The 72,089-nt window shown below is 42.4% G+C and overlaps 2 protein-coding genes and 1 long non-coding RNA gene across 3 annotated transcripts in view; 2 read left to right on the forward strand and 1 right to left on the reverse strand.

The window, feature by feature from the left end:
* The first annotated feature begins 1,804 nt into the window (after positions 1 to 1,804).
* LOC124286651 (myosin heavy chain, striated muscle-like) lies at positions 1,805 to 16,939 on the forward strand. The gene is made up of 32 exons (XM_046723052.1): positions 1,805 to 2,063; positions 3,805 to 3,948; positions 4,448 to 4,604; positions 4,803 to 4,830; positions 5,014 to 5,119; positions 5,369 to 5,461; positions 5,821 to 5,884; positions 6,301 to 6,399; positions 6,663 to 6,766; positions 6,905 to 7,306; positions 7,415 to 7,585; positions 7,678 to 7,978; positions 8,222 to 8,298; positions 8,621 to 8,708; positions 8,852 to 8,969; positions 9,094 to 9,351; positions 9,493 to 9,958; positions 10,088 to 10,443; positions 10,657 to 10,747; positions 11,022 to 11,165; positions 11,288 to 11,454; positions 11,690 to 11,768; positions 12,055 to 12,300; positions 12,632 to 12,828; positions 13,188 to 13,320; positions 13,539 to 13,755; positions 13,931 to 14,171; positions 14,576 to 14,768; positions 14,921 to 15,181; positions 15,515 to 15,754; positions 16,052 to 16,252; positions 16,497 to 16,939. Exons 1-32 carry the CDS (start codon positions 1,863 to 1,865, stop codon positions 16,638 to 16,640), a joined length of 5,787 nt encoding a protein of 1,928 aa, XP_046579008.1. The 5' UTR covers positions 1,805 to 1,862; the 3' UTR covers positions 16,641 to 16,939.
* Positions 16,940 to 36,629: 19,690 nt separating this feature from the next.
* LOC124286714 (tripartite motif-containing protein 2-like) lies at positions 36,630 to 38,676 on the forward strand. Its single transcript, XM_046723137.1, has 2 exons — positions 36,630 to 36,806; positions 37,394 to 38,676. Exon 2 carries the CDS (start codon positions 37,397 to 37,399, stop codon positions 38,498 to 38,500), a length of 1,104 nt encoding a protein of 367 aa, XP_046579093.1. The 5' UTR covers positions 36,630 to 36,806; positions 37,394 to 37,396; the 3' UTR covers positions 38,501 to 38,676.
* A 21,998-nt stretch (positions 38,677 to 60,674) lies between these two features.
* Positions 60,675 to 72,089, reverse strand: part of LOC124286711 — an 18,282-nt gene continuing 6,867 nt past the window's right edge. Inside the window, exons 2-3 of the long non-coding RNA XR_006901094.1 lie at positions 61,983 to 61,990; positions 60,675 to 60,758 (exon numbers count right to left, since the gene is read on the reverse strand). This is a non-coding gene — a long non-coding RNA (uncharacterized LOC124286711). The remainder of the gene's footprint in view (positions 60,759 to 61,982; positions 61,991 to 72,089) is intronic.

The following is a 72,089-nucleotide window of genomic DNA, read 5'->3' on the forward strand; positions in this document are numbered from 1 at the left end:
ATAAATGGATGTTGAAAAACATTCCCATCCATACAGCAAAGTAATTACAAATGTTTAAGGTTTGCTGTGTAGATGAAATTGTTTTCATTGTACTTTCATCTCACTGAAATACTGCAAGCTGAAAATCAACTGCAAAATGTTTCAGAAACGGAAGTACATTAAAAACATGTTCCCGAATGTACAATTACGAGTATGCATTTTACTTGTTATGTAAAGCAAACAGAAGACACGGGGAGTCAGCTTGTAAAACAATATACCGGAAATATCTTGTCGCGTGGATATATATATTTATTTGCAACAATGTTTGATCTTAAACATATGCTATGTGAATGCAATTCCAGTTTATCTTTATCATCCCTCGAACCCCCCACCGTTTATTGCCCTCATTATGCTAGGGTTACATCCTGGTAGCGGTGACAGCGTACAACGTGCAAACGCCGGGGGCTACTGTCTCACACGATACCGTTTATAGAGTACAAGACCAACATGCAGCGATTCCACCTACACCGAGTTTAGTCATAACGTTTCAACAATTTGATTGGTCCGCAGTCGCATGTCAGCCAATGAAAAGCCTTAAAACAGTAACCATGTAAAGACTTGAGGGGTACATATACACTTCCCCTGCTCAAGCCCGTATCAGACAGCTCTGGGCGTAAGTATTGAGATGTGGTACCCACTTTCTTCCCTCACAAACCAAACCCTCCTTCACCCGAAAGAAAATCTCACAACAACATACCAACCTCTGTTACTCAGTTTCAAACTCCGGAACCCTCACCACTTAATTACCCGTTTTCGGTACTTTCCTTCCTGTACCGATTTCCTCCTGAAACTAAACATTTCTCGTAAGAATATCTTAATTCTTACCAGGAAACATTGTTTAGTTTTCATGTCTATCACCTTTTGTCTGCATTATTCCAGCGTTTTTTGCATATCCCAAACCGTGTGTGACCCTAACCGAACGCCCGCGCAACCCGTATTTTATCACGTTCCAACACTAATGAAAATTTATTGATGAATGATATTTCAGCTGTTTGCAAAATTTGTGCGGATATACACGGATATGCTACTGGATATGCTTCGTATACTGGAATATATCTAAATGGACGTCACAGGTTAAAAAAGTGGATGATTTGGTGTGCGGAAAATCTACTTTTTAACGGTTTATTTCACAGCAATGGACTACTTACAGACGTTTTCGCATTAGTTTTCAGATATTGCATCTAAAAATTGTAAGAATATCAAATTTGAAAGGTATGTTTGAAGATGTGCTTTCCTAATGTTTGTCGGAAACATAATTAGCAAAATTGTAAAAAGGTTTTCACGCTTGCATATGCAACCGCAAGCAGACAATATTTGCAGGCTAGAGAAAAAGTGAATTGCAAAACCATTTTCATTCGGCGTTTCGTAATGATGTTGTTCAAGGTCATGAACAGCTGAAGGTCATTATACGCATACTAAGTTAAAAACGTAAAAGAATACTGGAGTGGGAAAACTACTGATCCTCAATCCATTACGAATGTACAGAAAAGAAAACACAAATGTTCAAGATGTGCATACCGTCCATATGATAAATCGTTGAAATGTTTACCTGCAATATAGATTTAAGTGCTCACGTTCCCAACCATTAGCACGTGTGTGTTTTTTCTACAAACCGCACTTCTGAAACCGTAGTCAATGCATTAATTCCACGGAAAAGAATTATACGTGAAGCGTTCATAATATCCTCCCGGTGCGTTTATTATATACGCTGGAATGCACAAATAAATCCCTATGTGCGTTCATAAAATCCTTTTGTTTCTTCCAGAGCTGTTCGACAGTCTCCTTCTTGATTTCGATCTCTCTGCGTCCAAAGTAGGGTCACCATGGCCGCTTACGACCCCAATGACCCCGACATGCAATATCTTGCGGTTGACCGCAAGAAGCTCATGAAGGAGCAGGCCGATTTGAAGTTTGACGCCAAAAAAGCTTGTTGGGCTCCTGATGCCGAGGAAGGTTTCCGTTCTGCCGAATTGCAGAGTACCAAAGGGGAAGAAGTCACTGTCACCATCGTCGGTACTAACGAGGTAGGCGAGATGTTCTGTGTGTCACTTTATATATTGTTATTAGGCAACATCGAATATAGAGGAGATATATGCAATCACGGGACCAGCTGTTTCTAAATACACCCGTGTGGCAGTTCCTGTTTTGGGGGGAGCTGTGTGAGGCTATATTTCTTAGTTTGTGAAAAGTCCATCACATTCATTTCGTTATATCTGTATTTTGGTATCATAAAGATGCGATATGTTATTAGTTTTACAAACTGCTAAAGAACTGTTTCGAAAATCTAGTTTGCTTCATCACATCCAGACGTGATTGTAATTAAGTATAATATATTTTGGATTTTCTTGCCCCTCTGATTCCGTCACACCAATTATGAACAGTATCATGTATTACAGTGATTTTACGCCGCTTCCATTTCACGATACGCGGATTCTTCTCTTTATTGCCATACACATGATTAGAAAGACAATTTCGATCTCGTTCCGCCCGTAGTTGATGGCATTTCAGTTGCACTGCAGGGATATTTTGAAGAGTGTTTCTGTTTCGTTGCTTTCGGAGTTGTCCTTTTGTCTGTCGTTTCTCATTCTTAGAGGTAGATTATGCCCAAACTAAATCATCGCAGGGTAATGGGCATGTAGTATTCATGATTGAAAGTAGCCGTTTGGTACACATAATGAGATATTTTATAACCGTTTGGTACACATAATGAGATATTTTATAACCGTTTGGTACACATAATGAGATACTTTATAACCGTTTGGTACACATAATGAGATACTTTATAACCGTTTGGTACACATAATGAGAAATTTTATAACCTTTTTGATAAATTCATGTACACGATAATGGCGTACGTTGATAAATATGCACCCTACTTGTCGGTACTAAATGTACAGAACCATAAGTAGATATAATTTCATTATGACCACACACACACACACACACACGCGCGCGCTCTCACATACACACCGACACACACACACACACCAGCAGTTACAATCGCAGGCACACACGCATGTCTCATGGTTTGTGGTAGCGTTTACTACAATACTTCAGGACAAACTAAGTATGTACTAGTATATGAGAAAGATGCATTACTTGTGCTCGCATTACAAATGATTAGTTGCATTGCCCTCTCGCTTAAACATACCCACCTTTGAAGCCGTTTAAGCTAAGCTTAGAGGACATTTGAGCTCATATTGTAACGTGTTGAGAGGAAGGGGATTCTGTAAGCGAACGGTCTGCGCAACAGAGACATGTCTGAGATGTCGAGAGTATGATACGTATATGTCATTGCAGCTAGTGACTAAGTACGTCTATCTTTAGTTGGGATTTCGTATCATTATGGAAATGGTTTTGTTGTAATGATTGGTGTAACACTATTTCACTTAGATGTCTTGTTTTATCTGTAGCGTTAACTGGTAACCTGTTGTCCTAACTCTGTTTGAAAATGTAAAACAACCGGGGCAAGTATACGTTAGTATGACGCTGTTTGAATACCATTTCGCCATGTTCCATAAATACCAATTCCAAGATATGTTATCCTCATCGTCGTTACTGTTACGGTGTTTGATTAGTGCGGATCATAGACTATATACGTTGGTATCAGCTGTCCAATGGAAGAAGGTTGGTGGTCCACATTATTAAGATTTGTCAGTGTCATTCAAGATACCTCGTGAAATATCTAGGATCACAGGCAAAATCAGATTCACAGATGTATTTTGATCGAAGGCTACCGTTTGTAACTTTACTCCTTGTTTGTAGACAAAGACTTTCAAGAAGGATGACATCCAGTCGATGAACCCTCCCAAGTTCGAGAAGATCGAGGACATTGCTAACATGACCTACCTGAACGAGGCCAGCGTTTTGTATAACTTGAGAGCTAGATACACCGCTGGCATGATCTATGTAAGTCAGAAAATAAAGAGTCTTACAATTTATGACAGATACAAATTTAATTCTACAACTTCATTTTAAGTAAACGGCGCCAAGAAAACTGTTGCTTAATAGTCTACAACCACATGGTAACCTTATTGAAGCTGTTCAGCTTACTACATTGACTGATAGTGTTTTCCTTGACGTTGGTAGTAAGGTGTGAATATTGAACGCCTGATCCATAATACAATTAAATACGTTCTTCATATTAATAAGTCTACGTGTAAAACAATGGAAACTGACTCTTGCCCCATTGGTCTTCCTTAGTTCGAATTAAATTTGCTTCAGAAAGCAGAGCCCAGTGGCTTTAAAGACTCACCCATCGTTGTTTGTTTGTTTGTTGTAATATTGAACAATATAACATGGTGTCATAATTATATATGTTCATTGTTTAGGAAACAGGTACCAACCTTATGAAATGTGGACATTAACTGACTGTCTCTCTCACAAATTTGACTATGTTTGATTTCAGACATACTCTGGCCTCTTCTGTATCGCCATCAACCCCTACCGCCGTCTCCCCATCTACACACCCGGTGTGGTTTCCAAGTACAGAGGCAAGAGAAGGACCGAGATGCCTCCTCACTTGTTCTCCATATCTGACAACGCCTACCAGTTCATGGTGCAAGGTGAGAGCAAAGCAATGCCACTCTTGTGTTTTTCATTGGCGCCTAGTATGGAGCAAATTGTGCATTCTCGGTAGGAAAGAATGTAAGAAAGTCATCACCACTGTTACGTCATTGAAGGCGCAATAGGAACAAATATTGATTGTATGTAAACATGTTGAAACTGGGACAGTTTACATTCTAAAACCTTTTGTTTTTCAGATCGCGAGAACCAGTCCATGTTGATCACGTAAGCATAATGTTTTTTGTCATGTTCTTGAAAATCACTACGAAAATTAACACGAATCCAAACACGATATCAAATGATCGAATACTTGAATGTTTATGATAGTCTGCAAAGGTCTGTGATGATGAATCTTATTAAGGATGCACTGGCAACAATTCATACCCGTGCATGTATATTTTCATCCAGTGGTGAATCTGGGGCCGGAAAGACTGAGAACACCAAAAAGGTCATTGCCTACTTCGCCCACGTCGCCGCTGCGACTAAACAAGAGGGCGAGAAGGACGAAAAGAAGGCAAGTCAGATTCATACTAGAATGCCAATGCTAATATTTCTTCAAGTCGGGAGAAATTAGCTCAATATAGTTCATGGTTTCTTCACATATGGCTACTGATGTTGCTGATGTTTCAGAAACTACACAACCGATGCAGCCGTTACCTTCGTCACCAGAGCTCCTATTCCTGTAAACCGTTGTTGTGTACAAGATGCTGAATGTAGAGATGACACAGACATTTAATTTTATGCTTTGTTTAACAATTCCCAGGGGTCCCTCGAGGATCAGATCGTGCAGGCTAACCCTGTTCTTGAGGCCTACGGTAACGCCAAGACATCCCGTAACAACAACTCCTCCAGATTCGTAAGTTTCGAATAGTTCTAATAGTATGCTTAATGGAGATACATTGATGACGAAATGTTGAGCAAAGATTATACTGTAATTAAAACAGTGACATGCACAGTTAAGTCGAACGCCTCTTCGGAATCTTTGTTCAGGCATAGGTATGCCAGCCTATATAAACGCCGGAGAGGCGCAATCGAGAGCCACACGGAAAGCGGCATTTAAAGATCAGTATAGATACTTTTGGTGTTCGCGTTTTGAATTGATTTTAGTGAGTGCATCATTTTAAAATAAAAACGAAGATTGAATAAATATGATAGCCTGCAATTCATTCCTGTACAGCACTCCTTCTCTTAAATCTACAATCTGTTTTTCAACAGGGTAAATTCGTGCGTATCCATTTCGCTACATCTGGCAAAATTGCTGGTGCCGACATTGAGACATGTGAGTAAATATGTTTGTCTCAGCTTCTTAACAATAAACCTGTTTAGCAAGTGGTGTAGAAAAAGCAAACGAAAAAGTTGAAACCAGTACTGTTTCAATGTACAAATCTTAACAAAAGCTAAATATCTAATCAAACAGTAATGATGTAGAGGCAACCCTTCGAAAATGAACATTATTCAGTCGTTTAACATGACATATTTGTGATTATTTCAGATATTTCCCTCGATATCTCTCTTGAATGAAACTAATACTATTTTTGTGCTGGTATGGTATGTTTATGAATAATTACCAGCCTGTTGTCCTTTCCCATGATTCGTTAATTCAAACAGCAAAACATGGGATAGCACCACACAGAATAACTTGATTCACTGAATGAATGTGCATATTGACGTTTTTTATGATTCCCCCTAACTTAGACCTGCTCGAGAAGTCCCGTGTGACATTCCAACAATCGGTTGAGAGAAACTACCATATCTTCTACCAGATGTTGTCAGGAGCCGTGCCAAGTATTATAGGTGAGAAACGTGAGACAGTTGACCCTGGAGTGCACCACATCTCACTTTGAAGCGCTACGTCCTTCAGCAGTGATTTTCTCAATTCAAATTCTGAAGCATCATAAGGGTTTTCGCCACTTTCATCAAGTGGTGTAGACATATGCCATGCATTAGGCAGTTCCTCAGCTTCAATGCTAATTCGATTTGTCAAGCACATATTAGCAATTACACATACATGATCCTATGGATGACAAATGCACTCATTCTGTAATGTTTTCTTTCAGAGAAGACTCTGGCTAGCACTGATGCTGGTCTCTATTCCTTCATTAACCAGGGCGCCTTGACTGTCCAGGGAATAGACGATGTAGAGGAAATGAAGATGACAGATGTGAGGACAGTTTCCTTTGGCTTCAGAGATAACAAAATATTTAGCAAATGTATTGAGGCTGAATGAATGTAAAGATTGCATGTCCTGATTGCCTGTCGTACTTAATCAAACTTGAACTGTGTAACTGATATTTTACAGGAAGCCTTTGATGTTCTGGGATTTACTCCTGAGGAGAAAACCAGCGCCTACAAACTCACTGGCTCTATCCTCCATATGGGTGAAATGAAGTTCAAGCAGAAGGGTGAGCAGGCTGAGCCAGATGGAACTGCTGAAGCTGAGAAGGTATCCTTCTTGCTGGGCGTCAACTGTGGCGACTTCGTTAAGTCTTTGTGTAAACCCAAGATCAAGGTTGCTATGGATTACGTCACCCAAGGACGTACCAAAGCTCAGGTTGTCTATTCGGTTGGTGCTCTGGCTAAGTCTCTGTATGATCGTGTCTTCAACTGGCTGGTCAAGAGAGTCAATCACTCACTCGACACTAAAAAACCAAGGCAGTTCTTCATTGGTGTTCTGGATATTGCTGGGTTTGAGATCTTTGAGGTAAGTTAGCATTTTACGTCAAATATCGTTCTTTTTCTATTGCAAAACCTTTCTACCTGCAAATATATCCATGTAAGTTATAATAATTCCTATTATCTCATTTACCAGTTCAACAGCTTTGAGCAACTGTGCATCAATTACACCAACGAGCGCCTGCAGCAGTTCTTCAACCACCACATGTTTGTGCTGGAACAGGAGGAATATAAGAAAGAAGGTATCGCGTGGACATTCATCGACTTCGGCATGGACCTGCAGGCCTGCATTGAGCTGATCGAGAAGGTAAGATTATATAATGTTATCAGTTTAAGTTACCTATCAATAATACTCTCGAAAATTAATAACAAATTCAATTTGTAATTGTTCTTTTCTAGCCCCTTGGTATCCTGTCCATCCTGGAAGAGGAGTGCATGTTTCCAAAAGCATCTGACAAAACCTTCAAGGACAAGCTTACTGAGAACCACATGGGCAAATCTCCAAACTTCCTCAAGCCCAACAAGTCTATGAAGGGAGGTCAACATGGCGACTTCGCCCTGAAGCACTATGCTGGTACAGTTCCCTACAACATCGGAGGCTGGCTCGAGAAGAACAAGGATCCTATCAACGAGACCATTGTTGAACTCCTAAAACAATCCAAGGAGCCACTTGTACAAGCACTTTTCACTCCACCAGAAGGTTTGTTATCAGAAGTATAAATAGCTGGATGGATAAACAATAATGATAAAAAGAAGGCAGAAATGTATTTCATAGCTAGAAATGTGTTTCGACTGCGTCTAATCCAGGCTCATGTAAACAATTAAGTGGATCATAGGTCCGATCCAATTATTTTTTTTTATTAATTTTGATCATTTGTCTATCAGAATCCTGTCCAGACTTTACATTAACCTAAAACTAATTTATGTTTCTGCACTTGTGTAGGAGATGCTGCAGCGGCTGGAGGTGCAAAGAAAAAGAAGAAGAGCTCTGCCTTCCAGACTATTTCCGCCACCCACAGGGTCAGTGTTATGTTGTATTTGTATTGGTGTCTGGTTCACCAAAACATACAAACACAAAATGCAAACCAGATTCTGGATACAGAAAAGTTTGATATTAACAATATTGTGTTAATGTACTGGACACTGTTATGCAATACCAATCACCAGTCAAGATAATAGGCGGCCTAGTTGATTAATGTTTATAGTAAAATAGCTTTGTAAGATGTTAATGTTCAGGAAATATTTTGGCTGTTCTGAAAAGCCTAAGGTATCATCGTTGGTAAGGAAAGGTGAACAAGACATTTATCCTCTTAATCTACTATTTCTGTAAATCTTCTTGCAGGAATCTTTGAACAAACTGATGAAGAACCTGTACACCACTCACCCCCACTTTGTGCGGTGTATCATCCCCAACGAAACCAAAACACCAGGTGTGTATGTCACATTTCTCATTGTGCTCAGATTATCAAAATAATTCTTAGTACATGGAAGTATATTGATATTTGTCAAGTATTTCTTGCTGTTACTTTTGTCTCATGATACAAATGAGGACATGCTGAATTTCTATTTCCAGGCCTGATTGATGCTGCTCTCGTGCTTCACCAGCTCCAGTGTAACGGTGTACTTGAGGGTATCCGCATCTGTAGGAAGGGCTTCCCCAGCAGAGTCGTGTACTCTGAATTCAAACAGAGGTCAATATTTGTACACTCAGTCTCAGTTAGATAAATCCTAAATTATTTGGATAATCTCAACTCTCATTATTCTCTCCATATAACGGTATTTTAATGAAAAATATACGTTTCTTGTTTTGAACAGATACTCCATCCTGGCCCCTAATGCTATCCCACAAGGCTTCGTTGAAGGCAAAGTTGTCTCTGGAAAGATTCTTGAGGCTCTGCAGATGAGTCAGGATGAGTACCGTCTGGGCAACAGCAAGGTCTTTTTCAAAGCTGGAGTCCTAGGTTATCTTGAGGAGCTTCGTGACGAGCGACTATCCACCATAGTGTCATTGTTCCAAGCTCACATTCGTGGATATCTGATGAGAAAGTACAAGAAGAGTCTCCATGACAAGAGGTATAGTGTTACTGTGCATATCATATCATTCCACTAAATATACATGTTTTATGGTGATTAATGCACAAGATGTCCTGTTCGTTAAATAATTTCTTCCATTGCTAGAAGTTATTTTAGACATGTTAATATTCGTCTTTGTAGAGCTTCATTGGAAATGATCCAGAAGAACATCCGTAAATGGCTAGCCATGAGGAACTGGCTCTGGTGGAGATTCTACACTAAGGTCAAGCCTCTCCTCAGCATTGCTGCCGCCGAGGATGAAATGAAGAAGAAGGAAGAAGAACTAGCGAAGACTAAAGAAGAGCTTGATAAAGTAAGCTCGAGATCAAAGCAGTTAGAGGAAGCGAACGTTACTTTGATGGAAGCTAAGAATGATTTGTTCCTACAAGTCCAAACCCAACAGGACACCATCGATGATATTGAAGAAAGAGTCGAACAGCTGCTGAAGGACAAGACAGACTATGCATCACAGCTGAAGGAACTGGAGGACCGTCTCCTTGATGAAGAAGATGCAAATGCCGAGGCCTCAGAGAATAGAAAGAAAATGGATACTCAAAACAAAGAACTGAAGAAGGATTTGGAGGATATGGAAGGAGCTCTCGCTAAGGTATGAAGATGATTTGTTGCTCTGAAAGAAACAGCACTTAAAATTCTAACTGAACACTGCCATGTAAACTTCACGATTCTGTCTCAACTGTCACTGTATTTTCTAACATATGTTAAATATTTCTTCTAGTCTGAACAAGATATAAAGACCAAGGAAAGTCAAAACAGAACACTCCAGGATGAGATGGCTAAGTTAGACGAAACCATTGCCAAGCTTCAAAAGAAAGGAAAGGACGGCGATGAAGACCTTTCAAGGACAGCTGCTGCTCTCCAGGCAGAAGAAGATAAGGTCAACCATCTTAACAAACTTAAACAAAAATTGGAAGGCTCCCTCGATGAGATGGAGGACAGTCTTCAGCGTGAGAAGAAGATGAGAGGTGATGTTGAGAAGGCAAAGAGGAAGATGGAACAAGATCTTAAGATGACACAAGAAACGGTCGAAGAACTTGAACGTGCTAAGCGGGAACTTGAGGATGCTCTTAAGAAGTAAACTCATATATACCTGTTCCTGTAAAACAGAGCTAGATGCCCATTACCATGTTCACCAATTGCTTGATACATACACTGCGATGAATCTAAACGTTGTTTGAGATAAGACCTACATCCACAATTTATATATTTGTTTAGTGAAAATATACGTGTCAATAAGATATACTTGTGTCGACAGTACTGATATATTCTTGAGTGATTTACTTTAAGGAAAGAAAAGGATGCTGGTGGTCTCAACACACAGCTGGAGGACGAACAAAACCGTGTTGCCCAGCTTCAGAGAAAAATCAAAGAGCTCCAGGTAATGAACTTATGACGCATCACCTTTATAATTGAAAATGGCCTCATGGTTAAAGCATTCGATTGTCACGCCGAAGATCCGGTGCGGCTTGCCCACATAGGTACAATGTATGAAGCCCTTTTCTGGTGTCCCCCGCCGTGATATTGCTGGAATATTACTAAAAATGGCATAAAACTGAACTCACTCCTCACTACAATTGATTTACTGATACGTAGGGTAAGATGTAGAAGATTTAGAATTAAAACTGATAACACATATTTTATGTTTAACAAAGGCTCGCATTGAGGAACTTGAGGAAGAACTTGAAGCCGAGAGACAATCCAGAAGCAAGGTTGAAAAGCAAAGATCCGAACTGGCTCGTGAGCTGGATGAGATGCAAGACAGAGTAGAGGAGGCTGGTGGTGCCACAGCTGCTCAGGTTAGTCAAGAATATGGCACATATACTAAGTGATTCATGAATGAATAATTATTAAACTATCAATAACTATTTATACATTTATCACTATTCACGAAATATACATATATTTGATGTCATAATAGGTTGACTTGAATAGAAAGAGAGAACAAGAAGTTCAGAAACTCCGACGGGAACTTGAAGAAGCCACACTCCAAGGAGAATCTCAGGTCTCTTCACTCCGCAAGAAGCAACAAGAGGCCGTCAATGAACTCAGCGATCAAGTTGACCAACTCCAGAAGGTCAAGAACAAGTAAGGGTCACTGTCTTATGAACATTATGAACACTCACCTTGTAATCATTGGCCTGCCAAAACGACAGTCCTAAGTTACATAACTTGAATAAAACATTCATGAGAAAACCCATTCTTCTGAAAACCTTCAAAGGCAGTTATACTTCCTTTGTTTCCATTTCTTTACTTACTTGTATTGTATAAATACATGTCATTCGTATTTACATTATCACTGATCACCTTCGCTTTATTGCAGAATTGAAAAGGAAAAGCAACAGATGAGAGGTGAAATCGAAGATCTTCAAGCTCAGGTTGAGTACGTCAAGAAGAACGCTGTAAGTACATCAAACATCACTCTGTCAGAAACTGAAACGTAATAATTTACGCATTCAAAGTCATTTTAACACTGGTCTTAAATGAAAAGTGTTAAATGATATCAGTGTAAATCAGTATTACAACCATATGTTTTGTAATGCGCTGATGCCATATTTCTGTCCTGACAGATGCGAAATCCTGTACAGAATTGATGTGGGAAGAAAACGTAGAAAATGATAGTACATAGTTGCCACATAGTAATTTTTCATTCATAGAAGAGATGTCAGTTATACATTGTGATTTCAGGGTCCATCAGCAAAACAGCAAAAGCAGTTCGAGACCCAACTGGCTGAGTTGAATGCCAAGGTGGACGAAGGTGCTCGCGAAATCAGCGACCTTCAGGCTCAGAAGAGCCGCCTTAGTTCTGAGAGCTCTGATGTGACCCGCCAGCTGGAAGAAGCAGAGCACAATGTCAGCCAGTTGTCCAAGGAGAAGTCTAATCTGAACAATCAGTTGGAGGAAGCCAAGAGAACTATTGAGGATGAATCCAGGGTGTGTATTGATTCCGATCACAAGTGTGTAGCCAATACGTCTTTCATGATGCATATGATTCTCCACTGGCTATACCCAGAAGAAAAGCCTCTGCCCTGCTATGGAGGCAGAAAACTATGAACAAACAATAGTTTGTGATAATTTGCGGAATATATTGTATGACATCAGAGTAAATGACAAAATGTTCCTTCGAGATCACCCTGTTGGAAATATGAACCGTGTTAATCATCAGGTTGATTGGGTAAACATTCCATTTACACAATTAATCGATGGAATGTTGGATGTATCCAGAACATGTCCAGGTATCTGATGTTTTAACTTTGTTATCTAGGCCCGCCAGAAGTTGCAGTCCGAGGTGCGTAACCTTACTGCTGACATTGACGCCCTTCGGGAACAGTTTGACGAGGAACAGGAGAGAAGTGCAACTGCTCAACGTCAAGCGTCTAAGGCTGTTGCCGAGGCTCAGCAATGGAAGTCCAAATTTGAGACCGAAGGCACAGCCAGAGCTGATGAACTTGAGGAGGCTAAGTGAGTTCATCTCAATCTTACATTTTGCTCTAATGGATTAACGGGTTTGATTCTAGATCCATATCGATTGTGCTTCTCATCGTGTTCTACTTCATTTGCGTGCATATTACTCTTAACAAAACTGACTGTCGCCGTATGTTTGAATGCTACAAACGACGCCAAACACACTGCCTCATCGGTCTAATGCCGGTCAGAATCTTTAAGAATGTTCCTGTTTTCATCCTATACACTGTTAGGCTGGATATGTCAATCTGTTGCGATATAGATTTTACAAGGTGATTTTACGGTAGCTCAATACCAATTGAAACACAATAAGCTCTATGAAAATATCTAGAAGTTGCTTTCTCTTTGTGTTTCAGACGCCGTCTCCAGTCTAGGCTCAATGAAGCAGAGCAGAACATGGAAGCTGCCCAGGGCAAAGTGAACGCCCTTGAGAAGGCTAAGAACAGACTACAAGGAGAGCTCGAGGATGTCATGGTGGACTGTGAGAGGGTAAGAGGGACTTTCTATAAAAATAATCAACAAACCATAAGGGTCTGCCTCATTGACGATAAGCAGCTTTCTCATGTTTAAAAAATACGTATATTTTATCATTTGTGACTCACAGGCAATTAATCACAACAAACAGATATTGATATCAACGTACATAAATTGTTTTGTTTCAGTTCATAAATATATATTTATGAGATCAATCATTCCGCTATTGATAGGCTAACTCTGCCGCCAACAATATGGAAAAGAAACAGCGTAACTTCGACAGGACTATTTCTGAATGGGAGACCAAGGTGACAGGTCTCCAGGCCGATCTGGAGGCTTCCCAGAAAGAGACCCGCGGTTATTCAGCTGATGTCTTCCGTTACCGAGCTCAGGTGGATGAATCTGAATCTACTATTGATTCTCTCAGGAGAGAGAACAAGAACCTCTCAGGTAATATGTTTGTGAATAGCAACGTGAAGTATTCTCTGTTAAGTCAAATATTTCAAACAGACTGATACATTTGATCGTAACGACATGTTGGTGCCTCTTCGAGATTAAATATTCAAGTGATGCTTGAGAATGTTTAAAAATGGTTTCAAATAATCGGGTTTATTGTGGTTTGCAGAAGAGATCCGTGAACTCTCTGATCAGCTTTCTGACGGTGGCCGCAGCATTCACGAAAGCGAAAAGGCCCGTAAACGTATTCAAATGGAGAAAGATGAACTCCAGAACGCTCTTGAAGAGGCCATGTCGACTCTAGAACAGGAGGAGGCTAAGGTTGGACGTGTCAACATTGAACTGGCTCAGGTCCGTGCTGACGTCGATAGGCGTCTTGCTGAGAAGGAAGATGACTTTGAGAACACTCGGTGAGTAATATGAAAATATGTCCAACGTTTGATCGCAGCAAAACAATGGTCACTTACTCAAAATTTAAAGTATTTAATTTCATACAATTGGATTGATTGATTGATTGTTTGTTGTTAAACGTCGCATTCAGCAATATTCCAGCTGTATGGCGGCGGTCTTTAATAATCGAGTCTGGACCAGATAATCCAGTGATCAACAGCATGAGCATCAATCTACGCAATTGAGATACGATGACATGTGTCAACCAAGTCATCGAGCCTGACCACGCGATCCCGTTAGTCGCCTCTTACGACAAGCATAGGTTACTGCAGACCAATTCTAGCCCGGATCTTCGCGTGTTTCATACAGTTGGAAAAGTGATAAGCAGATCTGTTAAACTATGTGGATTTACGATTGTTTGCAGTCGCAACCACCAGAAGGCTCTTGAGTCTCTCCAAGCCAGCATTGATGCTGAGGCAAAGGGCAAGGCTGAGGCCATGAGAATCAGGAAGAAGTTGGAAGCAGACATCAACGAGCTCGAGGTTGCAGTTGATAATGCAAACCGTACCCGCGCTGACGCCGAGAAGAACGCCAAGAAATGGCAGGGTCTCATCAAGGTAGGTCAATATCCAGGACAATACGATAATAAACACGAAGGACACGGTCTTATAAATGCTGACAGAATGACATGAATATAATATGTTAAAATTTGATGTTCACTTGACCATCATATCAAGAGTTGAAAAGAACCCTCCTTTAAATTTTACAGGAAATGGAAACAAAGGTTGAAGAGGAGCGTAGAGCCCGCGAGGAAGCCCGTGAATCTCTACTTGCCATGGAACGTCGATGCAACAACTTCAAAGTTGAGGCCGAAGAGCTTGAGTCCAGTCTGGAAAACTCTGATAGAGGCCGCAAGAACGCCGAAGCTGAGTTGACAGAGGCTCTTGACAGAGTCAATGAGCTGACAGCTACAAGTTCATCGCTCCAAGGCCAGAAGAGGAAGCTGGATAGTGACATTTCTGCGATGCAGGTAAGATCGAGAAATAATGCAAAACAATTACGTTGAAAACCAAGTACTACTTTTGAAAGACTTTCATTTAGACTATTTGTCTGATTGAGTAGTTTTCTCCTTATATTTAATATCTAATGTGATAATACCACCATGAACGACCTAGGTATTATTGTATGAAGTATCGCATCATCTTGTGTTGCACCCTTCCCTGTTTGTATGAATATCTTCAAAACGTTATACGAGATTATTTGGTTTGTACACAGAGACGTGTTTGCAACGTTGCATGTTGTCATAGATGATATTAATGACTTGTGATTCTAACACTAATACCACTAATGCATTTGTGAACAGGCCGACCTTGAGGACATGAGTGGCCAAGTGAGAGCAGCTGAGGAGAACGTGAGACGCGCACAGGCCGATGTACAACGCATGACCGATGAGTCGCGCGCCGAGCAGGAACACAGCAAACAGTTGGACAAACTGAAGCGAGGATTGGAGGCCCAAGTCAAGGAACTTCAGATCAGAGCGGAAGAGGCAGAGGCTGCCGGACTCAAGGGAGGCAAGAGGGCAGTTGCTAAACTTGAACAGAGAGTAAGTATACATTATTACGACAGATACGTTCAAAGTATATCCCCAGCATCTGAAAAGTAAAAGTTAGAAGTAGCAAGAATGTAGTCACAAGAGACTTCAATCAATTTAAATAAGCAATGTGCTTGAAACAAACTACTATTTAAATGTGCTCTAAAGAGGTAAACAGCATGTCTATCTGTGCCACACTGTAAGACTGTTCGTTACTTGTTTCTGCCATGTTCTCAGTGTCACTGGTTAACGTGTTACGTGTACCTGACATTGTCATCTCTATAAAGTGTCCTCTGCTGGTTCTTTCAGGTTCGTGAGCTCGAGACAGAGTTGGATAGCGAGCAGCGCCGTCATGCTGATACTCAGAAGAGCTCGCGTGCTGTTGAGCGTCGTTTGAAGGAGGTCTCCCTCCAGGCCGAGGAGGAGAAGAAGGGCCAGGAGAGACTCCAGAGCACCATCGACGCCCTCAACGCCAAAGTCAGAACATACAGAACTCAGATTGACGAGGCTGTAAGTGACTTTACCAAACATTAAAATCTGAAAACTTGCTTAGCCTTTCTTTCTAAAGAATAGTTCGTCAGGACGGAGTGTGGTGTTTGGTTATAATGAGAATATCGTGTTCTTGTTGCCTGGCTCCAGCTAGTCTGTGATGTGTATTTTAAGCGGTGTCAAACCATACTTACATTCAGTACATCGGTTGTCCTATGTGATTTGAATTCCTTAAGTCCATTTTAAATATTTGCTTTGATTACAGGAGGAGCTTGCTGCCATGAACCTTGCCAAGTACCGCAAGGTCGTCACCGAATTTGAGGACGCGGAGGAAAGAGCTGAATCTGCTGAGAACGCTCTGTCAAAACTCAGAGTAAAGAACCGCAGTTCTGTCTCCATGGCTCGTTAAACCCTCACTGGGCATGTCACCCTTACCTCGGCATTAATTGTTATGGGTTACTTCTGGTGGGCACTTCCTAACAAAGAGCCTACACCTATGTGTATCTCAATTTATTGTATATCGGAAATATCGGAACAGAATGGACTTCGATGAAACGGTTAATCTGTTATGACTCGGAGAACACTCTGTTAAGTCAGCTCGATCAAGACTTTAATGTTCAGATTCAATGACATGATATTCTGTGTTGTGTCTGGATGCCTGAAATCTTGAAGCATAGTTCTGTACTTGAAATAAAATGTATGCGATGATTTTCTGCTTTCGTTTTAAGTTTACCTACAATCTGTGATGATATATTTATTGATTTATATTGTTTCACAAACAGGTCCTCTAAACAGGCCTGGAATACAGTCATTTAAAACTGGTAATGATTGTAACTTGTCAGTTGTTTTGTGGTACGTTCTCAGTACAAATGAAACGTTAAGTTTGTTGTACCTTTCCAAGCGATCACCAACCAAGCTTAAATGGGTAAGGTTTGTGAACGTATCACAGTTGACTGGTTTAAGCAAGCAGGAAGGAGTGGGCTAGATTAATGGTTGAAACTTTCGCAAGTAAATCTAAGTCTTGGGTTTGACTAACCACGTGGGATGTATTTGTCAGTTCTTGACATCCCCCACCCTGACCTGATCACTGTCATCACATACAAGACACGGTGTTCGTTGTCGGTGCTAACAATGGATTCGAACCCAATGCTATTAGAGCATCAGAAACAGGTCATGTGTCCCTCATCGTGGTACGCAATCGTTATCACGACAGTACCTGTACTAATCTGTTCTATCAAGTCATGGTAAACTGAAGCCTGAACAAGAGACTTCAGAGTCTTATCAGCAAACATTCACCGTCTTTATGACCAGACCTACACTTGGTTACGTAAGAACAGTTTACTCACGTTACTTGGCTTGCTTTTGTTTAAGGAACTCACATTATTTAGGCATTGCGTTAAGACTGATTATCTTAAAAGTGATTAATAAACACATGACTCGGGTTGAACACATAAATACGCTCTATGTTACACTGGACACCGCTTTCAGTACAGATTTCATATGAGTATAGAAATGCTTTTCAGTTGCTTTTATTCACATGGCAGAGCTTAACAGTCTAAGAACTCAACAGGTGTTCATAGGGGTGTGTTAGGACAAGAAAACATATTTAAAAAATGTTATATCTTCTACTTGAAAAGGGTGTACACGGCATATACTACTGAGACGTTATAGGTAAAACTATGCAGTAGGGCACATGCAGCAGTGTGAGACTCGTCATAGATAACAGTATGCAGTAAGGCCCATGCACGAGTGTGAGAGGCGTTATAGGTTACAGTATGCAGTAAGGCCCATGCACCAGTGTGAGAGGCGTTATAGGTTACAGTATGCAGGAGGGACATGCACGAGTGTGAGAGGCGTTATAGGTTACAGTATGCAGTAGGGCACATGCACGAGTGTGAGAGGCGTTATAGATAACAGTATGCAGTAGGGCACATGCACGAGTGTGATAGAGGCGTTATAGGTGACAGTATGCAGTAGGGCACATGCACGAGTGTGAGAGGCGTTATAGGTAACAGTATGCAGTAGGGCACATGCACCAGTGTGAGAGACGATATAGGTAACAGTATGTAGTGGGGCACATGCACCAGTGTGAGAGGTGCTATAGGTAACAATGTGCAGTAGTGCACATGGACGAGTGTGAGAGGCGTTATAGGTAACAATAAGTAGTAGGGCACATGCACGAGTATGAGAGGCGTTATAGATAACAGTATGCAGTAGGGCACATGCACCAGTGTGAGAGGTGCTATAGGTAACAGTATGCAGTAGGGCACATGCACACGAGTATGATGAGGCGTATAGGTAACAGTATGCAGTAGGGCACATGCACTTCAGTGATATCAGTAACAATAAGTAGTAGGCACATGCACGGTGTGAGAGACGTTATAGGTAACGGTGGTATGCAGTAGGGCACATGCACCAGTGTGAGAGGTGCTATAGGTAACAATAAGTAGTAGGGCACATGCACGAGTATGAGAGACGTTATAGGTAACAGTATGCAGTAGGGCACATGCACCAGTGTGAGAGGTGCTATAGGTAACAATAAGTAGTAGGGCACATGCACGAGTATGAGGAAGGCGTTATAGGTGACAGTATGCAGTAGGGCACATGCACGAGTGTGAGAGACGTTATAGGTAACAGTATGCAGTAGGGCACATGCACCAGTGTGAGAGGTGCTATAGGTAACAATAAGTAGTAGGGCACATGCACGAGTATGAGAGGCGTTATAGGTAACAGTATGCAGTAGGGCACATGCACCAGTGTGAGAGGCGTTATAGGTAACAATATGCAGTAGGGCACATGCACCAGTGTGAGAGGCGTTATAGGTGACAATATGCAGTAGGACACATGCACCAGTGTGAGAGGCGTTATAGGTAACAGTATGCAGTAGGGCACATGCACCAGTGTGAGAGGCGTTATAGGTAACAGTATGCAGTAGGGCACATGCACCAGTGTGAGAGGCGTTATAGGTGACAATATGCAGTAGGGCACATGCACCAGTGTGAGAGGCGTTATAGGTAACAGTATGCAGTAGGGCACATGCACCAGTGTGAGAGGCGTTATAGGTAACAGTATGCAGTAGGGCACATGCACCAGTGTGAGAGACGTTATAGGTAACAGTATGCAGTAGGGCACATGAACCAGTGTGAGAGGCGTTATAGGTAACAATATGCAGTAGGGCACATGCACCAGTGTGAGAGGCGTTATAGGTAACAGTATGCAGTAGGGCACATGCACCAGTGTGAGAGGCGTTATAGGTAACAATATGCAGTAGGACACATGCACCAGTGTGAGAGGCGTTATAGGTAACAGTATGCAGTAGGGCACATGCACCAGTGTGAAAGGCGTTATAGGTAACAGTATGCAGTAGGGCACATGCACCAGTGAGAGACGTTATAGGTAACGGTATGCAGTAGGGCACATGCACCAGTGTGAGAGGCGTTATAGGTAAACGGTATGCAGTGGGGCACATGCACCAGTGTGAGAGGCGTTATAGGTAACAGTATGCAGTAGGGCACATGCACCAGTGTGAGAGGCGTTATAGGTAACAATATGCAGTAGGGCACATGCACCAGTGTGAGAGACGTTATAGGTAACAGTATGCAGTAGGGCACATGCACCAGTGTGAGAGGCGTTATAGGTAACAGTATGCAGTAGGGCACATGCACCAGTGTGAGAGGCGTTATAGGTAACAGTATGCAGTAGGGCACATGCACCAGTGTGAGAGACGTTATAGGTAACAGTATGCAGTAGGGCACATGCACCAGTGTGAGAGACGTTATAGGTAACAGTATGCAGTAGGGCACATGCACCAGTGTGAGAGACGTTATAGGTAACAGTATGCAGTAGGGCACATGCACCAGTGTGAGAGACGTTATAGGTAACAGTATGCAGTAGGGCACATGCACCAGTGTGAGAGACGTTATAGGTAACAGTATGCAGTAGGGCACATGCACGAGTGTGAGAGACGTTATAGGTAACAGTATGCAGTAGGGCACATGCACCAGTGTGAGAGGCGTTATAGGTAACAGTATGCAGTAGGGCACATGCACCAGTGTGAGAGGCGTTATAGGTAACAGTATGCAGTAGGGCACATGTACCAGTGTGAGAGGCGTTATAGGTAACGGTATGCAGTAGGGCACATGCACCAGTGTGAGACGTTATAGGTAACAGTATGCAGTAGGGCACATGCAGTGTGAGAGACGTTATAGGTAACGGTATGCAGTAGGGCACATGCACCAGTGTGAGAGACGTTATAGGTAACAAGTATGCGGTGGGGCACATGCACCAGTGTGAGAGACGTTATAGGTAACGGTATGCAGTAGGGCACATGCACCAGTGTGAGAGACGTTATAGGTAACAGTATGCAGTAGGGCACATGCACCAGTGTGAGAGACGTTATAGATAACAACGGTATGCAGTAGGGCGCACATGCACCAGTGTGAGAGACGTTATAGGTAACGGTATGCAGTAGGGCACATGCACCAGTGTGAGAGGCGTTATAGGTAACGGTATGCGGTAGGGCACATGCACCAGTGTGAGAGGCGTTAAAAGGTTACAGTATGCAGTAGGGCACATGCACGAGTGTGAGGAGACGTTATAGGTAACAGTATGCAGTAGGGCACATGCACGAGTGTGAGAGACGTTATAGGTAACAGTATGCAGTAGGGCACATGCACGAGTGTGAGAGACGTTATAGATAACAGTATGCAGTAGGGCACATGCACGAGTGTGAGAGGCGTTATAGATAACAGTATGCAGTAGGGCACATGCACGAGTGTGAGAGACGTTATAGGTAACAGTATGCAGTAGGGCACATGCACGAGTGTGAGAGGCGTTATAGGTAACAGTATGCAGTAGGGCACATGCACCAGTGTGAGAGGCGTTATAGGTAACAGTATGCAGTAAGGGCACATGCACCAGTGTGAGAGGGGCGTTATAGGTAACGGTATGCAGTAGGGCACATGCACCAGTGTGAGAGGCGTTATAGGTAACAGTATGCAGTAGGGCACATGCACCAGTGTGAGACGTTATAGGTAACGGTATGCAGTAGGGCACATGCACCAGTGTGAGACGTTATATGAGTAACAGTATGCAGTAGGGCACATGCACCAGTGTGAGGAGGCGTTATAGGTAACAGTATGCAGTAGGGCACATGCACCAGTGTGAGGCGTTATAGGTGACCAGTATGCAGTAGGAGCACATGCACCAGTGTGAGAGGCGTTATAGGTAACGGTATGCAGTAGGAGGGCACATGCACCAGTGTGAGAGACGTTATAGGTAACGGTATGCAGTAGGGCACATGCACCAGTGTGAGAGGCGTTATAGGTAACAATATGCAGTAGGGCACATGCACCAGTGTGATAGGCGTTATAGGTGACAATATGCAGTAGGACACATGCACCAGTGTGATAGGCGTTATAGGTAACAGTATGCAGTAGGGCACATGCACCAGTGTGAGAGGCGTTATAGGTAACAGTATGCAGTAGGGCACATGCACCAGTGTGAGAGGCGTTATCCGAGGTAAACAAGTATGCAGTAGGGCACATGCACCAGGTGTGAGAGGCGTTATAGGTAACAGTGATATGCTTGTGGGTCCAATGAACCAATGTGAGAGGCGTTATAGGTAACATTGTGCAGTAGGGCACATGTACCAGTGTGAGAAGACGCCATAGATAACGCAGTGAGCAGTAGGGCACATGTGAGAGACGTCAACCCGTCCGCATTAATCAGTAGGGCACATGAACCAGTGTGAGATACGACACAAATAACATTATGCAATAGGGCACATGTACCAGTGTGAGAGACGTTATAGGTAAAAGTATGCAATAGGGCACATGCACCAGTGTGAGAGACGTTATAGGTAAAGTACAATATGGGGCACATGTACGCGAGTGTGAGACGTTGCATAAGGTAAAAGTATGCAGTACAGGGCACATGCACGAGTGTGAGGCATTATAGATAACAGTATGCAGTAGGGCACATGCACGAGTTTGACAGGCGTTATAGGTAACTGTAAGCTGTTCGGCAAATGAACCAACGTTAGTGACGTTATAAGTAACATTGTGGAGTAGGGCACATGCACCAGTCTGAGAAACGTCATGGATAACAGTATGCTGTAGGGCACATGCAACAGAGTGAGAGGTGTCATAGATAACAGTATGGAGTAGGACAAATGTACCAGTGTGAGAGACGTTACAGGTATCAGTATGAAGCAGGGCACATGTACGAGTGTGAGAGGCGTTATAGGTAAAAGTATGCACTAGGGCATATGCACCAGTGTGAGAGGCGTCATAGATAATAGTATGAAGTAGGACAAATGTACCAGTGTGAGAGACGTCATGGATAACAGTATGCTGTAGGGCACATGCAACAGAGTGAGAGGCGTCATAGATAGCAATATGGAGTAGGACAAATGTACCAGTGTGAGAGACGTTACAGGTATCAGTATGAAGCAGGGCACATGCACGAGTGTGAGAGGCGTTATAGGTAAAAGTATGCACTAGGGCAGATGCACCAGTGTGAGAGGCGTCATAGATAATAGTATGAAGTAGGACAAATGTACCAGTATGAGAGACGTTATAGGTAACAGTATGCAGTAGGGCACATGCACCAGAGTGAGAGGCGTCATAGATAACAGTATGGAGTATGACAAATGTACCAGTGTGAGAGGCGTCAGAGATAACAGTATGCAGTAGGGGACATGCACCAGTGTGAGAGACGTTATAGGTTACAGTATGAAGTAGGGCACATGCACCAGAGTGAGAGGCGTCATAGATAACAGTATGGAGTATGACAAATGTACCAGTGTGAGAGGCGTTATAGGTAACAGTATGCACTAGGGCAGATGCACCAGTGTGAGGGGCGTCATAGATAATAGTATGAAGTAGGACAAATGTACCAGTATGAGAGACGTTATAGGTAACAGTATGCAGTAGGGCACATGCACCAGAGTGAGAGGCGTCATAGATAACAGTATGGAGTATGACAAATGTACCAGTGTGAGAGGCGTCATAGATAACAGTATGCAGTAGGGGACATGCACCAGTGTGAGAGACGTTATAGGTTACAGTATGAAGTAGGGCACATGCACCAGAGTGAGAGGCGTCATAGATAACAGTATGGAGTATGACAAATGTACCAGTGTGATAGATGTTATAGGTTACAGTATGCAGTAGGGCACATGCACCAGTGTGAGATACGTTATAGGTCACAGTATGCAGTAGGGCACATGCACCAGAGTGAGAGGCGTCATAGATAACAGTATGGAGTATGACAAATGTACCAGTGTGAGGCGTTATAGGTAACAGTATGTAGTAGGGCACATGCACCAATGTGAGAGGCGCTATAGGTAACAATATGCAGTGGGGCACATGTACCAGTGTGAGAGACGTTATAGGTAACAATATGCAGTAGGGCACATGCACCAATGTGAGAGGCGCTATAGGTAACAATATGCAGTAGGACACCCACATGCTGTACCCAAGTGTGAGGACGTTATAGGTAACAATATGCAGTAGGGCACATGCACCAGTGTGAGAGGCGTTATAGGTAACAATATGCAGTAGGGCACATGCACCAGTGTGAGAGGCGTTATAGGTAACAATATGCAGTAGGGGCACATGCACCAGTGTGAGAGACGTTATAGGTAACAATACGGTAGGGCACATGAATCAGTGTGAGAGCGTTATAGGTAACGAGTAGTATGAGTATGAGAGACGTTATAGGTAACAGTATGCATTAGGGCACATGTACCAGTGTGAGACGTTATAGGTAATGCTGGTGTGCTGTAGGGCACATGCATCAGTACTTTGAGAGGCGTTATAGGTAACAGTATGCATTAGGGCACATGCACCAGTGTGAGAGACGTTATAGGTAACGGTATGCATGTAGGGCACATGTACGCACATACACGTGTGAAGAGGCGTTATAGGTAACAATTATGCTGTAGGGCATGTACATGCACGCCAAGTATGAGAGGCGTACATAGGTAACAGTATGCAGTGAGGGCACATGCACGAGTATGAGGAGGCGTTGTAGGTAACAGTATGCTGTAGGGCACATGCACCAGTGTGAGAGACGTTATAGGTAACAGTATGGGTAGGAGTAGAATGCACCAGTGTGAGACGTTATAGATAACAGTATGCAGTAGGGCATGCACCAGTGTGAGAGGCGTTATAGGTAACAAGTATGGCTGTAGGGCACATGCACCAGTATGAGAGGCGTTATAAGGTAACAGTATGCAGTAGGGCACATGCACCAGTGTGAGAGACGTTATAGGTAACAGTATGTAGCCTTGGGGCACATGCACCAGTGTGAGAGTGCAGTTATGGACGGGATAACAGTATGCCGGTAAACACATGCGGTAACAGCAAATGAGGGGAGGCGTTATAGGTAACGAGGTACGAGATGCGTTATAGGTAACAGGGCACATGTACAGCAGTATGAGAGGCGTTATAGGTAACAGTATAGAGTAGGGCACATGCATCAGTATGAGAGACGTTACAGGTAACGAGTGTGCAGCAGGGCACATGCACGAGTATGAGAGGCGTTATAGGTAACAGTATGCAATAGGGCACATGCACCAGTGTGAGAGACGTTATAGATAACAGTATGGAGTAGGACAAATGCACCAGTGTGAGAGACGTTATAGATAACAGTATGGAGTAGGGCACATGCACGAGTATGACAGGCGTTATAGGTAACAGTATGCAGTAGCAGAGCACATGCACCAGTGTGAGAGACGTTATAGGTAACGGTATGTGGTAGGGCACATGCACGCAGTGTGAGAGACGTTATAGGTAACAGTATGCTGTAGGGCACATGTAACAGTGTGAGGGGAGGCGTTATAGGTAACAGTATGCTGTAGGGCACAATGCACCAGTGTGAGAGACGTTATAGGTAACGGTATGCAGTAGGGCACATGCACCAGTGTGAGACGTTATAGGTAACGGTATGCAGTAGGACATGCCAGCAGTGTGAGGCGTTAAAGGTAACGGTATGCAGTGAGGGCACATGCACCAGTGTGAGAGACGTTATAGGTAACGTGTATGTACGAGGTGTAGGGCACATGTACCAGTGTGAGAGGCGTTATAGGGTTAACGGTATGCTGTACGGCACATGCACCAGTGTGAGGAGTTATAGGTAACAGTATGCAGTGCGGGCACATGTACGCAGTATGAGAGGCGTTGGGTAACGGTGTGCAGTAGGGCACATGCACAGAGTGTGAGGAGGCGTTATAGGTAACGGTATATGAGTAGGGCACATGCACCAGTGTGAGACACGTTACAGGTAACAGTATGCAGTAGGGCACATGCACCAGTGTGAGACGTTAGGTAACGAGTATGCAGCAGTGCACATGCACCAGTGTGAGAGACGTTATAGCTAACGAGGTATGCAGCAGGGCACATGCATCAAGTATGAAGACGTTATAGGTAACAGTGTAGTGTGGGCGCAGCATGTATCCAGTGTATGAGGCGTTATAGGTAACGGGTGTGGAGTAGGGCACATGCACCAGTCTGAGAAACATCATGGATAACGGGCTGTGGGGCACTTACAGCAGAGTGAGAGGCGTCAGTATGACAGTAGGGCACGACAAATGCACCAGTGTGAGAGAGATGTTACAGGTAACGAGTATGATGTAGGGCACATGCACCAGTGTGAGGGCGAGATAACGGTATGGGTTACCAGGTAGACATAGATAACAGTATGGAATTGGGTAAATGCACCAGTGTGAGAGACGTTACAGGTAACGAGGTATGTAGTAGGGCACATGCACCAGTGTGAGGCGTTATAATTGGGGCGTGTGAGAGACGATAGGTAACGGTATGTAGTGGGGTATGCAGTGTGAGAGGCGCACATCTGCAGTGCACAGACGAGTGTGAGGCGTTATAGGTAACAGTATGCACAGCGAGTGAGCACGTTATGTAACAGTACCAGTGTGAGACGTTATAGGTATCAGTATACAGTTATGAAGCAGGGCACATGTATTGCACAGTGTGAGAGGCGTTATAGGTAAAAGTATGCACTAGGGCAGATGCACCAGTGTGAGAGGCGTCATAGCTGTAAGCACGAGTATGAAGTGAGGACAAATGTACCAGTGTGAGAGGCGTTACGGATAACACGGTATGCTGTGAGGGGCACATGCAACAGAGTGGGATGCACCAGAGAGCGTCAAAGGAATGGCAATATGAGTGTAGGACAAAGTGTGTACCAGTGTGAGAGACGTTACAGGTATCAGTATGAAGCAGGGCACATGTAACAGTGTGCTGCGGAGCACATGTGAGAGGCGTTATAGGTAAAAGTATGCACTTAGGGCAGATGCACCAGTGTGGGAGAGCGTCACATGCACCAGTGTGATAAGGTAAGTATGAAGTAGGACATGCAATGTACCAGTGCTGTATTGCGAGACGTTACAGTTATAGGTAACGGTATGCAGTAGGGCAGATGCACCAATGTGAGAGGCGCTATAGGTAACAATATGCAGTAGGGCACATGTACCAGTGTGAGAGACGTTACAGTGTGCCGGGATATGCGAGTATGAGAGCGTAATAGGTAACAATAGTGCAGTAGGGCACATGCACCAGTGGCAGCATGTGAGGAGAGCGCTATAGGTAATCAATATGCAGTAGGACACATGCACCAGTGTGAGAAGGCGATTATAGGTAACAGTATGCACGTCATAGATAACAATTATGGGGGCACATGCACCAGTGTGAGGAGACGTTATAGGTAACAATATGGAGTAGGGCACATGAAGATCCCAGTGTGAGAGACGTTATAGGTAACAATATGCAGTAGGGCACATGCACGAATGCACCAGTGTGAGAGACGTTATAGGTAACAGTGTGAGAGACGTTTATAGATAACAGTATGAATTAGGGCACATGCACCAGTGTGTAAGCTGAGACCAACGTTATAGGTAACAATATGCAGTCCCCAAGGGCACATACATCAGTGTGAGAGGCGATATAGGTAAGTGTGAGACGTATGTAGTGGGGCAGGCGTTATATGCACAGTGTGAGGCGTCATAGATAATAGTATGAAGTGGTGTACCAGTGTGAGAGGTGCTATAAGGTAACAATGTGCAGTAGTGCACATGGACGAAGTGTGAGTGTGAGGCGTTATAGGTAACAATAAAGTAGCTTTTATGCGAGTGTGAGAGCGTTATAGGTAAAAGTATGCAGATGCATCAGTGTGAGGCGTCATAGATAATATGGTATGAAGTGGGACCTAATGTACACCATGCACCAGTGTGATAGATGTTATAGGTTACGAGTGTGGGGCACATGCACGAGTATGAGAGAGTGGGGCATGCTGAGTGTGAGAGACGATATAGGTAACAGTATGCAGTTGGGCACATACACCAGTGTGAGAGGCGTTATAGGTAACGGTATGCTGTAGGGCACATGCACCAGTGTGAGAGGCGTTATAGGTAACGGTATGCAGTAGGGCACATGCACCAGAGTAGGTGAGAGGCGTTATAGGTAACAGTATGCAGTGGGGCACATGCACCAGTGTAAGAGGCGTTATAGGTAACGGTATGCAGTTGAGACACATGCACCAGTGTGAGGCGTTATAGGTAACAGTATGCTGTAGGGCACATGTACCAGTGTGGAGAGGCGTTATAGGTAACAGGTGTGCTGTAGGGCACATGCACCGAGTATGAAGAGGCGTTATAGGTAACCAGTATGCAGTAGGGCACATGCACCAGTGTGAGAGGCGTTATAGGTAACAGTATGCAGTAGGGCACATGCACCAGTATGAGAGGCGTTATAGGTAACGGTATGCAGTTGAGACACATGCACGAGTGTACGCCGTTATAGAGGCGTTATAGGTACGCCAGTGTGCTGTAGGTATGCACATGCACCAGTGTGAGAGGCGTTATAGGTAACAGTATGCAGTATGAGAGGGGGTAACATGCATTAGGGCAGTGTGAGGAGAGGCGTTATAGGTAACAGTATGCTGTAGGGCACATGCACCAGGTGTGAGAGGCGTTATAAGGTAACAGTATGCATTGCAGTGTAGGGTATGAGGCGTTATAGGTACCAGTGTAGGAGCACATGCACGAGTATAGAGGCGTTATAGGTAACAGTATGCAGTAGGGCACATGTACGCACACGAGTATATGAGAGGGCGTTGTAGGTAACAGTATGCTGTAGGGACATGCACGAGTATGAGAGGCGTTATTATAGGTAACTGTAGGCGTTATAGGATTGTTGGGCAAATGAACCAATGTCAGTGACGTTATAAAAAGTAACATTGTGGAGTAGGGCACATGCCCCAGTCTGAGAAACATCATGGATAACGGTATGTAGGGCACTTACGAAGCAGAGTGAGGAGGCGTCATAGATAACAGAATTATGGGGCACATGTACCAGTGTGAGACAAATGCAAATGCAGTGTGAGACGTTATGAGATAACAGTATGCAGTATGGGACAAATGCACCAGTGTGAGGAGACGTTATAGATAACAAGTATGCAGTGGGACAAATGCACCAGTGTGAGAGACGTTATAGGTAACAAGTATGGAGTAGGACAAATGCACCAGTGTGAGAGACGACATTATAGATAACGGTAGTATGGAGTGGGGCACGTACACGAGTATGAGGAGGCGTTATAGGTAACTGTAAGCTGTTCGGCAAATGAACCAACGTTAGTGACGTTATAAGTAACATTGTGGAGTAGGGCACCTGCACCAGTCTGAGAAACGTCATGGATAACAGTATGCTGTAGGGCACATGCAACAGAGTGAGAGGTGTCATAGATAACAGTATGGAGTAGGACAAATGTACCAGTGTGAGAGACGTTACAGGTATCAGTATGAAGCAGGGCACATGTACGAGTGTGAGAGGCGTTATAGGTAAAAGTATGCACTAGGGCAGATGCACCAGTGTGAGAGGCGTCATAGATAATAGTATGAAGTAGGACAAATGTACCAGTGTGAGAGACGTCATGGATAACAGTATGCTGTAGGGCACATGCAACAGAGCGAGAGGCGTCATAGATAGCAATATGGAGTAGGACAAATGTACCAGTGTGAGAGACGTTACAGGTATCAGTATGAAGCAGGGCACATGCACGAGTGTGAGAGGCGTTATAGGTAAAAGTATGCACTAGGGCAGATGCACCAGTGTGGGAGGCGTCATAGATAATAGTATGAAGTAGGACAAATGTACCAGTATGAGAGACGTTATAGGTAACAGTATGCAGTAGGGCACATGCACCAGAGTGAGAGGCGTCATAGATAACAGTATGGAGTATGACAAATGTACCAGTGTGAGAGGCGTCATAGATAACAGTATGCAGTAGGGGACATGCACCAGTGTGAGAGACGTTATAGGTTACAGTATGAAGTAGGGCACATGCACCAGTGTGAGAGGCGTTATAGGTTACAGTATGCAGTAGGACACATGCACCAGTGTGAGAGACGTTATAGGTTACAGTATGAAGTAGGGCACATGCACCAGTGTGAGAGGCGTTATAGGTTACAGTATGCAGTAGGACTAATGCACCAGTGTGATAGATGTTATAGGTTACAGTATGCAGTAGGGCACATGCACCAGTGTGAGATACGTTATAGGTCACAGTATGCAGTAGGGCACATGCACCAGAGTGAGAGGCGTCATAGATAACAGTATGGAGTATGACAAATGTACCAGTGTGAGAGGCGTTATAGGTAACAGTATGTAGTAGGGCACATGCACCAATGTGAGAGGCGCTATAGGTAACAATATGCAGTAGGGCACATGTACCAGTGTGAGAGACGTTATAGGTAACAATATGCAGTAGGGCACATGCACCAATGTGAGAGGCGCTATAGGTAACAATATGCAGTAGGACACATGCACCAGTGTGAGAGGCGTTATAGGTAACAATATAAAGTAGGGCACATGCACCAGTGTGAGAGACGTTATAGGTAACAATATGCAGTAGGGCACATGAATCAGTGTGAGAGACGTTATAGGTAACAATATGCAGTAGGGCACATGCACGAGTGTGAGAGACGTTATAGGTAACAGTATGTAGTAGGGCACATGCACCAGTGTGAGAGGCGTTATAGGTAACAATATGCAGTAGGGCACATGCATCAGTGTGAGAGACGATATAGGTAACAGTATGTAGTGGGGCACATGCACCAGTGTGAGAGGTGCTATAGGTAACAATGTGCAGTAGTGCACATGGACGAGTGTGAGAGGCGTTATAGGTAACAATAAGTAGTAGGGCACATGCACGAGTATGAGAGACGTTATAGGTAACAGTATGCAGTTGGGCACATACACCAGTGTGAGAGGCGTTATAGGTAACAGTATGCTGTATTGCACATGTACGAGTATGAGAGGCGTATAGGTAACAGTGTGCTGTAGGGCACATGCACGAGTATGAGAGGCGTTATAGGTAACAGTGTGCTGTAGGGCACATGCACGAGTATAAGAGGCGTTATAGGTAACAGTATGCAGTTGTGTACATGCACGAGTATGAGAGGCGTTATAGGTAACAGTATGCTGTATTGCACATGTACGAGTATGAGAGGCGTTATAGGTAACAGTGTGCTGTAGGGCACATGCACGAGTATAAGAGGCGTTATAGGTAACAGTATGCAGTTGTGTACATGCACGAGTATGAGAGGCGTTATAGGTAACAGTGTGCTGTAGGGCACATGCACGAGTATGAGAGGCGTTATAGGTAACAGTATGCAGTTGATCACATGCACGAGTGTGAGAGACGTTATAGGTAACAGTGTGCTGTAGGACACATGCACCAGTGTGAGAGGCGTTAAAGGTAACAGTATGCAGATGGGGACATGCACGAGTGTGAGAGACGTTATAGGTAACAGTGTGCTGTATTGCACATGCACGAGTATGAGAGGCGTTATAGGTAACAGTATGCTGTATTGCACATGTACGAGTATGAGGCGTTATAGGTAACAGTGTGCTGTAGGGCACATGCACGAGTATAAGAGGCGTTATAGGTAACAGTATGCATTAGGGCACATGTACGAGTATGAGAGGCGTTGTAGGTAACAGTATGCTGTAGGGGACATGCACGAGTATGAGAGGCGTTATAGGTAACTGTAAGTTGTTGGGCAAATGAACCAATGTCAGTGACGTTATAAGTAACATTGTGGAGTAGGGCACATGCACCAGTCTGAGAAACATCATGGATAACAGTATGCTGTAGGGCACTTGCAACAGAGTGAGAGGCGTCATAGATAACAGTATGGAGTAGGACAAATGCACCAGTGTGAGAGACGTTATAGATAACAGTATGGAGTAGGACAAATGCACCAGTGTGAGAGACGTTATAGATAACAGTATGGAGTAGGACAAATGCACCAGTGTGAGAGACGTTATAGATAACAGTATGGAGTAGGACAAATGCACCAGTGTGAGAGACATTATAGATAACAGTATTGAGTAGGGCACATGCACGAGTATGACAGGCGTTATAGGTAACTGTAAGCTGTTCGGCAAATGAACCAACGTTAGTGACGTTATAAGTAACATTGTGGAGTAGGGCACATGCACCAGTCTGAGAAACGTCATGGATAACAGTATGCTGTAGGGTTCATGCAACAGAGTGAGAGGCGTCATAGATAACAATATGGAGTAGGACAAATGTACCAGTGTGAGAGACGTTACAGGTATCAGTATGAAGCAGGGCACATGTACGAGTGTGAGAGGCGTTATAGGTAAAAGTATGCACTAGGGCAGATGCACCAGTGTGAGAGGCGTCATAGATAATAGTATGAAGTAGGACAAATGTACCAGTGTGAGAGACGTCATGGATAACAGTATGCTGTAGGGCACATGCAACAGAGTGAGAGGCGTCATAGATAACAATATGGAGTAGGACAAATGTACCAGTGTGAGAGACGTTACAGGTATCAGTATGAAGCAGGGCACATGCACGAGTGTGAGAGGCGTTATAGGTAAAAGTATGCACTAGGGAACATGCACCAGTGTGAGAGGCGTCATAGATAACAGTATGAAGTAGGACAAATGTACCAGTGTGAGAGACGTTATAGGTAACAGATGTCACCAGGTAACACAGGTAACAGTATGCAGTAGGGGACATGCACCAGTGTGAGAGACGTTATAGGATACAGTATGCAGTAGGGCACATGCACCAGTGTGAGAGGCGTTATATGTAACAGTATGCAGTAGGACACATGCACCAGTGTGATAGATGTTATAGGTTACAGTATGCACTAGGGCACATGCACCAGTGTGAGATACGTTATAGGTCACAGTATGCAGTAGGGCACATGTACCAGTGTGAGAGACGATATAGGTAACAGTATGCAGCAGGGCACATGCACCAGTGTGAGAGACGTTATATGTAACAATATGCAGCAGGGCACATGCACCAGTGTGAGAGACGTTACAGCTAACAGTATGCACTAGGGAACATGCACCAGTGTGAGAGACGTTATAGGTAACAGTATGCAGTAGGGCACATGCACCAGTGTGAGAGACGTTATAGGTAACAGTATGCTGTAGGGCACATGCACCAGTGTGAGAGACCTTACAGGTAACAATATGCAGTAGGGCACATGCACCAGTGTGAGAGATGTTACAGGTAACAGTATGATGTAGGGCACATGCACCAGAGTGAGAGATGTTACAGGTAACATTATGATGTAGGGCACATGCACCAGTGTGAGAGACGTTACAGGTAACAGTATGGAGCAGGGCACATGCACCAGTGTGAGAGACGTTATATGTAACAATATGCAGCAGGGCACATGCACCAGTGTGAGAGATGTTACAGGTAACATTATGATGTAGGGCACATGCACCAGTGTGAGAGACGTTACAGGTAACAGTATGCACTAGGGCACATGCACCAGTGTGAGAGACGTTATAGGTGACAGTATGGAGCAGGGCACATGCACCAGTGTGAGAGACGTTACAGGTAACAGTATGCAGCAGGGCACATGCACCAGTGTGAGAGGTGTTACAGGTAACAGTATGATGTAGGGCACATGCACCAGTGTGAGAGATGTTACAGGTAACAGTATGATGTAGGGCACATGCACCAGTGTGAGAGACGTTACAGGTAACAGTATGGAGCAGGGCACATGCACCAGTGTGAGAGGCGTTACAGGTAACAGTATGCAGCAGAGCACATGCATCAGTGTGAGAGACGTTACAGGTATCAGTATGCAGCAGTGCACATGCACCAGTGTGAGAGACGTTACAGGTAACAGTATGCAGCAGGGCACATGCATCAGTGTGAGAGACGTTACAGGTAACAGTATGCAGCAGGGCACATGTACGAGTGTGAGAGGCGTTATAGGATACAGTATGCAGTAGGGCACATGCACCAGTGTGAGAGGCGTTATATGTAACAGTATGCAGTAGGACACATGCACCAGTGTGATAGATGTTATAGGTTACAGTATGCACTAGGGCACATGCACCAGTGTGAGATACGTTATAGGTAACAGTATGCAGTAGGGCACATGTACCAGTGTGAGAGACGATATAGGTAACAGTATGCAGTAGGGCACATGCACCAGTGTGAGAGACGTTATAGGTAACAGTATGCAGCAGGGCACATGCACCAGTGTGAGAGACGTTAGGGCATGCACCAGGTAACAGTATGCAGCAGCAGGGCACATGCACCAGTGTGAGAGACGTTACAGGTAACAGTATGCACAATAGGGCACATGCACCAGTGTGAGAGACGTTACAGGTAACAGTATGCAGCAGGGCACATGCACCAGTGTGAGATGTTACAGGTGTGTACACATGCACCAGTGTGAGAACGTTACAGGTAACATGATGATGTAGGAACATGCACCAGTGTGAGAGACGTTACAGGTAACAGTATGCACTAGGGCACATGCACCAGTGTGAGAGACGTTATAGGTGACAGTATGGAGTAGGGCACATGCACCAGTGTGAGAGACGTTACAGGTAACAGTATGCAGCAGGGCACATGCACCAGTGTGAGAGACGTTACAGGTAACAGTATGCAGGAAAGGGCACATGCACCAGTGTGAGAGAGACGTTACAGGTAACAGCGGTGCAGTAGGGCACATGCACCAGTGGATGCAGCAGGGGCACATGCACCAGTGTGAGGTGCTACAGGTGCAGGGGGTGAGAGGCGTTATAGGTAACGGGCAGGGCACATGCACGAGTATGAGAGACGTTATAGGTAACAGTATGCAGTTGGGCACATGCACCAGTGTGAGAGGCGTTACAGGTAAAAGTATGCAGCAGGGCAGATGCACCAGTGTGAGAGACGTTACAGGTAACAGTATGCAGCAGGGCACATGCATCAGTGTGAGAGACGTTACAGGTAACAGTATGCAGTAGGGCACATGCACCAGTGTGAGAGATGTTACAGGTAACAGTATGATGTAGGGCACATGCACCAGTGTGAGAGACGTTACAGGTAACAGTATGGAGCAGGGCACATGCACCAGTGTGAGAGGCGTTACAGGTAACAGTATGCAGCAGAGCACATGCATCAGTGTGAGAGACGTTACAGGTATCAGTATGCAGCAGTGCACATGCACCAGTTTGAGAGACGTTACAGGTAACAGTATGCACTAGGGAACATGCACCAGTGTGAGAGGCGTTATAGGTAACAGTATTGAGCAGGGCACATGCACCAGTGTGAGACACGTCACACATAACAGCATGCAGTAGGGCACGTGCACCAGTGTGAGAGACGTTACAGGTAACAGTATGCAGCAGGGCACATGCACCAGTGTGAGAGACGTTATAGATAACAGTATGCAGAAGGGCACATGCACCAGTGTGAGAGGCGTCATAGGTAACAGTGTGGTGTAGGACAAATGTACCAGTGCTTAAGGTGTCATAGATAACAGTGTGGAGTAGGGCACATGTACCAGCGCTTAAGGTGTCATAGATAACAGTGTGGTGTAGGACACATGCACTAGTGTGAGAGACGCCATATGTAAAAGTGAGTGAGTGAGTATGGTTTTACGCCGCTTTTAGCAATATTCCTGCCATTTCACGAAGGGTGACACCATTAATCTCGTGATTAATATGGCTGTTTAAGTCATAAAACGAGTGTCCCAGGTCACAGGTACTTGCGGCGACCCTTCATTATCACTGTCACGTTGGCCTGACCTCGTGACTGTTTAACCTGACCTCTCAGAAACTCATATCGTCAATTTCGTACGTCAATAACAATCCTTCACTGGCTTGCACCCACGTTAATAATGACTGTAGTTGAGTTTAGACAGGAACCATTAAACACACTTGCACTGTGGCGCGGCCAGTAAAAGGCCGAGTTTCAATCATGGTGGTTGTGGTGGAATTGGGTTTAACGTCGTGCTTGAGAATATTTCGCTCATATGACGACGTGCATGCGTGTGTATGTGTATGTGCGGCTGCTTGTACTAGCCCAGACTGAAGCTTGTTTTATAGTGCTAGCCCACTGAGATATCATGCCGCAGTGACTGACTGACTGACTGAGTTTGGTTTTACGCCGCTTTTAGCAATATTCCAGCAACATCACGGCGGGGGACACCAGAAATGGGCTTCACAACATGCCGCAGTGAAGCATGAATACCCCACTCATACACATTATAATGACTCCGAGCCGACCAGTCCTTGTTGTACCCATTAATGCCGAGCGCCAGGCAGGGACCAACAAGTACCATATTTTAACGTCTTTTGGTATGACGCGGTCGGGGATCGAACCCGCGACCTTCCGCTCTCCGGGCGGACGCTCTAACCACTACACCACGGAGGCCTTTGAATCATGGGATTGACAGCATGAACAACACACAAAACACACACGCAGCCACGTCACATATGACTGTTTTATAAGAGTGATTAATCAAAGTCGAATGTATTATGTAACATCATAATTAGCTTTCCCTCAACGTGATCTTTAAATAAAACAAAGGATGTTTGCTCTGGCATATCTGCCTTTTATAATTACCACATCGGCTATGTTCTAATTTGTTTTGTAATCACTGTCTGTAAAACACACTTTTATCCGCAGCCATGATAGGGTAGACCACTGATATTCGGTTTCCGTGAAATAACCGGGTATTGTTTATCAGAAACATGAGATCTGCGCATGTCAAGTGTTGCTGGTATCTTTGTTTACATCCACGACGCCAAGTGTGTGGAGTTCAAAGGTCATGTCCTATCTAGCTCGTCACTCATGGCTGGGCTCTTTCAAATCTTTAATATCAGCTTTCAAAACCGGTTTCACCCATTAGATAAAACTAAATTTGAAATGCCAAAACTTTCATTTGACCATGTTATTATCTAACAAAAAACATATACTGAGATGACATGTTAAAATACTTGAGATAGCAGACAGGAAAGCATTTTTAAATGTAATGGGGTGGACAGTGAAGAAAGGTTCGTTAAGAAACCGGTTTAGGAAACCGGAATGAAATGATGTCACGTCGTGTTGTTAAAGTGGTACAGGTTTAGTATCTTCTGAACGCTCAGTTGTCGCGACGCTGGGGAGCTTGACCAGGAGCGGGAACACTGACCATTTCATACAAGGACCCGGAATAGCCCGCCCAGGATCTGACACGTCATATTTGTCCATGAAATAAGGACTGTTTCAAAAGGTAAGCTAATATTTTTCATGATGAATTGAAGGATAAACGATATACTTGAAACTTGTTTCAGTGTTGTTTATGGTTTGTGTAAAATGTCCCTTTTCCACAAGTGACTATGAATGTATGTATGTTATGTAGATCTACGTTAAATTCATGCATCGTTTAGGGCGAGACATCGTGTGTCGAAGGTCGTTGTCGTTACGATTTCCACGAGGCCTCGAATTAAAGAGATGCATTGTGTGCATGTCTCTTAAATATAATCTATCCAACGAGTGACTGGGCATTGTTAAACGCCATTTTTAACAACGGTCAAGCAATATCACACCGGAGGACAACGTGTTAAAATGTAGACATTTCGGGAATGTAACCCCGACGTCGAGACGAGCGAATGCTTTAAAACAAGGCTAGTCTACCACTAAAGATGGTAAAACAAGATTGCGTCCACACACATGAGCTATGACAGTGTTCCAAAATAGTCATGTTCGTCTTACATGTAATGGACATAATAATACGGAGGAATAATGGGTCACTATCGACGTTTTGGTCATTTTTTCATATTCACAAAATGATTTCATACAATTATTTCTAACAAACAGGTGATGACAACGGTTGACTGTATCAGCTACGAACATGTTCACGGGAGCCCCACAATCCCCGAGGAATCGACGGAGAGACATGACAATATGCCTACAAGGAAAAAAGTCTCGTTCGGACATGGTACCATCGTGTTGTTCGATGATGAGGAGGAGGAACACGCAACAGAACCAGCACGGAAGACATGCACACCCCACGACGTTGACGACACTCCGTCCATCGCTCCAGAAGATACGTACAAGCTGCGTAGTGAATACAACGAGGACGAGCAGCCTGGCTCGAGGGTGAAATTCTGTCAAACCGGAAGTCAATCCGGACAGCTTCATCACGCGACAGACGTGGGAGTTATGGGTAATGGCGATCTGGTCGTCACTGATATGATCTGTAGTAAGCTCAAGGTGTTTACGTCTAGTGGTGTGGTGGGTTGTGTGTACGCAGCGGACGATGTATCTGAGCCATGGGGGGCGACGGATATCGGCTCAGAGAAAATCGCTGTTACGTCCCGAAAATCTCAGAGTGTTGTTATTGTGTGTAAAACATGGGGTAACGTTTTGAAAAGGTTTGGAAACGGTTTCTTTAAATCTCCCTGTGGTATAACAAACGTTGGGGACAGCACCGTCATCGTAACAGATGATGTTGCCAACAGAGTATCAATTCATGACGTAAATGGTGGCAAGGTCGTTGCTTACATAGGGGAGCATCTGCAATTCAAGAACCCTAGGTACGTCGCCGTGTCTGCCAACGGGAACATTATCGTCAGCGACAGCGGCAACCATTCCATCAAAGTGTTCGATAGAAACCGAAATTTTGTCCGTAGCTTTGGCAAGTACGGGCGCAGTGATGGATGTTTCCGGTTTCCTCATGGTGTGTGCACGGACAGCCATAACAATATACTTGTCGCAGATCAGTACAACAGCCGCGTGTCTGTGTTCGACGAACTTGGACGGTTTAGCTGTCATATAGTCACCTCGCTTCATGGAGTTCAGCATCCACAGGGAGTGGCCTTGACCTCTGACCTTCGACTATGCGTCACCGTTGGAGATATGAAACCAAACCGACTTTTGATCTTCCAACTTGACAGAATTGACAAAGAAACGGAAGAGAGTTGATAAATTTGTGATATTAAATATGTTCGAACTCCGTTATCCCGAACCACAAGGGTCAGGGGATCAATTTCGATATACATACTGCTAGTACTCGCGTGTACGTGTTTACCTAATACCAACAGTTGTTAACACGAAGATCAAGGTTGGGAATTGTGAATAAAATAAATGTTTCAAACATATTTCTGATTGAGAATTGTTACACAATATCCTGAGTAAACCTGACTCGGAATATACACATGGAAAGTTATATATAAATGAACAGGTCCATTAATTTTTCGGTATACAACAGCTGATGTGCCCGTATTGGTCGTATTATCCGACACAGTGTACAATCAGCTGTTCCCCACATTGCGGGATTTCAGGTTGTAATTACAAGCAGCCTATACGGACCGGGTGGTCAGACTCGTCACTTGGGTGGATCACGATATATCAATCAGTGGATTGTGTAGTCCAGACTTCATTATGTACAGGTTGCAGTCAAGTTGCTTGAATAAGGAATGATGTACCGTTCAACAACAAACACATGCACGCACGCACGCACGAGCGCACACTTTTTAGGGTTGAAGAGCTTTAAAAAAAACTTGCCAGTGTCTGATTCACGGCACACGTCTATAGCTTGGCTATACAGAACCATGGTGTAAGTGGTCACCCGTGGCCCCATGAGGTAAGTTATAAAGAAGTGACAACAGTCGATGAGTGACTGACTGAGTTTGGTCTACTCAACGTTAAACTGACACTGGTTCAGTTGTATCACAGTGTGCCCATCGCTCATAGAGATGAAGGGGTAAGATAACCGCAGCCAACCGCATACAGTAGTCAACAATGTGTTGACAGCACAAAAAAAGCGCTAAAACATATCATGTCATAATTCTGAAAAACGTCAGGTTCGTTATGCGAACATGTGTTGAACGGGCATCATCGTACACAATAGTCGTTAACCTGGGCTCGGTAACCTGTTACTGTACATAGTTTGTTACATATTTAGGGACATGTGAATAAGTGCTGTGTAAGCGACAGTGCTTTTGTATCCCGATAATGTTCATTATTATCAAAGATAGCAATGCTCCAGTAACCGGTTTAGGAACGTGGTTCACTCATGAAATATAACCTGTGGGAGCTGAATCAGCTGACGCTGTACTTGTTTACCTCATGTACTTGTAACATGCACAACCTACGAAAACAAAAACTGAGAAAACTAAATATAATGTACTTTAATCAACCATGAAACCGTATTTAAACAAAAAACATTATTCACGTAACTTTGTGTTCAGTGTCTAGAACTCAATAGGGGAAAAAGAAGCATCGAGAAAAACAGCCGAAAAAAGGAAATCTAATCTTATTAGATTAACAATTCTCACCTATTTATTCTCTATTAATACTCTCATGTGATGCACAACTAGTTAACTGCGTGACCAAAATATCAATTGTACTCACAGGCTTAGGTGCGTGAACCTCAAATTGTATTTTGTTCGCTTAATAGGGATAAGTATACACATTGGTATTTATCCCCACCTGAATGAAAATCCAGCTTCCAAACATATTGACAAACACTCACCTGAACACCTTAGGGATTACTTTGTAGCCAAGAGTGAACTGGAGACCTAGTTCAAAACCTGAATGATCGTATTCGGGCACTGCACGGAAACGGCAGAGGATCCCAATGTTGAAGCTCACACGTCTGATAAGTAGCATGGGACAGACGCCCATGTCATCCATGGAGGAGTGATACACCAGGTATTCTAGGTGTTCCTAGGCTGACATCCTTCACTGTATAATATAACAGTCCCATTAGCGGTTCTGTTGAGTAAGTGTCGTTGTATGGCAAGTTGCTGGTCATGCTGTCAACCCCTGTCTTGGCACGGCTGGATGATATCAGACAAATGGGATGTACCTAGGTGTCTCAAATGTGCAGGCGAAACACTGTATACGCTCTCCTAATTCTGTCGGTTATTGTCGTGCATGTATATGCGCGGATGAAATTAATTCAGTCAGTTATGGCTTTGGTTCACAAATCATTATATTTGAATAAATTCATATTCAACTTCTGTTTCATGAAAGGGAAACATTTCCAACAACGTTTATGAAGTGTGTCATTAACTCGTTGTTCATGTTTTATTATTGATTAGTCTTATTAGTCAGATGCAGTGTTTACATGGTACATGGCAGGGTATTATATACGAGTTCTCGAACGTTTCTAAACCAAATATACTACAAAACCTCGACCCCGATTTTAGCGCGAAGTCGGTGTTAGTTCGTATATAGTCATAAAATAACAACACGTCAACAGCCTCGAGGCCTGGGGGACACCGGAGGTATTTCCTTTGAAGATTCTATTTACCTTGGCCTCGGACAATATTTGTCTCCACTTCCATTTACCTTCACATGAAAATATTCATACATGATCTATGACCAATAAATCACAGTTTCTTGAACATTAGAAATAGGAAATGCGGTTAAATTGGTTGGCAGTTGCTCTTTGAATGTAGTATGCGTGTCACATGTTAATCCCATCTATCCTTACGGTGTACACCACTCAAACAAATATATCGTGTGCTTCACTCATACAGACCTACCGTATGAACTGCTATTACAAATCTACCACAACCATCACTCATACAGACCTACCGTACCCATCACTCATACAGACCTACCGCACCCATCACTCATACAGACCTACCGTATGAATTGCTATTACAAATCTACCACACCCATCACTCATACAGACCTACCGTACCCATCACTCATACAGACCTACCGCACCCATCACTCATACAAACCTACCGAACGCATCACTCATACAGACCTACCGTACCCATCACTCATAAGAGCTACCGTACCAATCACTCATACAGACCTACCGTACCAATCACTCATACAGACCTACTGTACCCATCAGTCATACAGACCTACTGTACCCATCACTCATACAGACCTACCGTACCCATCACTCATAAAGACCTACCGAACGCATCACTCATACAGACCTACTGTACGCATCACTCATACAGACCTACCGTACCCATCACTCATACAGACCTACCGTACCCATCACTCATACAGACCTACAGTACCCATCACTCATACAGACTTACTGTAGCCATCACTCATACAGACCTACTGTACCCATCACTCAAACAGACCTACCGTACCCATCACTCATACAGGCCTACCGTACCCATCACTCATACAGACCTATCGTACCCATCGCTCATACAGACCTACCGTACCCATCACTCATACAGACCTACCGTACCAATCACTCCTACAGACCTACCGTACCCATTACTCATACAGACCTACCGTACCCATCACTCATACAGACCTACTGTACCCATCACTCATACAGACCTACCGTACCCATCACTCATAAAGACCTACTGTACGCATCACTCATACAGACCTACCGTACACATCACTCATACAGACCTACTGTACCCATCACTCATACAGACCTACCGTACCAATCACTCATACAGGCCTACCGTACGCATCACTCATACAGACCTACTGTACCCATCAGTCATACAGACCTACCGTAGCAATCACTCATACAGACCTACTGTACCCATCACTCATACAGACATCACTCATACAGACCTACTGTACCCATCACTCATACAGACCTACCGTACCAATGACTCATAGAGACCTCCCGTAGCTATCACTCGTGCAGACCTACCGTACCCATCACTCATACAGACCTACTGTACGCATCAGTCATACAGACCTACTGTACGCATCACTCATACAGACCTACCGTACACATCACTCATACAGACCTACTGTACCCATCGCTCCTATACCCATCACTCATACAGACCTACCGTACCCATCACTCATACAGACCTACAGTACCCATCACTCATAAAGACCTACTGTACCCATCACTCATACAGACCTACCGTACCCATCACTCATACAGACCTACCGTACCCATCACTCATACAGACCTACTGTACCCATCACTCATACAGACCTACTGTACCCATCACTCATACAGACCTACCGTACCCATCACTCATACAGACCTACCGTACCCATCACTCATACAGACCTACTGTACCCATCACTCATACAGACCTACTGTACCCATCAGTCATACAGACCTACCGTAGCAATCACTCATACAGACCTACCGTAGCCATCACTCATACAGACCTACTGTACCCATCATTCATACAGACCTACCGTACGCATCACTCATACAGACCTACCGTACCCATCACTCACAAAGACCTACCTTGTGAATCACTTATGAATATCTTCCGTATGTATCACTTAATAATATCATCCACGTGTATCACTTATTTAAGAATTGACTCACACTTTGTGTGAGTTCAATGGAGTATGAATTGACTGAGAGCCAAACTGTATTAACGTCGGAGCAATCGACAATTTTTCCGTTTTACTGTTGAATGTTACGTTTTCGCTTAACTACATTGACTAAAAGACAGCCGCACAGTGTAACGAGAGGACCCCTGTCGACCCAAGGGTGAAACGGGTTGATGGACCAAGTGTGTTAGTTTACACTCCTTTGCCCTTCGGGGGTACACCAAGCCATTAGGCTGGGAGAACATAAACTAAAACAGGAGGTAAACTGTCGATTGATTCAATCTGCCATTGTTGTAGAATTGGAATACACTTAAAACTGACAGAAAACTTTGTTTAGCTGCGGATATGTTTTACTGTGATTTCATTGACTCGAGAGCAACGTGGAGCTTTATTTCCATTTGCAGTTGGGTATAAAGGATTTATTCTATATTCTTCGAAATACACGTGCAGCCTATTTTTTCAGTGGTCGTGTATGACGAATGTATTCTCCCGCTCAGAAAAATATTTCCCTCCCAGGCTGGATGCAAGATAACAAGCGTAGTTCCCCTCAAGATCAATAGATGCTTTATATGTCATGTCATGACTGTTTTAATTACTATGCTTGAAGGCGACATAGTACCTAGTCATAGGCACTTGAAATAAAATCACGAAATATTAATATGGCAAATTAATGACGAGAGCTTCATGCGTGGTGATGTGCCTGCAATGCATATCCAACTAAAATGTAACCGCTCGTTGTCACCAGACTGTCGACTTTGACAGTGCCACTTGATCAAAGTTGTTTTTGTCAAGAAGATTGACCCGTGAAGATCCATATAATGTTCAACTCTATTTTGTCCTTTTTAATCTGTTTTCGGTGAATCTAGACTGGTTATCGGCTGGATCTGACCTGATGTATTTACTTTTACTTGGCCGCTGTTTCAGTACCCGTGACGATCCGGGTTAGAATTGATCTTCAGTAACCCATGCTTGTCGTGAGAGGTGACTAACGGGATCGGGTGGTCAGGCTCGCTGACTTAGTTGACACATGTCATCGTATCCCAGTTGCGTAGACCGATGGCCATGCTGTTGATCACTGGATTGTCTGGTCCAGACTCGATTATTTACAGACCGCCGCCATATAGCTGGGATATTGCGCCGTTTAACAACAAGCAAAACAAACCAAAAACCAAGAAGATCGTCATTTTGTGAAAAGCACACATGGCATTTTTTGTTATGACTGTAAAATTCCTTACTTGTTTCCACTGTAAGTATGTAGTTTTGTAGCTCAAGTGGATCTATCTACACCGTGAGGTCCTGGTTAGAACATATATTCAGCAGCCCATGCTTGGTGTGTTCTCTTTTTGCCTGCACATATTGTTTAGGGATTAAAATTACTGGACCGTACTAATCCTTACAACAATGGGGATTAAAGCTATAGTCTGTAGTAGAAATGAAAGTATGCCAGCACTTGTTGGTAAACAGTAAAGTTTATTGCATATAGCACCCGCAAATATACGAATGAGTCATTTGAAAATATGGTGACATTTGTAATTTTACTAATATTGCATGTAACATCATATGCATACACAATATTGCATATATACGACAATGAATTGTCTGACAAATATGAAATTTTAAATCAGCCAATACACAAAATAAGCGTTAATTAAAGTGCAGACTACACCCCACGCTTGTCGTAAGAGTCAACTAACGGGATCGGGTGGTGGGGCTAGCTGACTTGGTTGAAATTCTTCTAATTATCATAGTTTTTGCTCATGTGTAGTTGGGTGGATGTATGTACACTTAATTACGGCATGCGCATGTATCACATGACCACGAGGCAACGACTCGTCAATTGGCCAGAGATGGAGGTGATGACAGAAACACGGCAAGTCAAATACATGAGATATATAAAATTTATCGATGTCAAAATTGTCAGAAATATCCTTAGTCATGTTGCGAATAACATTTACACACAATTTGCAATCAGTGTCGTTGGTGTGAACGAGGTCTATTTGGAACTTGATAACAAAATCTCAGCCACATAGCCATTAGAATGAGAGTATGACCCATTCATGGACCACAGTCAGCAATATTCCAGCTATATGGCGGCTGTCTGTGATATTGCTGAGTGCGGCGTTAAACACAAATAACAAACAACAAATGTAACATATTCTTAAGTGCGAAAACAGAGACTTTTCAGACTTTTGTAAGTCTCGTTTCGTTACGGTCAAGTTTGGAGTCGATACATTGGCCGCGCTTAACATTGCTATCGTATGGTGTAAGGGAAGTAACACACGTTGACTGAACCAACAACTCATCTGACGAATCAACATTGCTATCGCATCAGTGGTGTAAGGGAAGTAACTCACGCTGACTGAAATAACAGCTCATCTAACAAATGTACAAATGCACGGTTACGAGAACCAACACTTTAGGTGACGCAATACTGACTATTCAGTCAGATTAAGCAGTCATACTTTAATCATATAATAGTGTATGAATACGAATTGTATGACCGTTGCCTGTACTGTAATGTACGGTGGATTCTAACTTGAGTTCATCTCTGTCTTGGCCACACATTTTGCTGCTGCCAGAACACCCACTATCTGTTAGACCAACAATAACTCCCAGGTTACCTTTCACTAAAGTGGAACAGACCAAAAATACACACTTGTAAAATTTACTTCAGCAGTTACATACATTATTTATTACTGAAAAAACTACTCTAAATCTTGACTGATAAAACACATAACCCGACACAGATCAAAGGCAACTTATATGCACAATAATGAATCTGTTGCACTTAACGAGATGGAACAGCTTACTCCGTCCGCTTGGTTATGGCCCGGGAAAGTGAAATCTGCACCAAACCTCCACAGTTTAGGTGTCACTTTCGCGGGAATTAAACGGTCAAGTTACACTGAACACTGGATTTAGCATTCCTGGGACTCTCGATACTATGGAATCCGAGAAGGGACATTGTCGCGTTGTCGCATTGTCGCCCTCTCAAAAACAAGTAAAATGAGGCAAAATAAACCAAAACGCGACACGCGACATCGCGACAATGCGACAAATGGGCGAAATGTCGCGTTGTCGCGATGCTGCGTGTCGCGTTTTGGTTAATTTTGCCTCATTTTGCTTATATTTGAGAGGGCGACAATGCGACAACGCGACAATGTCCCTTCCAGGATTCCATACGATACACAAGAAAAACAAATAAATGTGAGTCGTCGTCTGATACCGTAGTCATGCTAGAAATTTAATAAATAAATAAATACGTTTAACATTAGCAAGCCATGGTGAAGCATACATATTAATTTCTAGCATTTGTGATAAAACATTGTGAATTATAACTGACGGGTTTTTTTTTATGTACATTTGTATCAAGTTTAAACCAAACTGAAATATTCACTTTTTAATACATACAGAGATAGGAATTCGTCCAGTCTCTCCGTAGAGCATGTAGGGTGCCGTACTCTTGCGTAGTTGGAGGACAGATTTCATGAATAACCTGTGAACATTTTCTAAAATGTTTATATTTGAATGTCTCCACACCTCGCAACCATATAACATGATTAGTATGATCATGCAGTTAAAACATTTAAACAATCAATCGATAGGAATGTGGAGATATCTAGCCTTTGAGAGGGACTATCATAGTATCGAAAGCTGATATCAAACAATCTAAAGGTAAATTCAAATTGCGAGCTTTATTCAACAGCGAAAACAGAACCAAGTTTCAGTGCGTTTATCTGTATTGTATGTTAATATCCCATGGTCAAATCCCTGGCCATCGATGCTTTGGTCCAACTAAATGACGTAATCTCAAGTTCACAATAACTACGTAAGTTGTATCTGTAAACGCGATTATCTGCGATAGCTAGAACAGGTACATAATACGGATGACAGTCACAAATCAGGGGGCTGTCTAGTTAATTCACCTAGGTCTCGTGTGTTGTGTGGGTTGGTTGTGCCACTGGTACCTTTGCTAAGCGAGTTGAAACTTCAGCTCGTTCTCAATAGGTGGCGGAGAATATAAATCGGCCTCTGGCTACATACCAACCCACAAACTACAACACTAGGAGCAGGACACAGACACAGCCGACCTCACCACCGAATCCAGCGGCCATGACGAACTACTGGAGGACTTTACAATCACAGCATCGGGCCCAAACACTGACAGCGTTAATCCTCCAGTCACTATCAACGAAGATATGATTGTGTCGGGCCCAAACACTGACGGGTCATCCTCCAGCCGTGCCACAACACACACAGCCTCCCAATATGGCATACGTGAGTAATCTTTAGTGCCAAAATTCAACGTTACAGGCAACGCCCGACAATAGCTGAAGAAAATGGATTGTCTTCGATGGCCCCAATCACTGACAGATTCTGTCGACTTGAACCTCCTGCCATTGTATTTAGACGGCCCCGCTGATACCTGGCGGCTGGACTCTCTTCATCCAGCCCCAACAACCGCAGCCCAATTCGAAGCCGGGTCTGCCTTCATTGAACGTGTGCAGGAGAAGACAGCTGACCTCCAGATCCCCGAGGCCCTCCTTGTTCAGGTCCTTATCAATGGTCTGCAGCCTCCTTTGAAGGGATTATTATTCCTCATGGTCCACAGTCACCGGAGGCTTTATCACGTCAGGTGAGACTGGCTGAAGCAGCTCTTCAAGCCACCCGGGACGCCACCCCATCCATATCATCTGTGACATCTCCTGTGGTTGACAACAATCAACTGGCAACCATCGCTGCTCTGTTGACAACACAACATCAGCAACTTGACAAGTTAACTGCTCAAATGGCCCACGTTCCCCAGAGGCAGAATGTCAACACATATGTCAACCTGGATCCGTCTCACCAGCTCAGTCAACACACGTCGTTCTGCACAACCTCCACAGCAACAACAACGACAATAACAACAACAGCGGAATAGCTACAGACAACCTTCAGGTAATTGCCAGGGTTGTAGTGACCATTGCCGGTCTAGATTTTCATGTCCATCCTCTAATCAGCAATGTAGTTATTGCCATGGATTACATCACTGTGCTAGGGTATGTCGCCTAAGATTGAATTAGCAATAGGGATTCGCGCCTGTTGGTAGGCCCTGGCCTACGAGCAGGCACACCTTAAGAGCCCCCAGGGGTAGGAATACGTCCAAATCTTCTCTCAGCAGGCATACCAGTACCTCCAAATCATTTAGTATATCCAGTCAATCACAGATTAAGAATACAGTGTATGTAAAGGTTGGTAATGTTCGTTGTCATGCCTTAGTAGACACAGGTGCCACTCTGTCAGTTCTATCTCTCCCCACTTTGAAAAGGGCAGGTATTCCCCTTTCCCAGATGCAGGCCAGTACCCTCTCAAATGTTAGCGGTGTTGGGGGAGAGCACATTAAAGTACTTGGGTAAGTTATGATTTCCCTCCCCATTGGCGATATGACAATCGACCACAAGCCTTTAGTTCTCAAATCAGTGCAACATTCAATCATCCTTGGGCAAGATTTTCTTAATCAAAATGAAGCCATCATAGATTATACCACACATACTCGTGCCCTCCATCATGGTTCAGTAATGGTACCTCTCCAAACCACTGGCTCAGGTCTTGTACGTACCTGTTCATCTGTCACTATACCTCCTCACATGCAAGTCACCATTCCCGTTAGGTTGAATAACCACAAAGGTCAACCATGTGCCTTTCTATTCGAACCAGTCCCTCAATTGACTACATGTAAATTGGCAGGTGCTAAGTGTTTTGTACAGACGAAAAAGGGTAGGGCATGTTTTACTCTTTTGAACCCAACCAGTTGTCCTACGCTCCCGCAAGGTCATAGCAGTTGCCCATCCCGTTGATGTGGCCTTCATACACCGTACCCCCTGGATGACAGATCTACCCCTACATCTCCAGGTAAGCCTTTCAACCTAAACTTTCATTTGAGCAGAGGTACGAGTGGCACAACCAACCCACACAACACACGAGACCTAGGTGAATTTAATAGACAGCCACCCCCTGATTTGTGACTGTCATCCGTATTATATACCTATTCTAGCTATCACAGATAATCGTGTTTACAGATAAAACTTGTTATTGTGAACTTGAGATTATGTCATTTAGTTGGACCAAAGCATCGATGGCCAGTTGCGAGTATGCCGATATGAAAATGTAAGCAGGAAATCATATGGTATTGAATAACTTATGGAAAGCTATCATCTATAGTGACTGTTATAGACCTACAAAGTATGAGAAAAATTCTTGAAACCGGGAGTCTGGTTTGTATGGGAAGACTTGGATCACGCAAATAACGTCGATCTGCACTAAATGCGAATATGCGTACGGCGTAGGATACAACCAGATCGTACCGTAGAGTAAGAACCTAGCCGATTTCAGCAACTTAATCTGATGAAGATGTGTTTCTGATAACACCACATAGATTGCAATACATACTCAATACATGTGTATATGAAATCATTACAAATATGAACACAACGAATCAATGACAGGAGAAGATACAACCTACCTGGCATAAACAAGAACGTCCTTGAGAAGCGACATATACAGTACACAGTTCACGGTGAGAGTCAGAACCAAAGTTCACAGATATTGTCACACACATCGGAAGAAGCTTGCAGATGCTCCGTGATGCCTAAGTTGACTTGATCTTGCAAGTTGGTTCACTCACATCATTATTGGGTCCAGATGGAGTTGTCGATGATGTCCTGACTGTTGGTTAACGGCTGACATCTTGATGATGATCGGGTTGCCTGGGCTTCTGCCTCTGGTCCCCTTCTTTTGTGACCCATGATGACGACCGCCGTGACGCTGCCTTTGTCGTCCATCATTACTGCGAAGTGGGCCGTGTAGGAAGAGAGACCCACAGATAGTTACTGGAGGAGTGCCTGTAGTGATGGTGCCCTGGGCATTGGTTCGTGGGATCCTCCAGTTGCTCGTCAGTTCCACCGGTTCTGTGGTGGAGTCTTAGGTCGTCTGGGTCTATTGACTGGTGCGTGGCCATGGCCACTTTTGGTCCCCCGCCACTTATCAAGAACGAGCTGAAATTTCAACTCGCTTAGCAGAGGTACCAGTGGCACAACCAACCCACACAACACACGATACCTGAGTGAATTTACTAGACAGCCACCCCCTGATTTGTGAACTTACGATAACATTGTTATTGTGAACTTGATATTATGTCATTTAGTTGGACCAAAGCATCAAAGCAAAGGTATATGTGGCACGGATTTGACCATGTGATATAACCATACAATACAGATAAACGTACTGCACCTTGGTTCTTTTAGCTTTAGAGATACTGGTCCCGGATTATGTCTGATGCTCGTTATCAATGTGACCCTTGGCAGCTTGAAACGTGGTCAGTTAATCTGTACATGTCCAGTTTTCAATAATATATGCTGTCATAAATATTGGTAAAACTGTGTCCAGATTTTCCGTGTTAATAAATTGTTCGAAAGGTGCCTGCTAGAACGGCGCCACATGGTGATAGATATGACTGGATGTCTCTCTCACACGAGCAGAAGAGATTACCACAATACGATTTAACAGTTAATTAATTATACCCCGTTAACACCTAGTTAATTAAGCATTAAGAAACTTGAGCCATTCATACTTCGTTAATTGAAACTGGTCAAAGTACACAAAGTTGAAACTGAATTAATCGTCGTAAGTCATGTCTTCAAACAGTTAAACCACACAGTACACCCGCTCCCTCCCACCACTTCTGGCAAATGTGATCAAACATTCAGATACAATGGCCAGGTGAGTCCGTGTGCGAAATGTCGGAAAGTGCACGTAAAATCTCCTGATCATCCTTATGCCCCACAACGCAAACAGGAAACAATAATTTCATATAGCACCAGTTATATTGCGGTCTGTAAATAATCGAGTCTGGTCCAGACAATCCAATTATCAACATCAAGAGCATCGATCTACGCAGTTGGCATACGATAATATGTCAACCAAAGCAGCGAGCCTGAGCACCCGATTCCGTTGGTTGCCTCCTATGACAAGCATGGCCTGCTGGAGATATATTCTAACCCGGATCCTCACGGCTTGTGTACCGTTGAGAAGCTCTTGTCCAAGTATTTCGAATATTCTGGAAGTGTAAACAGTTTCGCATGTGAGAACGTGTATCCTGGATCAAGTGCCCTCATCTATTAAATTACGAATAATAATGCAATGATTACATCCACACTACAAAAGTATCATTTTATAAATATCTAGAAATACAAGGAACTAACTGTCCATATTGTAATGGGGGCTGAAGTAGCGTAAAATGATTGTCCTCCTGATTGTATATGTCAGTGCCTTTTCATTCGAGATAAGTATTATTTTATACTACGTGCTTTTAATTGTAGTATATATGTTATGTTAATGTTTGGCTAACTTGGAACACCACGGCTGAGGGAATGGTGTAAATCCAGCTGGAGTCTTTGCTGGTAGTGTTATAAGGCGAAAATGCGTACGTGACTCAAGAAACGTATTACAAATCTATTATTAAGAATTGCGAGTATTTGTTCATAAAATCAATACTGTTTCTGATGGGCAATAAATCAAGGCAGAGAGAACAGGATTACTGTCAGTGACAGGACAGAAACGTAGCAATCAACGGTGAATCATCGATTAGTTTACAGTAATCCTCTGATCACGAGGTACGACATGAGACCATGGAATGATGTAACTTTAAACGAATCAGAGGGATTGTATCTGGTCATGTGACAAGGGTGGAGCAGGCTCGAACACCTTAAAAAGAAACCGTCAGCACTAGAAAGTGGTGCGGGTTACAAAGTCAGCAGAACGTTCGCATCGCGATCGATCAGTTCCATATCTGGTGAAGAGCTTGCCCTATCCTGTCCTGACCACGTCACCTTGTAATGACGAGAGAGTTCGAGTAAACCTATGTGAGTATAGAACCTAGTGTTGAGTTATTCCTTGTATGCCAGAGTGCCAGTACATGAATGCAATGTGGTAGTTAGGAGCCTCGGTCGTCAGACCTCTCACTCCTAAACGTAGAAGCCCCGGACGGACCAAGCGAGTATGTAACTTGAGCTTACATCACCCCTGACAATGCGGAACGGCCATCTTAATAGGTAACTGGTAGTAGGGTTTACTAACACCCAAAACCCGGTTACGACAGTAGCAAAAGTAATGTAAGCCCCCATGGTCTCTTGGGTGGTGATCTTCCAGTTGCCGGCGATCTATAGCCCGTTCAGTATATTATATTGTTCACTTTAATGATATCTTTTTATAATAACATGCTAGTTTTACCTGAATATCTGTGATACTCTAGTCGCTCTACTGTATATCGCCGACAAGTTTTAATCTTCAAAATGCATATGTCTTTAATTTATGCATAGTTCTCGTCACGGTGGTGGTGTGGTGTCATGTGCATAGAGATCAGGTTGCAAATCAGCTGAGGTTAAGCAACGTTGATGGCGGAGAGTCCTTGGATGGGTGACCGTGTTTGGCAGCGTGACTCCTGAGAGTTTCTAGGACTTCAGTCCTGCCCCACAACGAAGCACACGTGATACATGTGGTCTCACATTAGGCAAGTGAATTTGTTCAAAATTGCCTCTGTTCAGAAAAATGGGTACCCGATGGGATAGGTCATGTGACTATTAACCTTCTAGCGCCTCACAGGCTGCATGGGTTATCCGGGGTAATTATAATCAGATTGTGTGGGCGCTTCGAGCATGCATTATGCGTGGAGAAATGTGCATAAAAAATGGGCTATTATTATTATATGGCTGAAATATTGCCGATGTGACGATAAATAATACCTCACTCACCCAACCCACTCCATATTGTAATCATGACGAGGAACATGAATATCATATAATAGTACAAAGTGGCTGTCTTGAGAGAGTATTACCTGGCCAAACATTATTCAGGTGAAGGTGAAGTGTCCGGTATCGTGTTATATTGTGATAGCTCATGTATTGTGTATGTTACCTGTGACGTGTGGACTCCGGGCCAAGTTGAAACTAAAACGGTTTCCAGGAGTCAGCCCGTTTTAGAACAAGGTGTGAAACGAACATACAACAATGAAATGTGATGATAACAATTGTATTCTATAATCAAATATGTTCACAAATAAGTACAAAGGCATCACAGTGACAATACAAAATAGATTAGCAGTACAAGTTCAGGGGCAGCATACTACAACACTGATTATAGCAATAAAGACAATGGTGGTGAGGGACCGTTCATAATTTATGGCAGGGTGTGGGGTGTGATGATGATGCTTTTAAGGGGGGTCACCCATTTTGTTCTGGGGAGGTGGGAGGTGGGGTCATCAATTTAGTACACATGAGCTAGGGGTCAGCAATTTTCGACATAAATATATTAAATAATCATGCATAAAACTTATGGGAAGGGTGGGTGGGGTCATTGATTCTGTAAATGACATGGGGGTTCTCTTACTTTGTACATACATTTCAGGGGGTCATTTGTCATTCACATTGTACATGCTTCTCCAAGAAAATCATCACACACACACACACACCACACACCACACACCACACACCACACACACCCCTAGCCATAAATTATGGACGGTCCCTTATATTCACCTCTCAGAAACAGTAATCCAACTTGCAAACTTGCAAACATGGGCCTGGCAACTACAAATCAGTACAGAGTCAGTACGAGTGAATGAGTGAGTGAGTTAATATTTAACGTCACATCGGCAATATTTCAGCCATATCGTGACGAGAACATTTGACATTGTAATAGAATATATATAGTTATTATAAAAACTGCCGACGAAGGACAGTAAAAATACTAGATAATCACAGATATCAATATAAAACTAGCGAACAAAGCTAAAATATTCCAATTAAAGAAGACAATACAATGTAAAAATGGGCTATAGATCGCCAACAACTGAAGGTAGATCACCATACTAAGGCCCATGGGGGCTTACATTACTTTTGCTACCTGCATGGACCTTAGCTGGATTTACACCATCCCTTCAGCCATTGGTGTTTATACTGAGATTTAGCCATACATTAAAATGACAAAAATACTACGATTAAAAACCTGGTAGGCTGAAATTTACTTGAAATGTTTTGGGACTTACGTACCCTCTCAGGAGGACAATAATTTTACGCTACGTCAACCCCCTTTGAGGGCACTGCCACTAACAATCTAAGTTAACAATCTAAACTACCAATCATTAAAATACATCTACTTACAGAGCATATTAATCAAAAATCAGTGATCAAATCAATTTCTTTTAAAAAACCAAGAATTAAATGAACATGAACAGTGTTAAAAAGATCCTTAACAGTTTTAACATTAAAATATTTATCCCTTATGATGGAGAATTCGACACAGTCAAGCAGGAGATGCTTGACTGTGACTTTCTCATCACAAGGGATACAAAACGGAGGATCTTCACCTTTCAACAAGTAGTTGTGAGTATACCTTGTATGGCCAATACGACATCGTCGCACGATGACCTCTTCAAATCTGGACTGATAACCCAAGTAGGTGTAACCGATATAGGGTTTTATTTCATGTAATTTATTGATACCTACTTGGGTGTCCCACTTCTTCTGCATCAGATCACGAATGTAGGTTCTAATGCAAGCTTTGTAATCAGAGTATGGGATAAGAAGTGGTGTCACAGATTTGTTGAGTGCTGCCTTGGCAGCAAGATCAGCCATCGTATTCCCAGAAATACCAACGTGGCTGGGTAACCAACAAAAGACGATGTCGCACTGGCCAGTAGCAAGCTCATTATACAATTCAATAATTTCTAATAAAAGTGGATGTTTACAAGAAAGATTTTTAATAGCCTGAAGACATGAAAGGGAATCGGAAAAGATTATGTATTGTTTATGTTTAGGATGTCGTTGAATATATTTAAGACCCGTTAATATGGCGTTTGCTTCTGCTGTAAAAATGGAGCTGTTATCTGGTATTCTAGAAGATATTGTTCGGGGTCCAATGACAGTGGCACATGCCACTGCGCCACCGTCCTTGGACCCATCTGTAAATAAGGATTTGTATGTAGTATATTTATTTCTTAATTGACTAAATTCTTGTTTATACTGTAATTCATTTGTTTCTGATTTTTTAAATGTAGTTAATGTTAGGTCAACCTGTGGCCTAACCAATTGCCAAGGCGGAGAGGAAAGAAGACGGGAAGGAGCTATAGTTTCCAGCTCAATGCCGGCAGCAGAAATGAATGGTTTAATTCTGTGCCCAAGAGGCGGAACAAGAGAAGACTTTTTGTCGTATAAATCCTCGTAGAGAGGATTAAAAACACAGTTAAATGCAGGATTTGACTCGTTAGAGTATAGTATAGTTGCATACTGCAGGGATAATTTTATACGGCGTTGGTTAAGAGATGGCTCATCGGCCTCGACGTAAAGACTGTCAATAGGAGAGGTTCTGAAAGATCCAAGACAAAGTCTTAGACCCTGGTGATGGATAGAATCAAGTATTTTAAGGTTGCTTTTACAGGCTCCACCGTATACAATGGAGCCGTAATCAAGTTTCGAACGGATGAGAGATCTGTAGAGGTGTAGTAGGGTAGTTTGGTCCCCTCCCCACTTAGAATTTGAAACGACTTTCAACAGATCAAGTGCCTTCAGGCATTTAGCTTTAAGTGACTTAATGTGTGGCAGAAAAGTTAAATGTGAATCAAAAATAAGACCTAAGAACTTGGCCTCCTTCACAACTTTGATGGGTGTGCCATTTAGAGATAGTTCAGGATCTTTATGCGGTTTATATTTACGGCAGAAATGTATACAATTAGTTTTGGATTTAGAAAATTTAAACCCGTTTTCAAGACACCATTTATTTATTTTATTTAAACACAACTGCAATTGCCGTTCAATAGTATGCATATTTTTACCGCGACAAGAAATATTAAAATCATCCACAAAAAGTGATCCATCGATTGAATCATTTAAAACCTTGGATAAACTGTTGATCTTGATACTAAATAAGGTAACAGACAAAATACTGCCTTGTGGAACACCCTGATCCTGATTGTAATGATCAGACAGGGTAGAACCCACGCGGACTTGATATTGTCTGTCGTTTAAAAAAGTTAGCTATAAATTGAGGCAAACGGCCTCGCAATCCGAAGCCATGTAAATCTCTTAATATGCCATATTTCCACGTAGTGTCATATGCTTTTTCGAGATCAAAAAGATAGACACAGCGTGTTGTTTATTAATTAGTGCATTTTTAACAAATGATTCCAAACGCACTAGGTGGTCGACAGTACTTCTGTTTTTACGGAAACCACATTGTATATCTGTTATAACGTTATTTGTTTCCAAGTACCAAACAAGTCGATTATTTATCATGCGTTCCATGGTTTTGCAAACACAGCTTGTTAGTGAAATCGGTCGATAATTAGACGGATCCGTATGATCACGTCCAGGCTTAGGTATTGGTACAACTATAGCCTCACGCCATGAGGAAGGAAATTTCCCTGACGTCCAAATATCATCAAAAATGTGTAAGAGCGTCTCTAAAGATGACTCTGGTAAGTGTTTCAGGAGCTGATAATGTATGTTATCTGCACCTGTAGCAGTATCGTGAGCTTGCTCAAGAGCAGTATGGAGTTCATGAATAGAAAATGTTTCATTATAATCTTCCCCATTATCCGAATTGAAATTAATAGTTTTCTGTTCTTCTTGTTTTTGATATTGTTGGAATTTAGGCACATAATTAGAAGAGGAAGAGTGTTTGGCGAGAGTTTCACCCAGTTTATTCGCAATATCTGATTTATTTGTAAGTAGTTGATCTCCATGTTTAAGATGATGGACGCTAGATTTAGTACCTTTACCTTTAATTTTCTGGACCATGTTCCAAACCTTGGACATGGGCGTTCGAGAATTTATTTTGGATACATAATTTTGCCAAGATTGGCGTTTATTCTGTTTAAAGGTACGCCGCGCTTTAGCATTTAACATTTTAAATTTATTTAAATTATGCACCATAGGATGGCGACGGAAATAATGTTCTGCTTTTTTCCTTGCCTTCCTAGCTTGTTTGCACTCATCGTTGAACCATGGTTTTCGGATATGTGGATTTGCAGAGGACTGTGGTATACACTCATCAGCTGTGGTACTCAGTTGATCGGAAAAACATTTAATAGCATCCGTAACGTCACTAAAAAAGTTCAGGTTTCAGTTTTGTAGCACACAGTGTTTCATATAAGGCCCAGTTAGCCTTTTTAAAATTCCACCTTGATGATGGAGGTACATCAGATGGAGTTACAGGTTTTAGTATGGTAGGGAAATGGTCACTTCCACATAGGTCATCGTGAACTGACCGTTCAAATTCAGTTAGTAGTTCTGAATTTGTGACTGACAAGTCGAGGTCAGAATAAGTTCCTGTACCAGGGTGTAAATATGTGTTGGAACCATCATTATAAAGACATAAATCATTATCGGAACAAAACTCCTCCAGTAATTTACCTTTAGCGTTAGTATTTGCACTACCCCAGAGTGGGTTGTGCCCATTTAAATCTCCCATAATAATACAGGGCTTCGGGAGTTGGTCATATAGAGCTTGAAGATCAGTTTTGTGAAAAGTTGAAGACGGAGATATGTATAGAGAGCATAATGTAAACGCAACGTGCAAAGTTAGTCGCACTGCAACAGCCTGAAGATTAGTAGTAAGAGCAACAGGGCTATGGATAACGTTCTGTCTGACTAGGATTGAAGATCCTCCAGTGGCCCTATCACCCGGAGGTGAAAAATAATGATATGCATTGAAAGAACGCAGGGCAAAAGCATCTGTTTGTTTTAAATAGGTCTCCTGCAGACAGAACGCTGATGGAGTTAAATCCTGGACTAAAAGTTGTAATTCACTGAAATTAGTCCTCAGTCCTCTACAATTCCACTGTATAATATGATTGTGATAAACTATCTTTTGGGGGGATTTATTGGGGATCTTCCCCGTACTTTCTTGTTGGGCGACAAGCTGTGCGCCCTAGAACGGACAGTTTCGGACACATCCACGTCCTCAAGGGAGCCATATTTATTATACAAGTTGATTTGATTTTCTGACCCTTTTGGGGCTCTGCCACTGAATTTTTTGAAAGAATCTGGCTTCTTGCCTTTGCCTTTAAGGGGCTGTGTAGACTTTGATGTCGACTGAGATGACGCGTCAAGATCAGAGGATGTTTCACATTGGCTTTGAGACGTACTAGGAACTGATTCTGTTGTTTGGGTCGATATTGCAGGTGAGAATATCACAGGAGATTCGGATTTAACCCAGGTCAGGTTTGTCTGACAGCATGCAGTTGACTTTGTTATTCTAGTGGTTGCTTCTGACGGTGTTCTGGTGATAGAAGCATAACTCTCCTTATGCTCAGAGCTTTGAACTAGCTTTTTTGCATCGGCAAAACTAATGTTTTGGGTAAATTTGATTCTATTTATCTCCATTTGATGTTTCCAAACAGGACAGTTTTTAGAGTAAGATGGATGATCCCCTTCACAGTTGGTACATTTTTTGACATTACTGTCACGAACTTTTGACATTTGAAGCACCTTAGAGGGTTCGGAATGTACGTGTCAACATTGATGTTACAATATCCTGCCTTCAGAGATTTTGGAGCATTTCGTGAAGAAAAGGAAAACAGGTACGTATTTGTTTTGATAACAGTATCATTTTTCCTGGTCGTGAAACGTTTGACATAGAGTACGCCTTGTTCTTTCATCTCAGAGACGATGTCAAGTTCAGACATATCTGCAAACAATCGATCACGATCTCTGATGATTCCCTTGCTCGTGTTTAAAGTTTTATGAGCCGTGACGGTGACCGGGACGTTGACAAACGATTCTGTACTCATGAGGTTGGTGGCTTGGTGCCTTTTCCCACACTCAACCAACAGAGCACCGGAGCGTAAACGTTTAATATTCTTGACATCACCAGCAATGCCCTGTATACCCTTAGATATCGCAAAGGGGTTCAACTTCAATGGAGTCTTATCAACAGTTTCAATGACAAGAAATCGTGGCCAGTATTCAATGGACGTGGACAGTCTTTGATCAGTATCAACTGGATCAGTGTCTAGTGGACGTTTGGTTTTCTTTATGGGGGGTTTCGTAAGCCATGGTTAATTTATCAAGGTTCGTCATCCGAGCTCCCCACCCACCACGGAGTATCACAAGGACAATGCTAAAAACAAGTGGATTTCCAACTTGCAGCACCAAGGATACCCGGATGATATATATAACTTTATTCAGTAGAAAGGCCACAGGCCCATGTACAATATATATTACAATACAAAAGGTATGATGTGCACAATAACTCGAACATATTTCTATATATTCACAATAATAATGCGCTACGTCGCATAAACGCTTCCTTAATATAATTTGCATACATATATAAATAATTGCTATTTTCATTTTGAAGAAGGCGAATGAGAGAGCGTCTATCTTTAGAGTTAATATTTAACATATATCCTGTTCTTAAATCATTATATTGTGGGCAAATAAACATAAAATGAACCTCATCTTCTAAAATGTTCTTACAAAATGGACAAAATCTTAATTCTCTTGGGATATTATTTCTTCTGCCTGTATTCTTCATAATATTTAATTCACCAAATCTTAAAAGTGATAAAAATCTTCTTAAATCTTTGTTATATAATGTTGACAAGTATGATTCCATATTAAACGTACTTTTGACACATGAATAGAACTCTAAATTAGAATGTTCATTTAACATAGAAAAAAATATACACTGGATGTTACAATCTTTAACTCGTTGAGAGAACTGTTTAAAAATAAATCAGTGTTAACAATATTTTGAAACTCCACGCATAGCTGAAAACATAAATATAAATTAATTTCCTCACTTCAGTTACCCATGACTTGCGGTTAATATCGTCCATTCTTTTTAACATAATATAGGTTTGTTTTGGATATCTAGTCTCTTCCATAATTAATAATTTACACCAGTACTTAACACATCTTATTATAGAATCACTACATATATGATGACGACCGCATTCAGATAAAACAGCTGCATTTGTTGTAGTAATACCAACACCAAGAACATATTTACAGTATTTTACATGAAATCTTTCTAGAATTAGCCACTCCTGAAAACCCCATATTTCTGAGCAGTATAATAAGATAGGCTTATTCTGTGTATCGAACATTTGAAATAAGACAGTAGGAGAAAGATTTTTCATTTTATGATGAAGCTGTTTAATTGGAAAAAGGGCTTTATTAGCTTTCAGAACGAGAGTCTGGACTGCTTTTGAACAAGATAGTCTGCTGGAAAATAAAATACCCAGATAGCTGTAATAGCATGTGGTTTTCAACTTCACATGGTTAAACATCCACTTTTCGGTCTTCTTCACTATACCTCCGTTGCGAAAAAACAATTATCTCTGTTTTTGTAAAATTAACCTTTAAGCCCCATTTTGTGCAAAATTTGGATAAAATATTAATCTTTCTTTGTAAACCTATAACTGTGTCAGAAAATATACATAAATCATCAGCATAGAATAATAAAAAAGAGCTCTAGAAATTCTGCTCCAACAAAAATACCTCTTTCGTCAGACGATGTAAGATCCTCTTCAAGTTGTTTTACAAACATACTAAATAATAATGGACTGAGTATACATCCTTGTCGTACACCACTCAAGGAATTGAAATATTCTGAAATGCTAGAATTTGATAGTTTTACAGCTGAAATTGATTTATTGTACATATCACGCACTATTGAAAGCATTTTACCACGAATATTGTTTTGAGAAAGAACATACCATAATAGATCTCTATTTACACAATCAAATGCTTTATGAAGATCAACAAATAAACAATAAAATCGACCCTTAGACTTGGACAAGTATTTTTTGAATTAAAGCCTGTAAGGTAAAAACATTATCAACAGTTGAATAGCCTGAGCGGAATCCAGCTTGACATTCTGGATTTAACTTATACACATCAACAAATGCTTTCAGTCTTTCATTTAAAATATAAGTGAATATTTTTCCGCATATGTCCATCAAAGAAATACCTCTATAGTTATTAACATCATTTCTGTTCCCCTTCTTGTGAAGTGGGAAGATAATACTTTGTGACCAAGCAGAAGGAAAGTCTCCCGAGTTAAAAATACAATTAAAAAGTACATGCAAATAAGGTAGTAAAATATGACCTCCGTGTTTCCACATTTCAGGAGGTAGTCTATCAGGACCACATGCTTTACCAAGTTTTAAAGCTGATAATGCATTTGTTATTTCATTTATGGTTATCTCTTTATTTAGAATATTATTAGAGTCATCATCAATCAATATAAACTCATTTTTCAACATATACTGTTTGGCAAAGGTCATAAAATCTTCGTCTATGTTAACATCTTTAATATTCAGAATATTTATAAAGTAAGCGACCCATTGCAAACTGTTGATAGATGTAGACCGTGTAGCCGGTTTACCTAATAATGACTTAACACCAGACCAGAATGTTTTATAGTTACCATCCTGACATACTTGTAATAATTGTATGGTTGTAAACTCGTGATACAAATCACACTTCCTACGGCAAACTTCTCTGTATTTGTTTCTATAAATTCTAAATTCGGTAGGATAGTTGAAGTTCCCTGTGACTCGGAATTTATCTAATGCTGAATACTTTCTTTTCTTTAAGTCTTTACACTCATGGTCGTACCATATCTCACTTATTTCTTTAGTGACACGTTTTCTTAATAACATATTTGCGTCTTTTCCGCTTTCTTGGACAATGTTTATAAGCTTATTTGCAGCTTCACCCGTGTGCTTATTTGATATAGCAGAAAAATCGTTCATTTCCAACAGAGATATACGTGCATTGAGAGATTCAAGAAATATATCAGAGTTTGACGGCTTCCACTTATATCTATCAATTTGGTAAACAACCCCGTCATCTTCACTAACACGATTTTCTGATCTATTGAAGTAACATACTAAGGGAAAGTGATCTGACTCTGTGCGGGTAACCACTTTAAAGTTATCAATTATTTCAAAGATTTGACTGGAACACAATATGTAATCAACCAGACTTCCACCGTTCTGTGTATGACAAGTGAAACTACCGTCAGCATCGCCAGAGAAACGACCATTTAACATATGTATTCCTAGTAAACAGGAAAGATTGATCAAGTCTATACCATAAGTGTTAACGTCTTTGTCTCTTGACCTCCTTGGAGATCTAAAGGAATCTCTTTAGTAATTCATGTCATTCAAAACACTAATGTAAGAATCACTATTGTCATCGTCATGTAAAATAAAATCGTCCAGTAAACCCGTTCTCGCATTCAAATCACCTGAAAGTATTACATCAACATCACCGAATAGTGACAACAACTGTACAAGGCACGACTCAATGAAATCAATCCCCTTGACATGACGAGTATCAGACTTGACTGAGGATGCATAAGGATGTACATACACGATACCAAGTAAAACATCTCTTGGGAAGCCAAATACCTTTGAGTCAAGAAGAACGTAAATGCTATCACTAAATGAAGTATTAACATATTTAATTCCTTTTTTACAAAAACTTCTAATCAGTAATAAAACTCCACCTCTACTATTATAATCTCTTACATGTCGATATACTGTGTAATCAGTGAACTGTTGTTCTATTGTATCGTTTGCACAATTACTCCATACTTCTGTGAACCCGACAATGTCAAACGAAGTACAAAATTCTATGAAATTAATATTAAGAATTTTGTTTGCAAGACCATGAACATTCCATGTCAGTAATGACAAACAATGACCAGTTACGACACCTCTGACCCGGCCTACATCCTATCTGCGATCACGTTGACGCTGGTGACCTGGTGAGTGAAACTCCTCGTCGTGATATCCATGTGCACCTGACTCAGACCCGTGTTCTTGCTGTGCACGAGAATCTGTTGTATCAGTTGAATAGGGCCGCGTTTTGGCGACTTCAACAACACAGTTCTTTTCTAAATCATATGTTAAAACTAAATCCGGGTTTGCAGAGAATTGCATTTAGAGGTGAGACTAGTCATATGGTCAGTGAGTGATGAGATAGACTCTGACATAACAGACAGTTTGGATGAGAGGTCTGCCTGGTGAGTATCAACTTTAGCAGAAACCCCCTTAATTTCAGCAAGAAGTCTCTCAAACTCAGTACTGTTACCAGCATCAGAAGACGTGAGTTTCAATTGTTTTGAAGCAGAAGAACTGTTACGTGTTTCTGGTCCAGGTCCAGGATTGAACTCCACGCCCGAACGTAACAACAACACTGAGATGATAGTCAACAGTTTGAAGCATGTCGGCAGATTTCCGATGGGTGTGGGATCCTTGTAGGTGATCATGGCTTCAGATTCTGTATAATATAGCGGTTGAGTTTCTTCCTGGTCCAGACGACAGGATGCATCTGGAGCAGAAAGTGGACTTTGGCAGAACAGGTTTTTAATGTCGTGTCGTGTTGTCAGTGGCGTGGACACGGAAAAATGTGTAAACACTGCATTTGAGGAATCTTTTACCGGATAGCTTGTATCAGCACCAGATAAAGCTATAGATACGATTGCTGAACCAACGACACAGACATATGTGAGTATGGCCGTGGTTAGTGCAAGTCGGTATGCAAGGTCAGTGAATGGCGTCCAAGTTGAATCGGGATCATAAGGTAAGATTTTACTTATCTGTTTCACTCCTCTTGGTGGAACAAATCGGCCAATTCTTCTTCGCCAAGTGTCCAGGGGGATCCCCATAGTTGATTTTGTGTTCTTCGTAGGTATGTTGATGAATTTAACACATTATTTCATCATTTTGTTCTTCCGACAATTCAAACACGACCTGCTTCACCTCGCGCATGGGCACATCAATCAACCCGGATGATATACTCCAGTAGAAGAATTAAAAGAGTAATAATTCTACCAGATTGGCCCATGAGCCACCGCCTTCTGGGCATAAGACTCTAGGCAAAGTTCATAACATAATAATTCAAAACCACAAACGTTTTAGATAAACAAGTAAGCCCGAAATTCAAACAATTCCAAATCAAATTTGTGCAATGACATATATATATATATATATATATATATATATATATATATACACAGGGCTTGGCGTGACCAGCCGATTGATAGAACCGGGCCAGTTCTACCACCTGTCTAGGTGAAGTAAGGGGCGAAGTGGTGTGTTGGGCAAAGGAACACTGTTCCTGGAACCAGTGCCCTCAACCACCAGCCTCCCGTCCTCCACCGACACAGTGTCGCAACCCACGGCAAACGGGTTGGTGGACCAAATATACCCCCGGGTCCACAACGGGGGGTTGAAAGGCGCTTAGCGTTACCCAGCACCCACCACGAGGAGGTGGCCCTTCATGGGTGCCGAGTCAGTACGAAAGGTATAACTATGGAAGTACACAATAGAGCGGCAATGGTGTCGAAAAGGGTAAGCATGTACTGGTAGCACTCGCCATTCAATTACAGAGACCATTGCACGATTCCGTGGTACGTGTTTATGAACCACTATGGACAACTCCATTGTTCACCTGACAGAAATACGGGAATAAACAGAAATATATTCTTAAAAAAACAGAAACTACACACGCTGTTTTTGAGTTTACGTACTGAGTGCATATAACTGATTCAAACATGACATCTTTGCTAAATTACAGTAAAATCATCACTTTACAAATTTTCAAAACTTGATTATCCAGAAAGTGGTTGATAAAACCACAGAGGGCTATTAAAGCCACTTGGTCAGAGGGCACACGTGTAGAGCCACCTCCTCGTGGTGGGTGCTGGGTAACGCTAAGAGCTCTTCAACCCCCCGTTGTGGACCCGGGGGTATATTTGGTCCACCAACCCGTTTGCCGTGAGTTGCGCCCCTGTGTCGGTGGAGGAAGGGATTCTGGTGGTTGAGGGCAATAGGAGCCTGAAACCTTGTTCCTCTGGCCCAACACACCACTTTGGCCCTGACTTCACCTAGACGGGGGGTAGAACTGGCCCGGTTCTATCAATCGGCTGGTCACGCCGTGCCCTGCGCATGGAAACATTCAAATTGTTATTAATGTATATTTATATATTATGTTGATATTGAATGTTGTAATTTAAAATTATATGATATATATTTGCCTAGAGTCCTATGCCAGAAGGCGGTGACTCATGGGCCAAACTGGTGATAATGACCTCTAAATGATGTATGTCTCTAATTTCATGTCTTGGGCCGAACCAGTCGGGCATGAAATTGGTTGACAAGTGCAGCTATTTGTGTTTGTTTTCCCTGGAGTATAACACCCTTGTATCCCTGGTGTCAGCATCTTGGATACCCGTTGCTATTTTACATTGTCCTTGTTGACACTCCGTGGCGGGTGGGGAGCAGGGGTGTTGAATTATTTCCTTTCATTATGCAGCTTACACATGCTGGTTCACTTCGAAACGAAAAGAAAAGACGTTTAGAGGACTTAGATCTTTCAAATGGAAAACATACTTCAAACAATGATTCCTGGCCACGATTGTTGGTGATTGTGGCTGTAGATTTAAACCCGTTTGCAAAGGCTCAAAGGCTGTATCTGGTATTTGCGGTGAAGATAACAACGTTACCCGTCTCCGTAGTGGTTCACTTCTTGTGGAGTGTGCACGGAGACAGCAATCTCTCAATTTGCTATCGATCAAAAGATTTGCAGGTATTGAGGTTGCTGTGTCTGTGCACAGGACACTAAACTCTTGTCGAGGCATTGTTCGTGACAGGGCTCGTTGCCTGTCCGACATGTCTGAGGAAGACATCGCTACGGAGCTAAAGGAACAGGCGGTAACCGCAGTTAAGCGTTTTGCCATCAAGAAAGATGGCGCAACCATAAATACAAACACATATTTAATGTCGTTTGCGCGTTCATCTCTACCAGAGTCTATCAAAGCAGGCTATTTTAATATCGGAGTGGAGGTGTATGTCCCCTCTCCGCTCCGGTGTTATAAATGTCAAAGATTCGGACATGGTTCAAACTCTTGTCGAAACGCTGTCATCTGTCATCGTTGTGGTGACAGCCACGAGGACACTGACTGCCAAAAAGATATTAGATGCTGCAATTGTGATGGTACGCATGTTGCATCATCCAAGTCTTGCCCAGTGTGGCAAACGGAAGCTAAAATAATAAAGCTAAAGTGTCAAAACAATATATCCTACCTTGAGGCCAAAAAACTATTCAAAACTCAAACAGCACCTCCATCAACTATCACCTATGCTGCTGCAGTCTCTCGATCTGTGGCAACATCAACTATATCGTGTCAGACTGACTTAACATGGGTCAAGTCAGAGAAGCCTGTTGTTTCAGAATCATTCAAACCTTCTCAGGCTACTCAGTCAACGTCTGCATCGCAGACAGACAACCAGTCTACGGCACAATCAAGAACGTCTGTCAAACAACCAGCAATAAATCATTTGACAAAAAAGAAAGGAAAGAAAATATCAAACAGACCAGACACAATTACCATCCCTTCATCACCAGAGGTTCCTTTACAGAACTCATTTGGGCCTCTGGATATGGAGGTAACTTTGTCCGTGCAGGACAGGAGGAGGAACAGCTCCCCCTCACATTCACGAGAGAGATCGCCAATTGAGCCACCATGACTCAGTTGGCCAATATAATTAAATGGAATTGCAGAGGGCAGAAGAATAACTTCAATGAGATACAATTGTTAATACAGGATTTTAAGCCTCCAGCATTATGTGTTCAGGAGACATATATAAAAAATACAGACTCATTCAATTTACGACAATACAGTGATTATCACTCCTTTTCTCCGCCAGGAGATAAAGCAACTGGAGGTGCTTCTATTTTGGTACGGCAGGGCATCATACATAGCCCTGTCCCTCTTAATACCAATCTCCAAACTGTAGCTGTTCGTCTAACTATACACATTGCGTTGACGTTGTGCAGTTTATATGTCCCTCCATCTTCAGATATCCGACTGTTAGTTCTGCAAAGTCTGTATGATCAGCTCCCAAAGCCATGTCTTATCATGGGCGATCTGAACGGACACAACCCGCTTTGGGGTAGTGTCCATACTAATACTAAAGGTAAAATTATTGAGGAAATCATTGCCGATAATGATTTATGTATTTTCATTGATGATTCAGCCACTTGTCTTCATCCAGCTACGGGAACATATTCTTCCCTGGATCTGTCTTTTATAATGAATTTGAATGGATGGTCCATGATGACCTATGTGGGAGTGACCACTTCCCTACCATTCTCAAAACAATCAACCCTGGTGATGATCCACCTTGTCAAGGAGAAATTTCGTTAGGGCTGATTAGTCATTATATGAGACTCTGTGTGTTGAACACTTGAAGCATGATCTCTTTAGGAACAGTGAAGATCCTATACAGTCTTTCTCGGTTATACTAAATTACTTTGCAGACAAAACAATTCCTAAGTCCTCTGCAATTCCACATATTCGTAAACCATTGTTTAATAATGAATGTAAACAGGCCAGAAAATGTAGGAAGAAGGCCGAAAAATATTTTCGCAAACACCCTACTGTCCATAATCTAGACAAAGTCAAAATTACTAATGCTAAGGCTAGACGTTCTGTTAAACAAAATAAGCGTCAGTCTTGGCGAAATTATGTTTCTAAAATAAATTCCCGTACACCTATGTCAAAGATGTGGAACATGATCCAAAGAATAAAGGGCAAAGGTTCCAAATCTACTGTTCATCATTTGAAGGACGGTGATAATTTATTGACTAATAAAACTGACATTGCAAATAAACTTGGTGAAACTCTTGCCAAGCATTCATCTTCATCTAATTATGTCCCTGAGTTTCAAAAGTATCAGAAACAACAGGAGAAGAAAAGAATAAATTTTAACTCAGACAATGGTGAAGATTATACCGAACTATTTTCGTTACATGAGCTTCATACCGCCCTTGAGCAAGCACATGGTACAGCAACAGGAGCTGATAATATACACTATCAGCTCTTGATGCATTTGCCGAAATCATGTTTAGAAATCCTTTTAGAAATCTTTGATCAAATATGGACTTCAGGGAATTTCCCAACTTCGTGGCGTAATGCCATTGTTGTCCCTATTCCAAAACCTGGCCGGGATCATACTGATCCGTCTTATTACAGACCAATCTCTTTAACGAGTTGTGTCTGTAAAGCCATGGAACGAATGTTAAACAATAGATTAACATGGTATCTTGACACCAGTAACCTCATAACCAATATTCAATGTGGTTTCAGGAAAAATCGTAGTACCATTGATCATTTGGTACGACTAGAATCCTTTGCTAAACATGCAATAGTAAATAAACAACATGCCGTATCGATATGCTTTGATCTCGAGAAAGCGTACGATACAACCTGGAAGCATGGCATTTTAAAAGATTTACATGATTTCGGTTTGAGGGGTCGTTTACCTCTTATTTCACAGTTTTTAACAGACAGACAATTTCAAGTTCGAGTGGGTTCAACCCTGTCTGACCAATATAATCAGGATCAGGGTGTCCCACAAGGCAGTATTTTGTCTGTCACATTGTTTAGCATTAAGATCAACAGTTTATCGATGGATCACTCTTTGTGGATGATTTTAATGTTTCTTGTCGTGGTAAAAATATGCATACTATTGAACGGCAATTGCAGTTATGTTTAAATAAAATAAATAAATGGTGTCTTGAAAACGGCTTTAAATTTTCTAAATCAAAAACTAATTGTCTACACTATTGTAGAAAATATCAGCCGCATAAGGACCCAGAACTATCTTTAAATGGCACTCCCATCAAATTCTCATTTAACCTTCTTGCCACACATTAAATCCCTTGAAGCTAAATGCCTGAAGGCACTAGATTTGTTAAAGGTTGTTTCAAATTCTAAGTGGAAAGGGGATCAAACTACCCTCCTTCACTTATACAGATCATTGTTTCGATCTAAACTTGATTATGGCTCCATCGTATATGGTGGAGCCTGCAAAAGCAACTTAAAACTACTTGATTCTGTCCACCACCAAGGTCTGAGACTTTGTCTTGGTTCATTCCTGTTGACAGTCTCTATGTTGAGGCAGATGAGCCTTCTCTTACCCAACGCCGTATTAAATTATCTTCACAATATATTACAAAACTATATTCTAACGAGTTTAACCCTGCTTTTAAATGTGTCTTTAATCCTCTTTATGAGGATTTGTACAACAAAAAGTCTTCTCTTGTTCTGCCTCTTGGGCTAAGAATTCAACCATTCATTTCTGCTGTCGGCATTGGGCATGACAATATAGCTCCTTCCCGTCTTCTTTCTTCTCCTCCTTGGCAATTAGTGAGGCCACAAGTTGACCTCACCCTGACAAGGTTTAAGAAAGCAAAAACTAATGAATTACAATAAAAACAAGAATATAATCAATTAAAAAATAAATATAATGCATACGAATCCTTATTTACAGATGGATCCAAGGATGGTGGCGCGGTGGCATGTGCCACTGTCATTGGATCCAGAACAATATGTTCTCTACTACCAAATAACAGCTCTATTTTCACAGCAGAAGCTAACGCCATATTAACAGCTCTTAAATATATTAATAAACACCATAAATACAAACAATGCGTAATCTTTTCCGATTCTCTTTCGTGCTTTCAGGCTATTAAAAATCTTTCTTGTAAACTTCCACTTTTATTAGAAATTATTGAATTGTATCATGAGCTTGCTACTGGCCAAAGCGAAATCGTCTTTTGTTGGTTACCCAGCCACGTTGGCATTTCTGGGAACACAATGGCTGATCTTGCTGCCAAGGCAGCACTCAATAAACCACTTCTTATTCCATACTCTGATTACAAAGCTAGCATTAGAACCTACATCCGTGATCTGATGCAAAAGAAGTGGGACACCCAAGTAGGTATCAATAAATTTCATGAAATAAAACCCTATATCGGTTACATCTACTTGGGTTGTCAGTCCAGATTTGAAGAGGTCATCATACGACGATGTCGTATTGGCCACACAAGATATACTCATGCATACCTATTGAAAGGTAAGGATCTTCCGTTTTGCATCCCTTGTGATGAAAGAATCACCGGCAAGCATGTCCTGCTTGACTGTATTGTTTTTTCCATTACAAGGGATAAGTATTTCATTGTCAAAACAGTTAAGGATCTTTTTAATGTTAATTATCATGTAATCATTGAATTTTTAAAGGAAATAGAATTACTAGATAAATTTTGATAAATGGTCTGTAAATAGATACATATTTTATTATTGGTAGTTTAGATTAATAACTGCGATTGTTAGTGGCTGTACCCTCAAAGGGGCTTGAAGTATTGTAAAATTATTGTCCTCCTGAGAGGGTACGTAAGTTCCAAATCATTCAATGTAAATTTAAATCTACTATTATTTTTAATCGTAGAATATATGATCTTTTAATTTGTGGCTTGAATATCCAAAATTGCTAATAGCTGAAGGGATGGTGTAAATCCAGCTAGGGTCCATGCAGGAAGCAAATGTACTGTAAGTCCCCATGGTCCCTAGTATGGTGATCTACCTTCAGTTGTTGGCAATCTATAGCCCGTTTTTTATTGTAATGTCATCTCTAGTTAAACTGTTTTAGATTTAATTACTAGTTTTAATTTCGACTCTGTGATAATCTAGTTATTTTACTCTCCTTCGTAGACAGGTTTTTATAATTTACTATTACTTACTATGTATACCAATTAATTGTTCTCGTTACAATATGGCTGAAATATTGCCGATGTGACGATAAATTTTAACTCACTCACTCACTTGGTCAGAGTAAAATGTCAGTATCTGGTGTGACCACCATGAACATCGATAACAGCATGGCAGCGGTGACCCATAGAAGAAAGGAGATGCCGAATGTTGTCTTGAGGAATGTTTTGATACTCTTGCTGAAGTGCTGTATGCAGTTCTTGTAGTGTCTGAGGTGGCGGATTCCGCTGACGCAAGCGTTGATCAGAAGTATCCCATAGATGTTCAATGGGGGACAAATCGGGTGATAGAGAAGACCAAGGTAACACCTGAACATTGTTTTGCTGGAGGAAATCCTGTCAAACGCGTGCAACGTGAGGTCGAGCATTGTAATGCTCCAAAGATCAACCGTTGACGTTAATGAAAGGAACGACGTGACGTTGAACTGGTCTTCTGGCAAAACAATCTAGTTTCCCATAGCCAATTGCGCACTATCTGGTCGGAGATTCGGCGCAGTCCAGGGATGTGGATTGTTGTGGATGATGCGGCCGTGATGTTTGAACGAAGATGTCTCAACCGGATGTAACGATCCTGGGCGGCGGTGGTAACTCTGGGTCGACCTGACCTGGTTCTGTCATTAACTCTCCCAGTATTGCTGTATCGGGTCCATAAGTTTGAGATGGTCTGTCTGGACACGCTGCAGTGCCTTGCCACCTCATGCTGCGATGCCCATCCGATGCCGATGGCGTTGTGTCCTTGAGCTTCTGTCAGTCTTTTCATTCTCTTGTCGTGTGTAAGCATCTTTAATGATGACAAAGTTTGAAGAGAGAGAGAGAGAGAGAGAGAGAGAGAGAGAGAGAGAGAGAGAGAGAGAGAGAGAATAAATACATGGATGTATACATATGATTATATACATGACGTGAGTTATCGATCACGTGTGTGATGCTTGAACATATAAGGTAACTGTGCATAGCATAAAATTTCATAAAATAAACCTATTTGAAAATAACCCTAAATAAACATGTAGCAAAGCACTTTGGGCTAAATTTGATGGTACGTATCGCGCGTGGCACAAGCACTTTGTGCACAATGAACTTACTCACTTTTTGGATGCTTTTTGACACCTGAAGTTCACACACCTGATATTGAACATTGAAGAATGGTTGATTATTCTCTTGCCGTTAATTTAAACCTAAACTGCGCGTATGTCATGCCACAACTTACAGAAACTCAGCGTCTCCGCGCCGTGGGTATGCTGGAGACTGGAAGGGCCCAAAATGATTTGGCCACAAATTTTGGTGTCCATCGAAACACGATCTCATCTCCATTGAGACATTTTCAACATAAGGGGAACACGAGAGATTTGCCTTGGACCGGCCGTCCATGCGTGACGTAACGTCAGCAAGACAACCACATTCGGCTGACCATCTAAGGAATCGATTCCAGACTGCTCTGACGGCCTGCAGTACGTCCAATTTTGCTCCAACGTCACCGACAGGCACGTTTTGCTTGGTAAAGACAGCACCTACACAGTACAGGAGACAAGATTGGATGGTGTTTTGTTCACTGGCGAGTCGACATTTCATCTGGACAGCTCAGATGCCAAGGGTGT

Source organism: Haliotis rubra, unplaced genomic scaffold (genome assembly GCF_003918875.1).
Source record: "Haliotis rubra isolate DU_JTF1 unplaced genomic scaffold, ASM391887v1 Scf39, whole genome shotgun sequence".
NCBI lineage: Eukaryota > Metazoa > Mollusca > Gastropoda > Lepetellida > Haliotidae > Haliotis > Haliotis rubra.

Bases quoted from the DNA above. Each gene is read 5' to 3' on its own strand.
- LOC124286714 (XM_046723137.1), top strand. From the start codon at position 37,397: ATGACAACGGTTGACTGTATCAGCTACGAACATGTTCACGGGAGCCCC.
- LOC124286651 (XM_046723052.1), top strand. From the start codon at position 1,863: ATGGCCGCTTACGACCCCAATGACCCCGACATGCAATATCTTGCGGTT. The intron at 4,605-4,802 runs GTGAGAGCAAAG...TTTGTTTTTCAG, and splicing joins CTACCAGTTCATGGTGCAAG to ATCGCGAGAACCAGTCCATG. The intron at 8,709-8,851 runs GTGTGTATGTCA...TTCTATTTCCAG, and splicing joins CAACGAAACCAAAACACCAG to GCCTGATTGATGCTGCTCTC.